The sequence below is a fragment of the Phacochoerus africanus genome, chromosome 11, assembly GCF_016906955.1.
Source record: "Phacochoerus africanus isolate WHEZ1 chromosome 11, ROS_Pafr_v1, whole genome shotgun sequence".
In the NCBI taxonomy this organism is placed as follows: Eukaryota; Metazoa; Chordata; class Mammalia; order Artiodactyla; family Suidae; genus Phacochoerus; species Phacochoerus africanus.
In genome coordinates, this window is record NC_062554.1 from 38,755,057 (window position 1) to 38,827,145 (window position 72,089).

A 72,089-nucleotide genomic window follows, 5' to 3' on the forward strand; every position below is an offset into this window, starting at 1 on the left:
AAAGGAGAGGAAAATCACCTTCAGCGTAATTCCCACCCCAGACAAAGAAACTTCTGCCTGCACTTTGCTGTCCCAGGGGCCAGGTGGGAAAGTCTGATCTCCTACAGGGGCTCCCAGGAATGGTCCACTCAAGCCCCCTGAGCCTCAGAGGTTAATACAGCTGCAGTTCGTTTGCATTGGGATTGCAGGGCGCTTCATAGTCCAGGAGATAAGTCTGCATTATGCAAATTATTTGTGCCAGGATTCTCCAGAAATTACCAAGCCATAGGGGAATTGCCTAACTGCTTAACCCTTTCCACTCAGCTATAGAGCAAAAACAGACACCATTGATCAAGGCCAAGAGGAGACAACCTGATGAGCAGACAACCTGATGAGCAGACAACCTGATGAGCAGAGGGGGACTACTCAGGGCTGGCATGATAGGCATGCAACTCATCTACCAGCTTTGTCCTTACAGTGGGGTTGAAGCCCAATCCCTGCCTCCCTACCTGCTGAAGGGAAAAATATTTACTCCAGGGAATCCTTGGGCTCACTGGAGGTGGAAGGATTTCTTTCTTTCTTTTTTTTTTTTTTGTCTTTTGCTGTTGTTATTGCTGTTGTTGTTGTTGTTGTTGCTATTTCTTGGGCCGCTCCCGCGGCATATGGAGGTTCCCAGGCTAGGGGTTGAATAGGAGCTGTAGCCACCGGCCTACGCCAGAGCCACAGCAACACGGGATCCGAGCCGCGTCTGCAACCTACACCACAGCTCACGGCAACGCCAGATCGTTAACCCACTGAGCAAGGGCAGGGACCGAACCCGCAACCTCATGGTTCCTAGTCGGATTCGTTAACCACTGCGCCACGACGGGAACTCTGGAAGGATTTCTTCAACTGGCCATGAGAGGTCAGAGTTACTTACTCTGACTGACCAGACAGTGAGGGTTTCTCAGAGAAGGTGGTATTTGAACTGTGCATTGGAGGTGAGTGAAGAGATGAGAAAGGACACAGAGGCAGGAAGGTTCACAGCTTATCTTAGGAAGACTAGGAGTAAAGTGGACTAGGTGACATAAAGGCAAAGCGTATTTTTTTTTTTAAGAAAAAAAATCACTGTAACAAGTCTAGGAATAGTTTTTAAAATCACAAGTTCATGTCTATGAGTTAAAATTCACCACCTGAACAAAAAACAAACAATAAGAAAAAAAAAAAAAAACGCTATTGTCCAAATTCCCTAGACAGATTCCCTTCTGCGGCATTGGAAGGTTCAAAGCAAAAAGTGAGGTCAACACACATACAAACTCATAATTGGTATTTGCATAGCTGAGTTCCTGGGTCCAGCTGGAAAGGCCAAGCCCCAGGAGGACCAACAGCGTGGCCACCTGGGGTTTAGACTTCCAGGTGAGGGAAGGGCCCCTCCAGAGAAGGTCAATTTACCTGGTGAGTGGAAGCTTGAGACATCAGCTTCTCTTATGGCTTCCATAAGAAGGAGTCATGGAATCTTGCGGTAGCCAGCCAACCAGAGATCACCTTATCCAGCCCTCTGCCTCCAGGCCAAGCTCTACTACATACAACATGATGATGAAATGTAGCTGATACTCATCAAATATGTGCTGTGATAGTGATGTTCACAGCCCAGCCCCTTCTCTGACGCTCAGAGATCTTTGATGACTCGATTCACCATATGATGACAATGAGTCACCACATTTACAACCAAAAGCTTTTTTTAGATTCAACCTTGGACCCAGGAGTAGAACTGTGAGCATTCATGTCTTTAGATGATAGAAAATGAACCTCCTTCTCCGCATATGCTTCCTACACTTTCCCTCACTGATCACTTGACATGCCACCCTGGATCCCTCCAATTCTCCTTCCGGTCAGTTTATGATGAAAATCATATCATAAAGGCCAAGAATCAGGCATTGGAGTAAGACAGAAATCAGGCTCTAGTACTCACAAACTACTGTGCTCTTGGGAAAGCCACTTAATTCCTGTAGACTCAGTTCCATTTCTATAAAATGGAGATAACAGCATCATTTTCCTGTATGATTGCTCTGAAGATCAAAAGAGAGCACAGAAGGTAAATCTCTTCATAAATAATGCACTACATAAATATAAAATATTATAGTATTATTTCTGCCTACAAAGGAACACCAAGACCACTGAGCAAACAGTAAACATAAGGAGGTCAAAGTGGCTATATTAACATCAAATAAAGTAGACTTCAAAATGAACAGTATTAGCAGAGATAAAGAGGAACATTTCATAATGATAAAAGGACTATTTATCATGAAGGCGTAACAATGAATGTGTATGTACTTAATAACAGGGCTTCAAAACACATGAATCAAAATTCAACAGTATTAAATAGAGAAATAAATAAACTTATAAGCATAGTTAGAGATTTTACCACCCCTTTGTCAGCCATGGATAATAACTAGACAAAAATAACCAGTAAATACATAGGAGATTTAAACAATGCCATCAATCACCTTAACTGAATTAATGTTTGTGCAACACTATATCCAACAATTACAGAATTTGATTTTTTTTTTTCAAGATACTTTGGTATATTCATCAAGAAAAAACAAATGTTGGTCTATAAAACAAGTCTCAATACATTTTAAAAGATTATAATCCTACCGAGTATATTCTTTCAGGATGGAATTAAATTGCAAGCCAGTAATATTATAGTATCCAGAAAATGCCAAAATATTTACATGAAACAAAACTCATTAAAATAACCAATGAGCCAAAGAAGAAATCACAAAGGAAATTAGAAAATATTCCTTATTGGATGATAATGAAATTATAGTATGTAAAAATCTGTAGAATGCATCTAAGGTAGTATTAAAGGGAAATTTATAGATTTAAGTATGTATATTATAAAAAGCATTAAAAGAAAAATCAGTGACCTTAGGATATATCTTTAAAATATAGATCAAATATAATTTTCATCCAGGAGTGATCTCCTTCCCCAGGGGACATTTGGCAAATGTCTAAAGACATCTTTTATGTCACATCTGGGGAGGGGGAAACTACTAGTATCTGGGGGATAGAGGCCAGAATTGGACCTATACATTCTTTGATGCATAAGATAGGCTCCCCCTACAAAGAGTTATCCAGTTTCTCTGAAGAATACATACAGATGGTCAACAGGCACATGAAAAAGATGCCCAACATCATTAATTATTAGAAATGAAAATCAAAACCACAATGAGGCATCATCACTCACACCAGTCAGAATGACTATTATCAAAAAATCTACAAACAATAAATGCTGGAGAGGATGTGGAGAAAAGGGAACCCTACACTGTTAGTGGGAACATAAGTTGTTACAAACACTATGAAGGACAAAATGGAGGTTCTTTAAAAAACTAAACATAGAGCTACCATGTGATCCATCAATCACACTCCTGAGCATATATCTGGAGAAGACAAAAACTCTAGTTTGAAAAGACATACACACTTCAAAGTCCACAGTACACTATTTACACTAGCCAAGACATAGAAGCAACCTAAATGTCCATCAACAGATAAATGGATAAAGAAGATGTAGCCTGTATATGATGGCATATTACTCAATCATAAAAAATAATGAAATATTGCCATTTGCAGCAACATGGATGGACCTAGAGATTATTATATCCTAAGTGAAGTAAGTCAGACAGAGGAAGACAAATATTATATGATATCACTTATATGTGGAATCTAAAAATAATACAAAGGAATCTATATACAAAAGAGAAACAAACTCACACACATAGAAAACAAACTTATAGTTACCAAAGGGGAAAAGGATGGGAGAAATGATAAATTAAGAGTATAGGATTAACAGTTGCATACTACTGCATATAAAGTAGATAAGCAACAAGGATTTACTGTATAACACAGTGAACAATATTCAATATCTTATAGTAACCTATAATGGAAAATAGCACTAAAATATGTATATAAGATATATATATTTGAATCGCTTTGCTATACACCTGAAACTAACACAATATTGTAAATCAACTATACTTCAATTTAAAAAAAGAATGTCAAAAATATCAATAATGCCAACATTGAGGAAATTTAAATAAATATGTCATCAAAAACATTCCCACAAAGAAAACTCTATCCCCAGATAATTTCACTGGTAAATTATATCAAGCATTTCAGGGAAAAATTAACACCCATCTTACACAAACTATCACAGAAAATGGAGAGAGAACACTTCCCAATTCATTTTGTGAGGCTAGCATAACCTGATACCACAGTCTGATAAAGATATTACATGAAAATAAAATTACAGACCAATATCTCTCATGACTATAGATGAAAAAAATTTATCAAAAAAATATACATTGTGACAAAGCGAGATTTACCCTAGGAATACAAGGTTAATTTAACTTTTAAGAAAACCTATTCATGTAATTCACAATATTGACAGAATGAAGAAGAAAAACTGCAAGATTATCACAATGGATCCAAAAGTAATCATATGACAAATTAAGCACCAGCATAATTTTTTAACTCAGCAAATTAGAAAGAAAATGGTATTTCCCCAATCTGATAAATGTTATCCATAAAAAACCCTACAATTAATTTCATATATAATGGTGAAATACTGAATGGTTTCTAAGACTGGGGATAAGGCAAATATATTGTCTCTCACCATTTCTATTCAGCATTTTACTGGAAGTTCTAACCAATGCAGTAAAACAAATGAAAAAGAAAAAATCCAAAGAGATTGAAAAAAAAGATGTAAAATCTCTACTCAGAAATGAATGTTTACATATGAAATCCTTAGGAATATACAATAAATAGCTACTAGAACCAATAAAGAACTTCAGCAATATAGAAGGATACAAGGTCAATACATAAATATTAATTATATTTGTGTATACTTGTAGCAATTAGAAAATAAAATTTAAAGATACCATTTATTTTACAAAAACATAAAAAACATAAAATACTTAGTAATAAATTTTTAAAATATATAGAACTTACATATTGAAAACTACAAAATCTGAGAAAAACTTTAAAGATCTAAATCTATGGAGAGACATAACCATGTTCATGGATTAGAAGATGCAATGTTTTAAGATATCGATCACCTACAAATTGATCTAAAATTTAATGCAATCCCAATCATAATCTCACTTGGGTTTTTTGTAGGAATTGACCAGGTGATTCCAAAATTTGCATGGAAATGAAATGGACCTGAAATATTCAAAGCAATCTTGAAAAAAACAAGAACACAGTTGGAGGACTTACATATTTGATTTCAAGATTTGCTATAAAACTACATTAAGATAATGTGGTAGTGGCATAAGAATAGACAAAAGTATCAATAGATCAGAAAAGAAAGTTCATAAATAGAATCACAGGTACACAGTCACTTCATTTCAACAAAAACACCAGAGAAATCCAGCGGAGAAAGGAAATGCTTTTCAACAATGGAAAAACTAAATGTTCATGTAGGCGGGGAAAAAAAAGAAGCTTGATTCCTATATCATACCACACACACATGAAAAAGTGAATTTTAGATATCAATGTAAAACATAAAAACTATGAAGCTTCTACAAGAAAACAGGATAATATGTCCACAACTTAGGGGGCAGGCAAGGATTTCTTAGAAAGGACACAGAAATAAACAACCATAAAAGAAAAAAAAGGGTAAATTATACTGCATCAAGTTTAAAAGTTTACCCTTATCAAGATACTATTAGGAGTTCCCGTCATGGCTTAGTGGTTAACGAATCCAACTAGGAACCATGAGGTTGCAGGTTCAATCCCTGGCCTTGCTCAGTGGGTTAAGGATCCGGCATTGCCATGAGTTGTGGTGTATGTCACAGACACAGCTTGGATCCCACGTTGCTGTGGCTCTGGCGTAGGTCAGTGTCTACATCTCCGATTAGACCCCTAGCCTGGGAACCTCCATGTGCCGTGAAAGTGGCCCTAGAAAAGGCAAAAAGACAAAAAGACAAAAAAAAAAAGAAGAAGAAGAAGAAGAAGAAAGATACTATTAGAAAAATGAACAGGCAAGCTGAAGCTTAGAGAAACTCATTCACAAAATATATACCTAACAAAGGAAGTGTATTCAGAATATATCAAGAGCTCCTATAACTCAATAAAAAGAAAACAAAAAGCCCTATTAAAATTGGCAAAGATTTGAACTCACATTTCACAAAGGAAGAAGAATGAGCAATAAATAACTGTAGAACAAAGCATCAAACATCATTAGTCATCAGAGAAATGCAAATTAAAACCAAAATAAGATAGACCAGACGTTAGCAAGACAGTGGAGTAATAGGAAATCTTATACATAGTTGGTGTAAAATTGAACAACCATTTTGGAAAAAGATCCAGAACTTTTCTTATGAAATTAAACATATACCTACAGTATGATCCAGTAATTTTGTTCTTAGGTATTTACCCAAGCAAAATAAAAACATATGTACACAGACACACATATAAAGTAAACCAACTTGTACAAGAATGTTCTTAATGACTTTATCCATAATAGCCTCAAGCTGGAAACAGCCTAGGTAGCAAACAATAGGAAAATGGATAAGCAAGCTACAGTAGATATTCTTGCAAAGGAATACTACTCAGCAATAAAAAAGAACAGATTATCTATCTACATATATATATACACACACACACAATATAGATGAATATTAAAAACATTATGGGAGTTCCGATTGTGGCTCAGCTAGTTAAGAACCTGACTATTATTCATGAAGATGCTGGTTTGATCCCTGACCTCTCTCCGTGGGCTAAGGATCTGGCATTGCTGCAATCTGCAGTGTTAAGTTGCAGATGTGGCTTGAATCCTGTGTTGGTGTGGCAGTAACGCAGGCCTGCAGCTGCAGCTCCAATTTGCCCCCTAGCTTGGGAACTTTCATATGTCACAGGTGCAGCCCTAAAAAGAAGAGGAAAAAAAACCATTATGCAGCGTGAAAGAAGAGTTACACAAGAGACTTACACTGTGTCATTCCACTCATGTTAAGTCTACAACAGGTAACACTAATTAAACTACAGTGGAAAGAAAAATTGATGGCTGCCTTTAAGGAGGTAGGCATGCAGATTGAGAAGGAACATGAAGAAATGTGGGGGTTGATCATAATATTTGGTATCTTGATAGAGATTTGAGTTACACAGGTGAACTGATTTAACTGTACCCTTAAAATTTGTGTTTCACTGCACGCAAGTATGACTTCACAATTAAAAAAAAATAATAACCTAATCTCAGTTTCATATAAGCAACATAAAATATCTAGAGGCGAGTGTACTGATACGAGCAAATCATGGTGAAATCCATCCACACATAGGACAGATTAAAGGAGAAGTAGAGGGTGGATAAATGAACTAGACAGATTTGTGAGGAAATGTTAATTGTAGAATTTTAGGTGGTGAATATATGGATATTCACTGTACAATTCTTTAAATTTCTGTGCATGTTTAACATTTGCATAAGATGACGGGTAGAAAAAAGAAGTCATGCTGATGTGATAGATCGAAACTCTCCCCGGCGACCTCAGGACAAAACCCTGAGGCGTTCAGCCCTGTAGACGTGTTCTCCCAGCTGCATACTGGCCCATGAGCCCACCTGCACCACGGACAGGTTCTCCAACACCCAAGCTTCTCAAAAACCCAGGTCATTCACTGCATTGAAATTTCCCAGAAAAAGAATGTACGGTAAGTCATTGCTACTTTTAGCAAGTCTGTGTACATTCTAATTTTAACAACTGCGGTTACTAGTATGATCAAGCTTATGACAACTACATTATTTAAAAAGGACTCTTATTTCAGACCTAAAGCTGGTGGAAAATGACAGCTGTAAACAGGAAGGTATATTATTTTCCAGCCAAAAGGTTCTGTTTCAACATCAACTATGTGAAAACTAGTTTGCCTTTAAATTTTGGTTATATAAATGTTTCTATCAAACTTGTGAGCTATTTTTACATTTTAAAAGCTTAAGATGCAGGCCCTTCTAACTGTCCCGAAGAGGAACATAAGGAAGACACGATACGTCAGACATTAAGTGGACTCTAATTATATTATCACATATATTATCCCCATTCCAACCTCATTTTGTCTGTTTCAAACTGTCCTTTCTCCCACTGTGCCCCACTGCCTCAGATGAGGTAAGGATGGATGGCTTTTGATAATGCGAAAGAGGCAATTACTCCTTTTCAAAAGTGCATGTAATCAGGGCTGGGATGAGAAACATGCTGCTAATGGATAGCGGTCTGAGCTCCTTCTTGTAAGTTGGTGCTGAGTCACTGCAGTGAGCAGGCAATGTCTGCTCAAAAACCCCTTCAGCATCACAAGGATCTCTGATTTGCCTCCTTGTCTTCAAGTTCACAGACCAGAGTCACGGTTCCCAGGAGTAAACAGGGTCACAGGCTGCAATTCTGAAAAATCTTTATCCTGACTTACTTCCCTAGGCATCAAGAAAGCACACCTCTGGAAATCCAGGTTTGTCATGGCACTGAGGCATTTTTAGTGTATCTTGGCCCCAGAGCCAGGGATTCTTTACTGGCTTGTGCAGAAAGGATTATGCCATTTCTTTTTAATTCAATTGTTTGAGGGTTTCTGTTCAAAAGAAGGAACATGAATATGTAAATCTAAGTCTTTGGGAGAAACAAAAGAAAATCCCTTTCAGAATCAAGTGAAATACCTATTTCTAGTTATTTCTGTAAAAACTTCATTTTAATCACATCCTTCCTCTGAAGTTTATTTTTAACCAAATCTACAGATTAGGAGATCCTAACAAATATTTTACCAGAACTGAATTTTGACCAAAATACTGAACACCTTTTGTTTCAGCCCTTTAAATAATCTGATTTGTGTTAAATAGTTAAGAAACAAAGAAGTAGGGCCACAAATTCTTGATTTGTAAAGTGTCCCAGCACCAGATCTGGACATAGTGGTTGCTCAATATGATGCTGTGATTTATAATAAGCAATAGATATATTTCATCTCCATCCCTAATCTTTGTCTCAAATGAGAAGCCCAAGGATCATTCCCTGTAGAATCCCTGGGAGCATGTCTTGTTCCTAGACCTAGTGCAGACATAGAACCCTACGACACAGCTCTTCAGGCCAGAGGCAATATTGTTGACTGCATGACAAAATGATGAAAAGAATGAACCTTGGTGCCCTGGGTTTGAGCATCAGTGGAGCCATTTACTGAGTGTGTGAATCTGGTTAGCTTCTTTAACCTCTTTAAATCTGTGTCTTCCTCCTATAAATGGGAATTAAAATGGTAGTCCTTATTTGCTTTTGGTGAGGATTAAATGAGATGATGGTAACGTTCTCATTAGTAAAGGTGAGACAGGTAAGTCACCTGTGTTTAAATCTAAAAGTCCACTTATTTCACTCTACAGTCACCTTCCACTCACCCTACTAACTCTGAGTTTCTTATGGTCAGGGCTATGCCTGGCTTTTCTTTGAATTCCCCAACAAGTACCCAGCACAAAAATGCTATAGTAAAGGAACCAAGGGTGACAACCTTCCTTAGACTTCCGGGCCCCAGGTCTTCCAGATATCAAGTCGTTTCTCCGCTGAAATGCATAGAATCTAAGATTACAAGGACATTAGTCATGGTTTAGTTATGTTCTACCATCGGGATGAGCAGATTTCTCAGTCCTACGTGACTCATCCTTTAAATTGGGGTGGTTTGGATGTCGTAAAGCCCTCTGCCCAAGGAGGCCCTGAGTTGACCATGAGCATAGACTTGCATGGGGAATTTTAACATAGCTGTTGTCCTCATCACCTTTTTAGCTGGTCTGGGCTCCTTCATATTGAATAGATCAATCCATTACTAAGGGAGACAAGAGAAGATTCAAACATCCCGCTCTTTGGGTTTACGTTTCATTCTTGCATTTGCCTGTGGGAACTACACATGTTAAAAGGAAATCCTCATGCTGTCAGATCACAAGATTCTGAAATGCCTTTATCTGCTCTCTCTCCACCACGTGGATTCATTCTAGAGGCCTCCTATAGTGATTGCTAAGATCACTGGGTTTCACCCTCCAATGAAGCCACAGTACAATACTGTAACCCTGCCTGGCTTGGTGGGAAAACAACACTAATTAAATAAAAGAGCATCAATTCTACATGTCATGCACAAGTTGCGTCTGAGATCTCTTTTTCAGCTTTCAGACCTGACATCCATCCCAAAACCACTGGCGGGAGGGGGAGGGTAGGTGAGCAGTGTTTCTGGGCTTTGGGCTGCATGTGGAAATTACCTGAGAGCTTTGAAATTCCTGATGCCTAGTTCCCACTCCAAACAATTCTGTTCTATTTGGTCTAAGCCTCGGTCTAGACACAGGGATGTTTAAAAACTCCCTAAGTGATTCTAACACACAGTCTAAGCCGAGATCCCTGTTAGAGTTTCCCACCTGATTGAATTGGGTAGAAAATTTCAATCATCACCTGACCTTAGGAAAAATGTGTCTTCTCCTAAGATTTTCCCAGATGAGTTGACACGGTCATTGTAGTACAGGTGTTGCTTTAGGACCAGGTTGGATAAAGAAAACCTTTTGTGAGAACTCAATATTAGTTTTAAAACAGCACGTAATATATATTTCACGCTATTACCACTCCTTGTCTCAAATGAGAAACCCTGGGATCATTCCCTGGTAGAATCCCTGGTGTTCTTACATCTGGTATTGACTAAGGACCCAATGTGACAGGATTACTCAGGCCAGAGCCAGCTTCCGTCATGTGGTTCCCACAGGGGCTTTTACTGAGAATGCTAGCAAGCAAAAATCTCAATGACAAGCTCTGAAGTGGGGTGCATGTATCTTATGGTGCATGAGACAATCCACTGGGGTGCAGACCACAAAGTTACTAATTTATAGGAGAAAAACAAAAGAAGAAATTAGCATCTGCTTGTATTTAATATGTGGACTGAGGTGATCAAATGTCCCAGTATGCCCCAGAGGAAAGGAGTTCCTGGAACACAGGACTTTCTTTCCCTTTAAAAAAAAAAAAAATTGTTAAAGTTGATTTACAATATTCTGTCCATTTCTGCTGTATAGCAAAGTGACCCAGTCATATTGTATATATACATTATTTTTCTCATACTATCTTTCATCATGTTCTATCCCAAGAGACTGGGTATAGTTCCCTGTGCTGCACAGTGGGACTCCATTGCTTATCCATTCTAAATGTAATAGTTTGCATCTACCAACCCCCAAATCCCCGTCCACCCCACTACCCTCCTCCACCTTGGCAACCACAAGTTTGTTTTCTATGTCTGTGCATCTGTTTCTGTGCTGTAGATAGGTTCATGTATGTAATATTTTACATTCCACATATAAGTGATATCATATGGTATTTGTCTTTCTTTTTCTGACTTACTTAGTATGAGAATCTGTAGTTGCATCTATGTTGCTGCAAGTGGCATTATTTTGTTCTTTTTAATGGATGAGTAGCATTCCATTGCATATACGTACCCCAGCTTCTTAATCCATTCACCTGTCAATGGACATTTAGGTTGTTTCAGAACACAGGACTTTCAATGCTAAATCCCGGAAAGTCCCAGGCAAACAGGACAAATAGGTCACCTGACAAGGATCAATGCTAGAGCCGCCTCTTGGTAATGTGTGATCCGTGGTTTTGAAGGAGTCCCTGGGGACAAGAGGAAGGAAGTTACACTTGGGAGGAAGGGTGAGGGTGGTGTCCTCACTCAGATTGTTCATTTCCACCATCGTACAGCCACAGTTGAAGTTTACATGCGGCATTATTGGTGTGATTAATTTTGTAGGCAAAACAGCTTTAAATGATACAATATTTATAATGATACAAGACTCTTCCACTACATAGAGAATCACTGATTAACTCATGGCAAACAAAAAAACAAAAACTCCAAAGAACTGTCAAACTTAAAAATATATCAATCTCATACTGAGTGAAATGAGCCAGAAAGACAAAGACAAATACCACATGATATCCCTTATAACTGGAATCTAATATCCAGCACAAATGAACATCTCCTCAGAAAAGAAAATCATGGACTTGGAGAAGAGACTTGTGGCTGCCTGATGGGAGAGGGAGGGAGTGGGAGGGATCGGGAGCTTGGGCTTATCAGACACAACTTAGAATAGATTTACAAGGAGATCCTGCTGAATAGCATTGAGAACTTTGTCTAGATACTCATGTTGCAACAGAAGAAAGGCTGGGGGAAAAATGTAATTGTAATGTATACATGTAAGGATAACCTGACCCCCTTGCTGTACAGTGGGGAAAAAAAATAATAAAATAAATAAATTAATTAAATATATATATATAATCTGGAGTTCCTGTCAGGGCTCAGTGAAAAATCTGACTAGCATCCATGAGGACGCAAATTCCATCTCTGGCCTTGCTCAGTGGGTTAAGGATCGGCGTTGCCCTGAGCTGTGGTGTAGGTCACAGACAGGCTCGGATCTGGCATTGCTGTGGCTGTGGCATAAGCCAGTGGCTACAGCTCCAATTCGATCCCTAGCCTGGAAACCTCCATATGCCTTGGGTGTGGCCCCCAAAAGACAAATATATATACATATATGTATACATGTATGTATATATATTATAATATATTTTTTAAAAATGCAATAATATGAAATTTTCTGATCTTTTTTGGTTGAAAAGTTGATGGTCCCAAATATGCTACCTGTAGATGTTTTTAAGTAATAAACACAATTTGCATTTAATCCAGCCCACCAAGGTATACATGACATTTTAATGGTACTTTTAGAAACTCAATGAATGGGGAAAACATTTAGAAAGTGGAAGTCCAGTGATTGTTTAAAAATGTTTCCACCATTATGTGATATTTTTACTAACAACAATGTAGGTATGGGTCACCTATAAAAACTCCTATATACAACCTATTGTATATAAAAATGGGTAATCAACACAGACCTACTGTATAGCACAAGGAACTATATCAACATTTTGTAATAATCTATAAAGGAAAAGAATCTGAAAACGAATGTACATAATATTAATATATAATATTCAGTTTATATATATTAGTGATATTAGCTATAATATTATATATAATATTCAGATATATGCATATTCATTTATATATATACATATATAAAAACTGGATCACATTGCTGTACACCTGAAACTAACACATTATAAATTAACAATATTCAATAAAAAATAAATACAAGTTAAAAAAAATTTGCCCTTTTTTTGAAAAGTAGAATTTTTAGTTTGTTTACAATTTCCAGAGTTCCCATAGTGGCTCAGCAGAAAAAAATCTGACTAGCATCCATGAGAACGCAGATTTGATCCCTGGCCTTGCTCAGTGGGTTTAGGATCTGGCATTGCCGTTAGCTGTGGTGTAGGTCACTGACATGGGTTGGATCTGGCATTTCTGTGGCTGACATGTAGGCCAGCACCTGCAACCTCCATATGCCTCAGGTGCAGCCCTGAAAAGACAAAAAATAAAATAAAATAAAATTTCCAAATAGAAAATTTTAACTCAAGGTACTAAAAAATAAAAAGGCAACACATTTAATGAGTTTGCAAGACTAGTTAACGTCAACTAAGATGGAAATTTACTAGCCAAATCAAAAAATAAAACCTTTGCAAAACTGATGAAAAAGAATTTTGAAATGATTTTTGTAACTCGTTTAGTGCAGCCAATTTTATACTATTTTTATTTGGACTTAAATATCTTTTTGTTTTTTTCCTTTCCTAGGGCCGCTCCCGCAGCATATGGAAGTTCCCAGGCTAGCAATGTGGGATCTGAACCGCGTCTGTGACCTACACCACAGGTCATGGCAACGCCAGATCCTTAACCCACTGAGCAAGGCCAGGGGATCGAACCTGCAACCTCATGGTTCCTAGTCGGATTCGTTAACCACTGAGCCATGAGGGAAACTCCTTAAATATATTTGTATAGTATCTTTTTCATCTATGGCATCTATTCAAAGTACTGAAGTCATTTGAACTTAGACCCAGACCGTCAGATTGGTATATAACAAAGATTTTAAAAATCAAACTGAGGAATTTCCGTCGTGGGCTCAGTGGTTAACGAATCCGACTAGGAACCATGAGGTTGCGGATTCAATCCCTGGCCTTGCTCAGCGGGTTAAGGATCCTTCGTTGCCGTGAGCTGTGGTAGGTTGCAGATGCGGCTGGGCTCCCGCGTTGCTGTGGTTCTGGCGTAGGCTGGCGGCTACAGCTCCGATTCGACCCCTAGCCTGGGAACCTCCATATGCCACGGGAGCAGCCCAAGAAATTGCAAAAAGACAAAAAAAAAGACCAAAAAAAAGGCAAACTGACATATTAAATAACTTTTTTCCTTCTAATATTTATAGTAAGTGAAATCAAAAGTACTTTAATACCATTGATAAATAAAATAATTAAAATGTTATCCATTTTATAGTTCTTCATCTTAAATTTCTATTATTGTGGCTATTTTATAATGGATAATATATTTATAGAGCAGTTCAGGAATATAATTTATAAATAACTAAATATACATAAATAAGAATGGGCAAATACTGAAAAGAGATCACCAAGCTAGAAAACTGCTTTTTCCAAGCAGAAACCTGTACTAATTCATGATGCCTACCTATCCTATGTTTGGCACTCAGTAAAAATGTTCAATGAATGAATGAACTGCTTTCTCAAGGTTCATCAATGTTGTCACATATTGAAGGATTCTTTTTAAGGTTGAATAATATTCCATTGTACTTATAAACCACATTTTTTAAGTCCATTGAAGACATTATGCTAAGTGAAATAAGCCAGGCATGGAAGGACAAATACTCATGATTCTACTTATATGAAGTATCTAAAATAATCAAACTCATGAAAGCAAAGAATAGAATGGTGGTTGTCAGGGGCTAAGGGGAGGGGCAAAACAGGAGTTGCTAGTCAATAGGAATTAAAGTTTAGCTGTGCAAGATGAATAAGTTCTAGAGATCTGATGGACAACATTTTGCCTGCAGATAACCATACTATGTTGTACACCTAAAAAGGTGTTGAGAATATATCTCTGAAGTGTTCTTACCAAAATTAAAAAAAATTTTAAACCCTTCTACAGCAGTCATAGCTGTACTGGAAAAACAAATAGATTAAGAACATCATCTTATGAAAGTTGCTACACCATACTCAATAAAAAGACGTCTGAGAAGCATCGTATGCCTATAAGTCTTTTTTATAATTCAATGGATTATATTTATAGTTGTATAACCATCATCACAATCTAATTTTAGAACATTTCCATTCCAAACCCCTATTCCCCCCTCCTCCCCACCGGTCCCCTTAACCATAAGTCTTTCAAAGTCTATGAATCTCTGTTCTGCAAACAAGTTCATTTGTACCTTTTTTCTTAGATTCCACATATAAGAGATATCATGTGATGTTTGTCTCCAACTGTCTGACTAACTTTACTTAATATGATAATTTCTAGGTCCACCCATGTTGCTGCAAACGCAATTGTTTCATTCTTTTTATGGCTGAGTAATATTCCATTGTGTATATGTACCAGCACTTCTTTATCCATTCCCCTGTCGATGGACATTTAGGTTGTTTCCATGTCTTAGCTATTGTGAATAGTGCTGCAGTGAAAAGTGGGGTGCATGTATGCCTTTGCATTGTTTTGTCCAGGTATATGCCCAAGAGTGGATTGCATAGTAATTCTATTTTTACATTTCTGAGGACATTCCATACTGTTTTCCATAATTGTTGCACTAATTTATTATAAGTCTATTAAAGGAGATTCCATTACAACCAATTGCAATCATCCATACTAGTATTTCCTAAATGAAGTGTAATCATCTCCCAAGTTAATTCAACTCAGTGAAGAATTATTGAATGCTTCATATTTGACCCATAAGTAAAGTAAGTTCTTATAAAGTAAGCTGTGTATGATTTCTGATTTCAAGAAATGCATGTTTAGCTTTAGGACATGTCTTCAAACTTCCACTTACAAATGGGCACAAAATAGTGTTTGGAGGATTTGAGCCACTGGGTCATGCAATTTCATGATTTTGTGCATTCCAACTCTTCCATTTACCACATATTCATCATCCCCTTGCTCCCCTGTTTCATGCTGGAAGTGGACAGCCTCATGGATCAGAATCTTGTAAACCTATACCAAGCTGGCCACCCTCTTCACATTGTAGAGCAAGTGGGTCACACTTCTATCACACAGGAGGGTGAGGACTGAAGAGTGCATTTTTATAAGATCTTCCCTTATAGTTGTGCCTTAGTACAGCTAGAGGAAAAAAAACCCTCAAATCCCTTTCCTTCCATGTCTTTTTATTTATTTTTTCTGGATTATGACCAATTTGGAGAATAAGCAAAAAAGACAAGAGGGGTGGTAATCTAAAGTAACGTACATAACTGGATATACTATTGTCCTCTAAACTGGAACTAAGACATAAAGCCTAATAAGGAGGGGGGTCATTAAAAAAAATCGCCCCACTAAATATTAACAATCAAAGCAGTGAGCTCAGAGGGTCTCAGCAACTCAGAAAATCACCAGGAAAAAGAGAGCCCTCCAAACTGTTACCCATTCCAAGGATTGGAGCTAAGAGGTGGCTATCTGGCTTTTGAATTTCCATTTCATTGTGATATCTGGCCCCAGAAGTGCTTCCTTTGGGCACACACTCTGCACAGTGGCACATGACCCTGGGTTCTGACTGGTGGACTCTAAGAACCTCCTCTGGAAATGCCAGTAGTTGGATTCAGCCCAGGACACCCAGCATCACGAGCAAGTCCTCACGTACCACAAATAACAGAAAGAATAATAGAGCTTTAAGGTTTTCTTCCTCTCCTCAGATCCCTGCTCTTCTGGAGACCAAGCCTTCTGGCCACACATGTTCTACCTGAGCTGCAGACAGAGTGGGGCTGGTTTTTTCTTCCCTGGAAGTAGGTCATGTTGCAAAATCAACAAGACGAGTGTAAGCTGCTTCCTAGAATGACAGTGCCTGACAAGGGACTGCAAGCTAAGGGGATTAATCTGGTAAGAAATAAAACACTTCAGCACAGAAAAGTCTTAGCAAATTTTTATTGAAAATGCCTCAGTCCACGCATTGTGGCTCAGCAGTAATGAATCCCACTAGTATCCATGAGGAAGAGGGTTGGATCCCTGGCCTCATTCAGTGGGTTAAGGATCTGGCATTGCTGTGAGCTGCAGTGTAGGTAACAGATACAGCCTGGATCCAGCATTGCTGTGACTATGGTATAGGCCGGCAGCTGCAGCTCCAATTCGACCCCTAGTCTGGGAATTTCCATATGTTGTGGGTGCTGCCCTAAAAAGACAAAAAGAAGGAAAGAAGGTTTCCATCTTAACAACAACAAAAACAACATCAACAAAAAGGAAGAAACCTAGATAGAAAAAATCAGGAAGAAACTGCAGCTAAGACATCTGACTTCAATATAAGAAGAAAAAAAACACACCATTTAAATCTCAACAAACACGTCGAGTAATTTATTCCTTTGCTAGTTTTGCAGATCTAAACTCCCTTATTGAGATTGCTTCTGCATCCTCTCAAATCCTCAAATTGCAGGTGGAAAAATCCTGCCTAGTGTTTTTGTTAATTAGAAATCAAGGCTTTTGATCAAATAGGCCTCAGGACACCCCCCCCCCACCTCACCTCCTCACATCACTGCCAACAAAGATGGAAATTTGCTATCTAAAATGATGTCTTAAACTTTTAAACCTAAAAATTACTTCTGGAGTTCCTGTTGTGGCTCAGTGGTTAACAAAACCAACTAGTATCCATGAGGATGCGGGTTCGATCCCTGGCCTTGCTCAGAGGGTTAAGGATCTGACATTGCTCTGAGCAGTGATATATATCACAGATGTGGCTCGGATCCCTCATTGCTATGGCTGTGGTGTAGGCCAGCAGCTAGCTCCAATTCAACCCCTAGCCTGGGAACCTCCACGTGCTTCAGGTGAGGGCTTAAAAAAAACCAAGGAAAAAAAAAAAAAAGGCAAGAAACTAATTATGAATAAAAACAATTCAAAATATTACTTCGGGTATTTTAGGCAAATACTGAGAAATTTAGGCCAAAATAAACCCAAAGCAGAAAAAAATCCAAAAAAGGCAATTTTTCTCCAAAGTCTTTATTTAAAATGGGGGAAAAAAAATGTATCAAAGAAAATGTCACTTCCCAGAAAAGTCCATTAGTTCTATATGGATTCCTCCAACTGATGCATGTGCCTCATAGAGACACTGGTATCATTAGCAGACTGATGTGCTGATTCCCAAAGCACACAGCCACCATCAGGGGCTGACCTCCCTGGTGACAACTGTGCTCAGGCCTCTGCAAATCTGAGGTTTCTCCAAAAAAAAAAAAAAAGAAATGAAATGAAACCTTATGGTCCTTGTGGCCGAGGCTCTCGAAGCCCCCAGGAAGGATGGTACTTGAGGGGGAGGAAGTTTTGGCTCCACTTCATAGTGGCTGATGGAGGCTTAAGACACTAAATAAGCACATATGGTCACATTGGGCCTGGACTCAGTCACCACGGGGCTGCAGCGGGTCCTGGCCTGCACACAGCCCCGCAGACAGTCTGGACGTGGAAAGACCAGTCAGACACAGCCAATCATCCCATTTACAAGAACTTGGCTTTCCTTTAGTAGCAAAAGCACCTATTAAAGCCATATTTTTCTTAAAGTTATTCCCCTTCTTAATATAACCAAGAAATCCAAAGCAAACCACTCCTGAGCCCTCCTACTCTCCCCTTAAAACCCAACCTTCCCCACCCCCTGCATATACACGCTCCATGTGTCCATCCTCTTCTGTCCCTCTGATCCGGCCCCCACCCACCCTGATGCCCCTCGTCCCCCACTTCCACCCGCCACCCACTGAGCCCCAGGCCTTGAGAGCCTGCTGCCCGGAAGATAAATCCACCAAAGCTGAGGAGAACAAAGGGGCAATGATGGGAACTGACAGCTCCAGGGCCCTGACATGGGTCCTGCCCTCAGAGAGGTGGGCAGGGCCGGTCTCCTCATCTGGCACCCCGCCCACTTCAAAATGACAGCAGGCAAGGCCACGGCCCCCCGTGAGGCCCTGGGCCCCAGAGAGAAGGCCTTCTCCAGGCAGGGGACGTGGCAGAAATGAAAACCCTGGGCCACAGACTCAGCAACACCTGGCATCAAATATTATCTTTAAAATCCCTGCAATTCCCTCCCCAAAAGGAAGAGAAATGGAAAAAGAACGAGGAAGGGAAAGGAAGGGATGGAAGGAAGGTGGGAAGGAGGGAAAGAGAAAAGAAGGAAGGATGGAAGGAAGGAAGGATGGATGGATGGAAGGATGGATGGAAGGGAGGGAAGGAGGGAGAGAGGGGAGAAGAGGGGAGGAAGGATAAAGGGAAGAAGGCAGACAGGCTGATTGACAATTCTAGTTTGGGGTAGAAAGTGTAGTTATGAAACGGTTACTCCAAACAGATAGGAATCTGAGGCTCAATCCCAGGCTCATTTTTATTTTTATTTTTTTGGCCTCGCCCATGGCACGCAGAAGTTCCCAGGTGAAGAATCGAACCTGCACCACAGCAGTGACAGCTCGAATCCTTAATGTGCTGAGCCACACGGGAACTCCCTCAGGGTCATTTTCAAATCCCAGTTTCTGGGAACAAGATTTTCAGGTGGGAGCCAGCCTTAAAAGCCTTCCACGGAAAGCGTGTGGTTGAGCGAGTAGGTATCACTATCCTCTTCCTCCAGAAGCAGGGAGCTGATGGTTCTCCTGGGGTCTTCCACATCCTGAAGGACCGGCTCAGGGATGGAGATGGGGAGCTGGACAAACTGCGGCCCAGGCAGGGCTGGGGCTGGAGGCTGGTACTGCAGAGTGGAAGTGGGCAGCGTGGACAGGGGCTGAGGCCATGGGAAATAGGTGAGGGGTGCCTGGTGCTCTGGGCCTTCCAGCTGGGGCCCCACTGTGGGTGTGGCAGCGCTTCTCGTCTGTGATGGAGGAGACACAGGGAGGTGAGCAGACCTGGGGTATCCACTGCCCACCCTGTCCTCGTGGGGATGTCTATCTCCCTCTCCTCAGCCCTTTCCTGTGGTCTCATTCCCGGGGCTCCGCCTTCCCCTGCTCAAAGCCCCCCCACCCCACCCCAAGGGAGAAGCCAGACAAGCTTCTGCATCTGTCACCCTGTCACTCACTAGCTCTGTGTCCTCACTCATGCTACTCCCCCACCTGCAGCCTCTGTTTCCTCGTCTGTACAACAGGCTACACATAGGCCTGACATCAGAGGGCTGGGTGCATTCGAGATGCTTTTCCAGATTTCATTGAATAGAAAATGCATCCCGATTTCAGAGATACTAAAATGTGGGTGAGGTGGGGCGTGCATCCTAATGAATGAAAATACAGCATGTTGAACAACAAACCTGTCACACCGCAGAGTAGCTGTATCGCAAAGTGGCCACTATTGTGCCCAGACACAAAGATTGCCCTGGCCCCATGTGGCAGCTTTGGTGACCTGAGCACCCCTTGGGTCAACACAGCCCTACCCCCACTACCTCATCCTCCGGTGCCTCTTGGCTGGGCCCCCTATGGCCATTCCAGAGACCTCCAAAGTCAGGGCCACACCCCCAGAGGCCCTACGAACAATATCGCTCACCTGCATGGCAACCACCCTACAAGTCCCAGCTTAAGTCAGAGGGAAGGCCAGGGCCTGGATTCTTGCTCCCTTCCACCAGTGAGAAAGGAGGTGGAAGAGGAAGATCTTTGCACAGAGAGGCCAAAACATTCCCTAAGCACCCCTACCTTCCTATCAGAGCTCCACATGCTACTGTGTCTTGAGAGAAAACTCTTAGAGTCATTTAGGGAAGAGCTTACGAAGTAATTCAATCTCCCGGGACCTTGTTGCGATGCAGATTTTGGTACAACGGGTCTGGCCGGGCCTGGATTCTGCATGTCTAATCAGAGCCCAGGTGATGCCAGTGCAGCTGATCTGGGGTCCACAGTTTGAGTAACAAGGCTTTAGGTGTTTTTCTATAGAATGGTGGGGCTGGAAAGGGTCTCAGAGGACTTCCGGCCTCCCAACAAAGCCTTACGGAACTTCAAAATCCAAATGGAAATGCTGCATTTTTTGCATCATAAACCTGTGCAGGTCAACTGCAAGTGTAAGTTTCTTGGCTCAGGGATAGAATTACGTCAACCTGTCCCAACAGGTTTTATCTCCTGCTGATCAGGAGTGCCGATTGGTAGCTCCAACTAGCTTTGATGAGTTAATTTACAAAACTGCAAAACAAATAAATTATTTCTTAATAAATATAGTTTGTTGGATACACAGAAGCTTTCAAAGCAAGAGGTGGGATGGATGAAAGGATAAATAATCAAAGGAATTCTTGGTCCTGAGATGGTTGGGAACCATGGTGTCCACCACTCCTCACGCCCACCCCTGGCCCCCATATGGAAATAAGCTGCCTGACTTAACACCTCCCCATCCACCATCATTCAAGGTCCACAACTGGCTTGCTGAGTAGCTGGGTGGCCATGGAGTGGGGGCCTCCTGCAGCTCGGGCCTAGATGGTGTTTGAAGGCCAAGTACAGCAGGGACACTGGACTTTGGGGTAAATAGAGGGGACCTGGGAACCAAAGCAAAGCTCCATCACCAAGGGTGGGCTCCGCAGATACTCATGAAGCCCAGGCTCTACCTCTCACAGTTTTCCTTGGACTGGAGCTAGAGGTAGCTCTCACCACAGGTCTTCTCTCCTCTGAACACTTGAGAGATTCTCATTCCTTTGGTCAAACAGGCACCATGCACATAAAACTATTTCTCTTTCTGCTTCATTTTCTAGGGGGACAGGCTCTTCCTTCCCCACCCAGCACTTGAAGGCAGCGCTTGTGCTTTCTGGATCATGCGGCGAAGGACGCTGAGCCTAGGAAGTATCTAAGCCCTCTGTGTGCATCACGCCACTGATCCTGACATCAGCCCTTTTGTTAGTAGTCCCGTTTTACAGATGAGGACTGTAAGACTCAAAGCATTAAGTCACCAAGCCCAGGGGCACATAGCTAGTAAGTGAAGGGACAGAGATTTGAATCCAGGGCAATCTGACACATTAGAGGTGCAACTCAAAAAGTTACCCTGCAGGTGGATCTGACACTATCGAAAGTACAGTATTCTGAAAAGATGTGTCACCTGTGCTCAGCCTAGAAATGTTCTGGTAAATCCCTTTATTAGGAGCAACCACCACCTAAGTCATCTGAGTAAGGAGAGGCAGCCTCTGGCAAGCGTCCCCATGCAAATATCGCCTGGTCTCCCATTCAGTAAAAACTGAGACTCCTCACTGAGACTCCTGCATATGAGGCAGTGGGGGAGACTTAGGACAGAGAGGCAGGAGCATAAGCCATGACAAAAGAGACCAGAGCCTTTGGGGGAAAGATATTTGAAGTCATCAGAAATGAAAGCAGGCCTCCCTGGAGGATGGGGTGGGCTTGGAGGACCTGATTTTCCTGGGAATCCACAGCAAGGAACATCAGGGAGCAGGAAGTAAGCCCTATGCTTAGAGGGTTCCCTCACAGGGGTGGGTGCAGAAAGGCCTTCGTGTGACATACCGTGACATTGGTGATGAGCGGCTGGGAGGCGTAGGTCAGCACAGAGGAGGGCCCCACCACCGTGTAGCTGGGACACACGGGCTGCACATACATGTCAGCTGAGTAGGGGCAGCTGACAGCCTCGTGGGACACGTACTCAGTGTAGGGTGTCCACGGGGCTAGGGGCTGGAGGGCGGCCGGGGCGGGCTGGGAGAGCCAGCCGGTGCACAGCGCCCCCTCCTCTGTCACTGTGGAAGCAGAGACCTCCATGTCAAGGCAGGAGGGACCTGTGGGAAGAAGGAAGTTCCAGAGTGGCAGGTGTGTCACATGGGTGGGGGTGGAGGGCTTGGAGAAGGCCGGGGCGGCGGGGAGCTCTTACCCACTGTGGTGTAGGTCGCCAGGGGCTGATGGGGCAGCACCACCTAGAGGGGAGAAGGGAGGACCAAGCTCAGGGTTCAGCACTTCGGGCAGGCCCTCTGCGGGAAGCTGCCCAGGGGGCCTCCCCAGGGCAGGGGGCGCTGGGGTGGTGGTGGGAACCTCCCTTGTTAGAACTAACCCGCCCAGTGTCCCAACCATCACCACCCGTACTTTCAAGGGACTGGTCTCCATTTAGCAAGGAGGCTGTGCACTTGGGGAACAGTGTCATCACCTTCCAGGGGAGCCGGCAACCCCCACAGGGCCTGTGAGACACTTGCTCATCCGCCCTGGTAACGGCCCCCTTCCAGCAGCTACGAGTGGCCTCTGCGCCCTTGTTGAGGATCCCATGGGGCAGGGACCTACACTCCCGCCCAACTCCTCTCATCACCCTCCCACCCCCGCCCCCGACACACACACACACACACACACACACACTCGGGCCACTGCAGTCCCTCACCGCGGTTGGTGCCACGGGTGCCCCGCTGCTGGCATGGCCTCGTTTCCTCCGCAGCAGCTCTTTGACCGGCTCCTTCACGCGCACACCCTGGTACGGCCGGGGTGGTGCCGGGGCCTGCTCTGGAGCTGCGGCTGTGAAGAGAGGGGCACTGGATCTCATCTCCCCTCCCAGCCAGCCCCCACCCCAATGTGCTCGCTCTCCTCCAGGGTCTGCCGGCTCATCAAAGCTGGGCCTGAAGGCACAGGAACCCGCCAGACTTCCCGGGATATTCCTCCCAGGGTTATCATTTCTCCTGCCTCCAACCTTCCAGGGCTCCCTTCTACCCAGACGATTAAGGCCCAAGGGCACTAGTATGATCTCAACCCACATCCCCAACCCCTCTGTACACTAACCCTTAAGCAAGGCCTGACTCCCACCAGAAGGTCTATCTAGACGCCTCTCCATCTTCCTCGACTCTTTCCCCTCCTTATCCTTACTGGTTATTTCCCACTGTCAGGATTCCCCCTCACTTATCTCACCCTCTTGAGTCTTCCTGACCCAAGTCTAGTGCACCCCCCAGCTGACCACTGCAGTCCACAGAATTTGCTTCATCCTGCTGCCTCTTCAACACTTCCAGGCTTATTAGCATTCATCAGAGGGGGCAGCAGAGGGCGGCACAAGAGCAGAGACTCTGAGTCAGATGCCACAGGCCTCAAAACCCGCCCCTGCCACATCCTGGCTGTGTGATTCTGGGTGAGTTACTAAATCTCTCTGTGCTCCTTAACCTTCAGTTTCCTATCAAAGGGGTGTCATAAGGAGTCCCTGACATAGCACATGGGAAGCATGATACATGCTTAGTATAAAATCAGATACAGAGGAAGTTTTCAAGACATTTGAAGTCTGCTGTTTAATAGTTGGTAATCCTTTTTGGTGTAAATTTCTTATGCCCCTATAACCAGATTACAAACTCCTCAGGGGGAAAGATTATACCTTACTTCTCTGTATCCTTCCACGTGGCATGTTCATTATAAACTCAGTAAGTTCTTTATTGATTAATTTGGTTGGATGATGATTCATTCATCTTCCCTTCACCCCTCCCAGACCTTTAGACTGGGCTGCAGTGAATGGTTTCCAGGTTCTCTGTGGCTCCCAGGACATAGGACAAATACCCACTGGTGATTCGTGTGCCCTGGGCCAAAGTCCAGTCTTGCTGCTGAGAGAAGTTTCCCTTTGCTTTCTATCATCAATGCCAGGAAACCAAAGCACCATGAGCTGGAACCCAGGGCTCTCCCTGGCCAGGAGAGCAAGCCAAAAGCAGCCACGGCTGGGCAATGAGAGCCTGCCCTCCCAGACAGCTCACAGCCTGGGGCCTCAGGCCCTTGGAGGGCAGGCCTGGGTCAGCCACGAGAGGTGAGTAGCGCTGGGCCTTACGACTCACACTGGGAGTCTACTATCATCCACTGATAAGGCCCAGGGGCCCGGGCTCGGCATCAAAAGCCCAGAAGCCTAGATATTTATTAAACCCGGATCCACAGTGCTGCCCTAACTGAACTTTGTTCAGTAAATACCCAGCTGATAAGACCCCAGGCCTGACTAGCACCAGATCTCCATCCATGCTCTGGGCACACACATGGCCTGTCCTCGAAGCCCAGGCAGAAAAGCAGAGGAAGAGGGAGGGGGTGTCCAAGAGCCTCAGGAACATATGACCCAGAAGCCAAGAACCCCAGACTCAGATGCATTCACAGAGGTTCCTAGTCTGACCAAGCTGCAGGAGCAATGAGGGAGTGATGCAAAATACAGATGCCCAGGCCCCACTCCCAGAAAGTCTGATTCCTGGGGTCTGATGTGGGCTTACGGATCCACATCAAAATCCCTCAGGTGATTCTGAAACTCTGCTGGAATGAGAACCACTGCTAATTCAACCCTGATCTCCCCCTAACATCCCAAGAGGAGATTAACCTCTCCTGTCCTAAGAAGGGCGCTTGCCTGGTATTCCTTCATTCTCTCAAATATGGCAGGGCACTGGGAAGCCAGCACTGAGCAAGACACACCTGCCTGCACGCATCTTGCCATCTGGTGGGAGAGGCAAGAATAGAACAGTTACAACTTGAGATTCAGGCTGAAGCGGTAGTGGGTCACAGAGAGAACCAGCCTGGTACCTGTACCCTGGGACCACTTATGCACCATCAACTTCATTTAAGCATCAGTGACGATGGACTTAAGAGCTAACAATACTTGTGTTTAAATCTGGGTGGTCAGTGTTTGGTGAAAAAGTCTCAGTTGATCTATTTTATATCCCTAGGCCTCACTTGCCTCATCCGTAAAATGGAAATAATAGCTCCTATCTCACACGGTTCTTGTGAGAATTAACTGGAATAATAATACACAGGGAGCTCCCACAGCCGTGTCCAACATGAGGCTGATGTTCGATATGTTGTTTTCCTTCCCCTTCCTGCACCCATGCCCACCTTCCTCTGGTGGAAACTCTTCCTCCTCCTGGACCTGCCTCCTCGGGACATGCACCGTTGTTCCTTGCATTACCTTCTAAGGAAACTCACAATTCATATTCCATTTACAGCTCTCTTGTCTACAGAATGAGGCTCATCACGGTATGTACCCAATAAGGCAACTTGAGAATTACAGGTACGTGCTTAAGAGTAGAGCGGGCACTGAGGAAGCATTGAATAAATGTGAGCTGATATGATCTTTTGTATTCGCAGTGTCCCTTCCCAGCAGATGGATACCAGGTCCCTGTAGAGTCTGAATGAACACTGTACCCTCCAGCTATGTCCTAATGACACGTTCTGAATCCCTGCAGCCTTCCTCCTGACGGCATCGCTCCTGCACGAGTTCATTTGCCACTTCTCCTGATGATGGGTGATGCCCAGCGGTGACTGCAGACCCCAGGTGCAGCCTGACCTGGCAGAGGATAGAGGCACCTGCCCTCCCACCCTCCGTTCACTCCTTCTCAGGGTCACCCACAGCCACATCAGCCTGTTCACACCCACATCATTCAACCTATGTGTGCGCCCAGCTGGGTTTCCAGCTATTCTTAAGCACAAAGTATAGCCTGAGGCATCGTGCACTCTGGAGAAACTCAAGGGACAGGGCCATGTGGGGGTCTGAGCACTGTGGTCACACTCTTAATTCTGTCAGGGGACAAGAAAGGTTTAGTCTCACACACACACACACACACACACACGCACGCACACACACACACACACACACATCTCAGACCAGACGAGAGCTGGGCATATGGCTGCTCCCCTCTGATTTGCATGTACACTTCTGGGGAAGGGCCCAGAGGACTCCCCATGCCCTCCCTCCCAGGAAGTGGGCACATGGACCACTTGGCTGCAAAGGAGCCAGCTGGGTGCTTCCAGCATCTTGTCAAGGGAGAGCTTCCTGCCTCCTGTTGTTTTTGAATCAATGAACAAAGAGGGTTTGGGGAAGGTGCCGTGAGCAGAGGTCACGGCCCTCTGTTGTCTGGACTTCCGCAGAACCCGCAGTGTCAACAGGTGTGCCCTTGAACAACCACCATATGGGGAGCAGTTTCTAAGTCCCTACCTCTTCCTGTTGCAGTCACAAAATTCCCACAGCTCCTAAGGACCTCCTGACCGCCCACCTGCGAGTCCACAGCCAGCTGCCAAGGAATCCTGCGCCTGCGGCCAGGTGAGCAGAGTGAGGATGCTTCCCACAGTGGCTTTGCAAAGAGCCCGTGAAATAGCAGAACCTGAAGCCTCAAGACAATTCCCACAGGATCCCAACGGCCAAGCGTGCTGGCGAGATGAAAACCTGCTGTTGGTGCCTTTCACACCAGCCCTTGTGAAGCAGCAGTAAACACTGCTAATTCCACAGTAAACACTGCTAATTCCACAGTAAACACTAGGCTCCCCGCTGCCACTAGTGTGAGAACTGAGCCCACAGTTACAAATTCAGGAGGCAAAAAAGTTTGTCTGAAGTCATGATTGCTTTGCCTTGGGTCTTGTGGATCCCTGAATACAACAACTAAACTAACTAGAAGAAAATGTTACGATGATTAAAATAACTTCTTACAATAATGACACGTAAAAAAAGAGCCAAGGCGAATAAAACAGGAGATGAAAATCATAATGCACAAGCAGAGAGGTAAGTCCAGTTTCCCAAAGTAGAGCTGACCATAGATTTTCATAGCCCCTGATCGAACTGCGGCTCCAGGTAGCCCGCTCTCAAAGCCTGACGCTTTCTCACCATGTCTCCTGTGGCTTGAAGGCCCTTTAAGTCGCCTGCGGGCATCCAAGGGTCCATCACGGAGAAACAATCTTCCCACCTACACACAAGCCTCTTGACCCTCACTGGGAATCCGCCACACTGCCTTCCCACTCCTGCAAGCCAGTCACCAGTGTTGTTTGGGGGAAAAAAAACAAAACTCATTTACAGAAAAACCTATGAGTTTGCCCCCAACGAGGGCTTCCCTTTTCCAAAATGAGCAACAAAAAAATCTGAAGGTATAAAAAGGCAGCAGAGGCTATTTCAGTTCCCCCTGCCTTACACTCGGACACGCTCCACGTCACAAAAATAAGAGTCCTGCAGCTGCTGTTCCACTGGCGAGCACAGACCATGACAGATTCAAGCCGAATGGTCACCTGAGGCGGCACTCTGGCCACTTGTGGGCCCTGCACTTGTTTTGCACCGAGCTTAGGGAACACAGGATTCTACTGATCTAAATAAACATGGCCCTTGGTTCCTGGATGAAGGTATAATAAACATCACCAAGGAAATATGCAAAATTGTGAGCACTTATTTATTTAATAACCCCATGCAAACCAGGTCCATCCCAAAGTGAGAAAGCTACCAGGCTAAGGCTCAGGAGGCAGGTCCTCGTGGAGCCAACGCCCAGGCAATGTCCTCAGGGCAGCTTTAAGGGAGCCCTCTTCAGGAGTTCCCTCGTGGCTCAGCAGATTAAGGAGCCAGCGTTGTCACTGCTGTGTCTCTAGTTATAGCTGTGGCTTGGGTTTGATTCCTGGGCCAGGAACTTTCACACGCTGTGAGTATGGGCAGGGCGGGGGGGGACAGCCCTATGATATCATATGTGGAAATGTGGAATCTAAAACATGGCACAAATGTAGCTATCTACAAAACAGAAACAGACTCATAGACATGGAGAACAGACTTGCAATTGCCAACGGGGAGAAGGGAGGGGGTGGGATGGCCAGGGAGTTTGGGGTTGGTAGGTACAAACTATTACATTTAGACTGGATAAGCAGTGAGGTCCTGCTGTACAGCACAGGGAACTCTATCCACTCTCCTGGGATAGACCATGATGGAAGACAACATGAGAAAAAGAATGTGTAAATATGAATGATGGGGTCATTTTGCTGTACAGCAGAAATTGGCACATTATAAATCAACTATAATTTTAAAAAAAAACTTTTTAAAGCCCTCTTCAGACACCAGTTAGGATGCTACTCTAAGCGCTAGAATCTAAAGTGGGATCCAGAGTAAGCCTACATTTCCGTCAGCAGGGAAACAGGAAGAGATCCTACCCATCTTCACCATCGAGCTCACTGAACGTGCTTCTCATTACGTCTGACTGGTTGAACTTTGAAGCTGCAGCCACACGAGGCCATTTTGAAAGACAAAGCTTTCCTAGACCAGAAGGACACCTGACACGCTACTGATCACTCCAAATAACCACAGTAAATATTATCCTCTTTTGCTGCTGAATCTTTTGCATTATTTTAAGAAATAAAAAGACCCACTAGGGAGAAACACAACAATTTTCTCTTTACTTACAGCAAAACCAAAAACAAAGAATTGAACAACAGGAATTCAAGCTTAGGAGTAACAAACTTGCCCTTGCTTCTAACTGGAAACAAGGTCACAAAAGTTGCTCTCCACCTTCCACTTTAATGTAAAGAAGCTTCCTCATGGTCTCCACCTAAGAGAGTTAAGGCAAATTTAGCTCAGGTCAGCTAAAGGATAATTCACATCCTTAACTGAAACACTACTGCAAGTTGTTCTTCTTATGGTGAAGGTCTGAGTCAAAGTTTTTAAATTTGTTCTTTGCATTCATGGACAATGGCTGATTTTTTTCCAAACAGGAAGAAAGAACTTGGGCTTTGGCCAAAGACTGGACTTGACACGCTATAGAAAAGCTTTCCCACCCAATTTACACTAGGTTGTAGTTTACTTTTTTTTTTTTTTTTTTTAATGTAGGCCAACAAAGAGATCCCATATGCATGTAAATGCAGGTTTTCTGCTCACCAATGTTTGAACAGAGGAGGGCCCTGCAGCCAGGAAATATCAACCTGTCTCAACCTGTCACTCACATGTTCTAGAAATCTACAAAACACTCAGGGCAGAGGAGAAAAAGATAAATAAACAAAAAAGGGCAGCCTTAACAGTGCACAGAAGATTTGGGAAAGCAGAACCCCAGCTGAATTAAGGTCTGCTGTGGCTCATGAGGCTTCTGGGTCAGCCAATCAGAAGTAAGTCTTGATGTCTTCATGTGTGGATCAGGCAAAGATGGTGGCTGATCCTGTGTTCTCTGGTCTGGTGGCAGAAGGGAAGGGCACAGTCACTTAGGATTTCCCCAGCCCTGGCCAGGCCAAAAGGACCTCAAGGGAACACTCCAATAAAGAGGAGCCAGGAGAAGCTTCTACGGTTCATTTGGGGTGACTGCCGAGGGTTGTTCAGTCTTAGGACCAGAGTCCCGGACCAAAGAGGTCTAGAAGCTGGGTAACTCCCATTTTAAAGAAACTACAGCCGGATGGAATGGACATCCACAGTGATTACACCCCTAAACTGTTAGGCTTAGTAGGGAGTCTGTTTACCCACAGCCCACTTACCATTTACCAAGTTCCTGCCTGAGTGTCCCACTGGCAGCCCCAGGATTACCTGGGTCTTTCCAAAAGTTCCGGATGTCCCAGCCCTCGACCTTGGGTGGAACTGCCACAAGGCCTCTAGTGCCAAAAGGCTGCCAATCCTTTCCTCCCAGGTGCTACTGAGATGCCCCCAACTCAGAGCCCTCAGCACCATCACCCAGGCACGCCTCCTCCTCCAAACCTCCCGCAGAGCCAGCAGGGTGCGGAAGGCGCCGGGGTTCTGCTCTTCCTGGGGGTAGAGACAGACACAGTGTCCGTGTGAGGCTCCTTTGTGGAGACTCAGGTCTGTTGGGACGCGTGGCTGCCAGAGGTCCGTGTGCTTCCTGGTCACCATCTGAACTCCCAGGACTCGGAAATCACCACGCACCTTTGCGTGATGTTCTGCAGCTCACAGAGACTCTGACACACATGATTTCACAGGCGGCCTCCCCACGACGTCTTAAATAGGCAGGAAGGTCTCCCTCTCACCCTCCTTTTCCCTGATGAGGAATGTGATGCTCAAAGATGCTAAGGGCCTTGCGCTCATAAACAGCAGGGTCGTCGGTCCACCAAACCCAGGACCTCTGATTCCAAGCTCAGTCCATTTCTGCCTCACATCCTGCCTCTGCCCCCCTTTCCCTGGGCAAAGCCTGTACATTTCACTGGGTGACCCTGGAGGTTGGTCACTGAACGGGCCCTCGGTCAGTTCTAAACCTCCTTACTCTAGGCTGGCAGTGGGCTCGCACCAGCCTGATCCAGTCTCTCTCAACTGTCAATTCCCGCAAGAAAGGGCGTCTCCCGGCCGAGAAGGGAGAGCGAGGTCCATGAGAAGCTTACCAGCAGTCTGCTCACATGAGGAGTGGCGAGAACTGAGAGACCCACACAATTCCCCACAAAGTTTTATTTTTGGTATTTTTGACTGAAATGACGGCAGACAGATCCACCTGAGGAACCAGCTGCATCTGCCCGCCTTTTAGAGAAACTGGGGTCACCAGAGCAGAAAGGGCTCCCATCTCAGATTGCATGTTCCAGGGAGGGGACAAGACCAGCAGACCCCTGGCAGAGCATTTGTTGAACAAGCCCCTTTGGAGCAGAGTGAACCACATTCCTGCCATCTCCGGGCTTACCGGCTAACCTCGCAGGGTGTGTGAACCTCATCGAACAATTGCACCAGCCAGCCTAGAATTACCAACTGTGACAGAGCTGCATCTGCCTCAGAGTTGAAACATGCTGGCTTGTGTGGCTGGTTTTCACCTCCCCTTGATTCAGTTGGGCTTGAATGAGCAGCAGATTGGGGGCCCAAGTCTCCAGGGGCTGTACAAAGAAGAGGCACGATTGTTTGTCTCCAGTGCACAGAGATAGCTCTGGGGTCAGGCTCAGGCCATACCATGCGTGGAAGCCTCGTCTCACATATAACATAGCAGCCCCAGATGTTCAGGATCCTTCCCCAGCCTAGGGACCTTGGATGAACCCCAAAGGTATTTGACTCAACCTGTCTTAGCTGATTTGCCCACTCCGGGAAGACCTGTCCTAGGAACTCAGATTCCAAGATGGAACTCAGCTGGCCTCAGAAGTTCTAGACTGAGTCTCTAATCTCACTTTCTGAGATTCATATCTGCAGGGGCTTTTGAGTCAGGCTACAAATACTCTCACTCAAGTAGAAACCACCTCCTTCTAAGGGTGGACTTATTTCCATTGGGAAGGGAGGAAGCACCTATCACAGCCCTAAAATCCTTGCCATTGAAAAGCAGTGTGTTGTTGTTTGGGGCTCAAGCAGATCTAATTTGGAAAGCCTACTACATAGCTTATCATTATGTGCCCCTTGGCAAATCATTTGGCTTGTGTGTGTATCAGTTTTCTCCATTCGCTAAATGACAATATTGAACTCCATCTCCTAATTGTATGAAATTAGCCACACACCTAGTGGTAATAGTTTTTCAAGAAATAGCTGTTTCTCCTTTGATCTCAGCCAAAACTTTGTAGCCCATCAATCACCAGAAAAGGAGCCCTGGGACAGTGACCCTAACTTGCCCTTATCCTGCTGCCTCCTGATCCTGAGTGTCTTCATCCTTGACATCCCCAGGGCCTTCTGCTACCAGCCAGGTCCATCTCAGTCTGCCTTCCTCGGACTCCTGGAAGTCATCCCTCAGGTGCTTGGGCCTGATGTTCTCAAGCAGCAGGGTGGCCATGTTTAGGAGACAAGGAGGCTAATGATGCTGCAGAGAGACTGGCCAAAGACCTCACTGGCATACAGAACAAGCCTGGAGAGAAGACATCAAAATCCTGGCACTGGCCTCTGGTAAAGGTGCCTTGAGCTGAGCAGAAGGACTTTTTTTCTTCTAAAGCCCCCAGAGGATCAGGTTTGTGACAGATTGGAGTTTTTAAAGGGTGACTCCAGGAAGGAGTCCCTTGGAGGCGTCCCTCTGTCTCTTGCAGACAGAGTCAGATGTAGCCCCTCAAGGAACCTGAATATGTCTCCAAAAGGACACAGGCACATCCATGACTGAGGCCATAGTCATGGATGCTTCTTCAAAGGACCAGAAACCCAGGAGCACATATCACCTATGGGGTAGAAACATCGCAGGGTCAGAAGGCCGGAGAAGGGCTTCTTAGTGATCAGAGAGGGGAGTTTTATCCCCTGGGAGAGCAAGATAAACTTCTGACTGACATATTGGGCATTACCTCAGCTTTATCAAGAGCAGTAAGGGAGTCCCATCGTGGCACGGGGGAAACGAATCCAACTAGGAACTATGAGGTTGCGAGTTTGATCCCTGGCCTTGCTCAGTGGGTTAAGGATCTGGCGTTGCTGTGGCTCTGGTGTAGGCCAGCAGCAACAGCTCTGATTAGACTCCTAGCCTGGGAACCTACATATGCCGTGGGTGCAGCCCTAAAAAGACTTTTAAAAAAAAGTAGTAGGGATCAAAATGAGGGGGGAAAGGACCAACATTGAGAGCACAAGACCAGGGGGCCCAGGAGACAGACACCCCTTCCCTTTTTTGGCTGAGATCCACAGCCTGCATCTCAAATTGCCAATAGAACCTGGAACAGGAAAAACCCGATTAGGAGCTGGAAGAGAAGATATTCAGTTGCTTGTTCCTTGATTTAAGCAACATTCAGTTTGAGAATCTTCAAGACCAAAGAGATTCTTATAAAAGAAATAAATTTTTCCTGAGACCCTCAGGGAGGGACCACTTCCTTGAAGGATGGACTCTTCAGGCCCAGCATTGGCTACATATTTAGGGTCAGATCCAACTACCCAAGCCTCAAGGCCCACAGAGACCTGGGTATGAGCTGCATGAGGGAAGGTGGCCCTAATAATTGATTCATGAGGTGAGATGCAACTGCCAGGCAAGATCTTTTTATTAGGTCTCTGGTTTACTAACCAATGGCCCTGGCGGGGGGCGGGGGGGAATCCCTTATGAAGAACACTGTAGAAGCTGCTTGATTAGCAAGCCTGGGAATGACATCACTAGGTTAACCTTTAAGGAATGTACCCCTTTCCTTAAGCACAAGATACCTATGTCGACTGAAAACATAACTTTCACAGCTTCAACGCGTCATGGAGACCAATACAACATGCTTCAAGCGAGTCGCTTTTCTCGAGGCGTGAGATCTTTACTAGAAGTCTTCAAACCAAGGACCTGTGACCAGTTGGCAGGGTTCAAGCAGCAGAGGATGGCTCCAGGCCAGGGTTATCAGATGGGATCTGAGAAACTCTGGCATAAAATGAAGGTGCCCGGAAAGGGACTCTTTTGCCAAGAAAGGAAACAGGGAAGTCTGGGGGTGAATGAGCAAGATCCGCACCCCCCAATTGCTCCACTTTTATTTTTACATCAGAGTTCTGCCACAGCTTGGGTTTGAACAAAGGGGTTTGTGAACAAAACGTTGTAGGCACCACCTTGGATTTTCTTCCCAGTGCTAATATTCTATGTCCTAAGATGCCTCTTCCTCCCCCAGAATCTAAGCAAGAAGTCTGAGTATCATTTATTCTTGAAGAACCACATCTGAAGCCTCACAGATGCTCCATGACACCTTTCCTGATTCCATCTTCCCCTCCCTCTTGCTGAAGATAATTTATTTCATTGGCTGATTTCTAGCCGGAAATAATCCCATTACTGGATGGAGACAGGCTTGCATGGGATGGCAAATCCATGTTGATTTTTCCTTCGATACCTTTCTTTCCTGTGTTGCTGTTGCTTTTTCCAGCATTAAAACGTGTCTTCAACTTCTTGCCTCTCTGTCTCCTTTCCTTACTATCTTCCCAGCATTTCTCAGTCCTAGAAAGTTTTGGTGATCTTTGTACTCTTCTTCTCTTCCAATTAAATTTATGATTCTTTCTAGAGGATTAAAAAGTAATTCGGCTTTTCTTAAATATGGTCAAATCCTTTTTTGGACCCAACACCTGGTCTGAGGATGACTCTGGTTTATAATTCTTTGGCTACCTGCTCTTCCCAGAAAGTGATACTAATGAAACCATTACTAAGAAAAGGAGGTAGCACATTGCTGTTTCAGTTTTCGGTATCATTTGTGCTATTTCTTGCATACTGTGAGCTAGATTATAACACCTCAAGTCCAATCTTGTGAATTTAAAAAACAAACACGAGTTTGCCAGTCAGTACAAGCCTGCCGCCATCCCATCTTACGAGGCTGGTAGGAAACTGTGGCCCCAGTTCTAAGTGTGGTCACAGAATGGCCAGCTTAACCATCAGCATTAACCCTGATCACTAATGCCACCACGAGTCACAAGACTGGAAATATGCGTCCTGCTCTTTCACAAGAAAGGCAGAACTCAGGAGCCACACAAACTGGAATCTAGACTTGGCTGTATAAACTTTGTCTTCAGAGATAGAGTGAGAGAGAACAGGAAAATAATATTACTAAGTAATAGTTATTGAGTGTTGAGCAAATGCCAAGCACACTTACCGCAACCTACAAAGAACTGCATTCCCATTGTACATATAAGGAAATGGCAGCAGAGCGAGAAAAAGGGACTTGCCAGCATCTTTCAACTAGTGAAGCATAAATCTAGGATTCAGACTCAAATCTGCCTGCCCCAGAGGCTAAGCTTTATACCACTAAAAGGAAAGAAGGAACAGAGATGTCACTCTTGAATTCAAAATAACACACTTGCTTTCCACAGCTCACCTACACACACATACACACGCGCGCGCGCGCGCGCGCACACGCGGGAATAGGCTGTCTTCCAAAGTCTACATAGTTCAGAATGAACGAAGTGTCAAGGATGCAAAAGCCTTGGCTCCCTGCACAGGCTGCTCTCCCGAAAACAGATGGGCTATGCTATTGGGGGGAAAGCCTAGAGCCTTCCCTCCCTCTCTGAATCCTCCAAGGCAGCTAAAGTATCTGCAAAGAGCCTGCTGAAGGAGGTTTAGGACCAAAGAATTCATTTCCTTCAATAAGGAAGTTGGAACACATGCATCAAAAAAGAGTTTTCAGAATATGAAAGGACATCTGCCATCTGGTGTACTTCATTTTGTCATTGGGACATCTGCCAGCTGGTGTACTGCATGTTGTCATTGGTCCTTTATCTGACATGAAAGGCCTGTGCTTCTACCAAGAACACCCTCCTAAGCCCTGTGAGTGAGACAGGCACCATGGCAGGGAGACCAGACAGCTGAGCCAGACAGCACTCAGGGTGAGTTACCAACCTTGAAGCTGCAGTTTCCTCATCTATGAAATACAGCTTAAAACAGAACCTGCCTCGTGGAGTTTTTCTGTGGATTAATAAGATAGTACATTCAACGTGTGGCAAAGACTGGCAGTTGCCACACCCAACATCTGCCCTCTCCCTCCTTACTATCAACTCCTACACTGGGTGGGGCAGGTGGGCATGTGCCCAGATCAACAACTACACTCTCTTTCCTTGCAGATAGGAGAGGCTGCTCGACGTCAGCACAAGTTGTGTGTCAGTGGAGAGAGGCAATGATAGAGAAGTATGATATTTTTGCCTTTCTCTTTTCTTTTTTTCCATGCCTGAAACACAGATGTGATGGCTGGAGCTACAGTAGCAACTACGAAGCAACTTTGAGGACAAAGGCCACATGCCAAGGACAGCAGACCAAAAAGACACAAGTGGCCTGAGACATTGTTGTTACTGTGAGCCTCCACACAGCGCTGTAGATTACTAGAGGCTATTTTTGGGGGGAGGGAGGCACACCTGCAGCATGTGGGAGTTCCCGGGCCAGAGATCGAACCCACACCACAGAAGTGACAATGCCAGATCCTTAACCCCTAGGCCACCAGGGAACTCCAAACTATGGACTTCTTTTATATGAAAGTACACCAACCACTGTCTTATTTATTTATTTATTTTTATAGGGTTTTTTTTCCTATTATAGCTGGTTTACAGCGTTCCGTCCATTTTCTACTGTACAGCAAGGCGACCCAGCCACACATACACATATACATTCCTTTCTCTCACATGATCTTGCTCTACCATAAGTGACTAGATACAGTTCCCAGTGCTATAGCAGGATCTCATTGCTTATCCATTCCAAAGGCAATAGTTGGCATCTATCCATGGTTTTTTTCCAGTCTCAAAAAATAACAACCAAATGCAATCCAAACTGATCCAACAGAACATATGGGTACTGCACAGCCCCCAGGTAAGCACTCAACATCCCACAGCTGATATTCATCCCTAGGAAAAGGACTGAACACGTTCTGTTCATAGCAGCGACTGTCCAAAGGTATATTTGAAGCATCAATTTCAGCCTCCAGGTCAGCAGTCCTCAGCCTGACTGCACATTCAAATCACCTGGGATGCATGTGAAAATATCTATTTATTGATTTACTTGGCCACGCCCACAGCATGCGGAAGTTCCCGAACCAGAGATCAGACCTGTGCCACAGCAGTGACCCAACCTGCAGCAGTGACAGCACTGGAACCTTTAACCACTAGGCCCCCAGAGAACTCCCAAAAATACATATGTATTTTTCACAGCACCCATGAAGACTCAGCAACTTGAGCTGGAAAAGGATTTCAGTCAAGTTCAATCTCTTTGCACTCAGCCAGGAAAAGAGAAATCCCATTTGACAACTGGAGGACTTGAGACCTGGAGTATGTAGGTAGTTTGCCTAAGGCCCCACACCTAGCTACCCAGAGACTGGAAAATAGAATCCATGTCTCCTGACTGCAAGAATAATGCTTTGTCAAAGCACAGCATACAACAAGAGGCTTTCTGAGGCAGCCTCTCCATCCCAGGCCTGCTCTTATTCAGCAGTTGCTGCACAATAATGAGAAAACTGGAACCCTGCTGAGTATTTCATAAAGCTGCAAATTATGTTAATGATCATAACCGATTAGCCAACTTTGGTTGGTTTGGCTCAAAGCGAGAAATTGGTGGACCTCTTTGCCGAGTAAGAAATAAAACTACTTTATTTTATTTTATTTTTATTTTTTATTTTATTTATTTATGTATTTATTTATGTATTTATTTTGCTTTTTTTTATTTTCCACAGCATATGGAACTTCCCAGACTAGGGGTCAAATCGGAGCTACAGCTGTTGGCCCACACCACAGCCACAGCAACGCAGGCTCCAACCTGCATCTGTGGCCTGCACCACAGCTCATGGCAATGCTGGATCCCCGACCCACTGAGCGGGGGTAGGGGGAGTGGGGGGGGTGGTCGAAGGCTCATCTTCCTGGATACTACTAGCCGGATTTGTTTCCACTACGCCACAATGGGAACTCCCGGAAATAAACTACTTTAGAAGAAAATCAAAAGAAAAAAAAAAAAACTAGTATCTTTACTTTGCAATGGGAAAGTTTAAAAGCAAAAATGTATAGGACTTCTAAGTGAACTAAATGTCACCAGATGTTTGGTTAATAAGTGAGGACAACCTTGGTTCTTTTTTGTTCCTCCCAACAGAATAGATTTGCCACTTAGCATCAGAAGAGAGATTTCCAAAACTCTGACTCGGTAAGCTTGGGGCTGTAGACGGGACAAGGTTGGTTAATCAATAAAGGGAGAAAGGAAGTAGAGGGTCCACCTTGAAAATCATCAGCTCTTTTAGAGATTAATCTGTGTCCTTATTAGATGTGTATCATTTAGTTAACCTCCTCCTGTGCATATGAATTCGTGAATGTCCTTTGGATCCTAACTGTCCTTATCAAGAACCACTGAATTAATAGACAAACTTGGTAAGAAGTAAAGATGTTTATTAGGCTTATTAAGTAAGCAAAGGTTGTAACACGGAATGGAAATATTAGGAACGGTCCATGGATCTAAATCACTTCTTATGACAAGTTCATCTGAATTTATGCAAGAGATATAGTTTCAAAAATTATATGTATATTACAGGATTTTCTTTCTTTTTTTTTTTTTTTTGTCTTTTTGCCATTTCTTGGGCCGCTCCAGTGGCATATGGAGGTTCCCAGGCTAGGGGTCGAATCGGAGCTATAGCCGCCGGCCTACACCAGAGCCACAGCAACGCAAGATCCGAGCCGCGTCTGCAACCTACACCACAGCTCACGGCAACGCCGGATCGTTAACCCACTGAGCAAGGGCAGGGACCGAACCCGCAACCTCATGGTTCCTAGTCGGATTCGTTAACCACTGCGCCACGACGGGAACTCCAACAGGATTTTCTTATCTTTGCCCGCACTTTTAACTGCCCTCCAAAAGTTGGCTATGTAGTAGATTCTTAGAGTAAGTCCAAAGTTTTATGCTAATGAGAATTTAGGGGCCCTAATTTATCCATTTGGTGAACTTCTGCTCTGTTCAGGTTGTCTGAAATTAAACATTCAGGCCATAATAATTTGATAATTAATATTTCTTGTTTTTGAGATGCCTCTTTGATACCATGACCAAGAAACGCCAAGGCCGAGTCTCTGAGACATCAAGACAAGCAGCCAGTTCAAAGGAAATCAGTCAAGCCTGCTTTTGTTATCATCCAGATCTTTCCCTAACATAAATAACAACAATAAAAAGCAGTTGTTCAGTTCATTCATTTTCTAACAAGTGGCGCTGTGCTCGTCATAAACAGCTGCCTTGCTTTTAAGGAAGAGGTCAACCAAATCAAATTTCAGCCTTGTGTAAATCATGTCATCAACTGATTGCAAGCTTTATCTCCCACTGGTGTTGGCCTTGCATAAGCCCAGTGCACGTTACTGAGTAACTTAGGGAAATGAACACTTAAAGTACTACCCAAATCATTTTAGACCAGAGGTGGGCAAACCTTGTCAGGAAAGGGCTAGACAGTCATATTTTAGGCTTTGCAGGTCAGATGCTCTCTGCGACACCTGTTCAACTCTTCCATTGTAACAAAACCAACCCTAGACATTATGTAAATGAATAGACAGGGCTGTGTTCCAGTCAAGTTTTATCTACAAAAACAGACGGTGGAACGGATTTGGCACTCAGGCCAGAGTCGGCAGACCCCTGCTGTAGACCCTTGGAAAAGTCCATGTAAGGTCCCATCATTCGAGAATATGCTGATGTGCCTTTTTAACCATTCTAAGCAAAGTGTGGAAAATGAGGGGGAAGGTTTGACATAACCCTACTCACTCAAGATGGGCCCAGAGGAGACGTCCCAGGAGCAAAGGGAAGGCACTGTCGTTACTTCTCAGGGGGCTTGATGGCACTTTCCCTATTTGCTACCTTACTTCTGACAAAAACCTTGTAAAGCAGGCCTCAGAACCCCCATTTTCCAGATTTGTAAGAATGTGAGATGGTTAAATAATTAAGCTGTAGAACCAACTCTCGGACCCAAAGCTGACTCACTGCATCACACCTGCTATTTCTCTGGCACCGTTACTTGGCCTTAACAAGGGCGTCTCACTGGGGTGGATGTCCGCTCTTGACATCCACATGGGACCTGCTGGACCAAGTGCAGAACCCGGGGGCGGGGAGGCGAAATCTGCAGGGAGAGCCACTTCTTTCCCCAACTGGCCAGTCCAGCAAATCCCAAACTCATGGTTGCGACTTGAAGATTTCCACCCCTGTGCGCCAGCAATTCTGAGCTGATCTAAATCAAAGCCCATGTTCACATTTAGTCCATACACAGAGGTCATGGGCCAGATAGGGAGGAGTCAACATCTACACAGTGAATGTTTTCTTAACCCTTTCCAGAACCCCACAGTACAGTCATTTCAGCTCATGCCTCGAGGGTGTTTTCTGAAAAAAGAAAGTGCCTTTTCAGCACTCTTGGTGTCTGATTTCAAATTCTGCCCTTCCATCAGGTGATTCTAAGTGGGCTGACAAGGCTGCCCTGTTTTTACTGATTTTCCCACAGGGTTTAGTCACCCAGGTGCCCTCAGTGCCCTAGACAAGGGCCTCATTGGGGGTCAGGGGTTGGGTCTAGGGCTCAGGGCCTCTCCTACTTTCCTTTCAAGTGCCAAAGGGCAGTTCAAGAACATTTTGATCCTTGAATCTGAAAATGCAGAATCATTCACCCCAGGTATTCCACTGACCAACTTACAACGTGATCTTCCTAGGGATGGGGTTTGGCTATACATGGCTGACCTCCAGGGAGTGAGCTGGGAAAATGCCTCTAGCGGCCCCTTTAAAAAACTTACTCTCTTAAGAGGAATGAAAAAAGGAAAAAGGCAGCGTGTAACCAAGAGGGGGAAATATGGCAGCTGGGGAAGGCAAGGAAACAACCCACATCTCAGGCACTGAAGCAAAACCAGAAACATCAACATCATTTCGGTGGCATTTCAGCTTACTCAGGCTAGCTCTGTGGAGTGGGTATCATTTTTACCTCGTTTTACATATGAGAACCCTGAGGATTTTTTTAAAAAGGAGAAAGCGACTTGCTCTGAGTAGGTAGGAACCGAGGGGCTCACATAAAACCACTGATTCAGCTCTAAGTGTCGGCGTGTGTGGACACCCAGCGGCCCCCGGTGAGAGACATAAATGCCCACCTGCCACCTTGAGTGCAGTCCCACCCGGCCGGTGCCTTTGCCCCCACGGGTGACAGCCTTGCTCTGTCCTCTTTCATGGAGCAGTGGCCACCACCCTACTAGAATATTCCTAGTTCTCTTGGAAGGATCCCATAGCACACAAGCCCAAATGAGAATTACTTCTTATTTAAGAAAAAAACCTGCATCTTGCCAACATCACACAAGGATGAGACTTTACAATCTGAGAAATTTTGAAACCGTTCCTTCACATTACACATTAACGAGCTCAAGTCCCGAGATTTTACACAAGAAATAAAGGAAACAACGAACTGGTGATAAAGTGACTGTAAGTTATGTTTTAATCCATGATGGTATGTTTTCAGAACTTTAGGGGCTCCCATAGAATATCTTTTGTAAAATAAATAAACACTCCCTAATTTATCTTTTTCTGTAAATCTAGGTTCTCTTATAAGTTCGCTCAAGGTAGGCTGTGCCTAAACTCATTAAAAGGTGTTTTAGAAGTTCCTGTCATGGCTCAGTGGTTAAAGAATCCGACCAGGAACCATGAGGTTGCAGGTTCGATCCCTGGCCTTGCTCAGTGGGTTAAGGATCCGGCATTGCTGTGAGCTGTGGTGCAGGTTGCAGACGCACGGCTCGGATCCTGCATTGCTGTGGCTGTGGAGTAGGCCAGCAGTTATAGCTCTGATTGGACCCCTAGCCTGGGAATCTCCATATGCCGCAGGAAATGGCCCTAGAAGAGGCAAAAAGACCCCCCCCAAAAAAATACATATATGTAATAATAATAAATTAAAAAAAAAAAAGGCATTTTAAAGACCTAAGCGCCCTTAAAAGGACAGAGAGAGAGATTTGGGGGTACTACGTCTTTCTTGAGGAAGTACAGCACCGAGCCCCAGCAAGGTTCGACTCTCGTGAGGTTACTACACTGCCTCTGTTATTCTGAGAAAGAAATGCTGTAGCTCATCTCTGTGTGATTTCAATGATGAATAACACGAGTCTCTCTTCAGTCCCACATAGTGGAAAATGAAGTTCACAGAAGTTCCATCCAACTCCAGGGATAAACATTAAGGTTAGAGATAAACTGGCTGCCCCCTTGCGGGGGGGCGGAGGGGGGGCGGGGGGAGTTGGGGGGATTTGGTGGGGGGACTCCCCAGCCTCTCTACCGGACGGGAAGAGAAATGACAGGGGGCAAGACAGCAAAGCAAATGAAGACAGGCTTGACAAGGCGAGTTTGCACATCTTCCCAAAGCAGTCACAAACACATCCCGCCTCAGCAGAAAGCTCAGCAGCTCAGAAACAGGCCCACGGAACTGAACCACAGGCGAAAGAGTAGCTGTTTATGAAAATAAAGCCACTCGCTTAAAGAGTGCCACGCTTTCCCCTCCCAACCCCAAACCAAGATCATGTTTGGCATTTGTTTGGTGAATCATAAGCTGCCCTTTCTCCACCACAGTGATTCACTCGGGCGGCGGAGGCAGGATGCACTGTCCCACCTTGGAACACTAACTAGTTCGTTCCCCTCCCGCCTGGAAAATCAGCATCACCTCTGACAGGTTGCTCCATCTCGCCCACCTCACCCCTCCTGTGCCCCTGGCTGGGGACCCGACCCAGCTGCCCATCACCACCGGCACCTCCCCAGCTGCAGGCTGACTGGCGAAGCCCCGGCCCCCGCAGCGCTGCTCCCACAGCCACGGCCAAACCACTTACGTTTTTGCCAGAGCATGGCCTGCGACAGGATGTTGCCTTTTCTCTTTGAAGCAGACAGTTTGGCTTCTTTAATGTGAGACCTGGGTGTGCTTGCCTCCAGTGTAGCCACTGCCTGCTCAGCGGCTGTTTCCTCGGCTTTTTAAAGGCCTGAGTTCCCGCTGCGGGGGCACAACGTCATCACATCCTCCCACTTCGCGCACCGCTGCGCTTTTTCTCCAGCGGGCGCCCGTCACCCCACTGCGCATCCTCAGCCCACCCCCCCCCCACCCCCATCCCCTGGCTGCAGACCACAGGGACAGCCGGCCGGCTGGAGCCCCACAACCAACCACACGGCCCAGGAGGCCGTGGTCACTGCGGCGCGGGCCCCGGGGTGTGCTGGGCTGCGTGGGGCGTATGCAACCGTGAGTGAATGTGAACTCTGTGTGCGTGCGTGTCTAGCTGTGTACCCCTCCGCGCCGGCGATGGGCCCCATACCCCCCGGAAAGCGTTGGGTTTTCTGTGGCGCTGGTTCAGGCCTCACCACCACCACCAGGGTGTCTGCAAGGCCCAGAGCCCTGCTCGACGGGAACTGCGATTCCCAGGGGTCACTGGCTTTCAACACAGGAGGAAACACCTGTACACCCTTCAAGCCTCACTAAACAACCTCCTCATGATTCTAACATTGCTTTTCTGTGTATTCCATTTTGAACCACGTTAGCTCCTCCCCTAGCCCCCCCCACCCCCACCCCTCCAGCCACCACCAAAATGGCAAGACTTAATTATGCTTCACTCAGGGGAACACTGGTTCTGATGGTCCACATGCCCCTGGAGAAAGAGGCCATCTCACTCAGGGAAGAAAGAAGAGGATGCCTGTGCTCTTTAGCTGGAGCTGGTTCCTCAAAGAGGGCTCGCAGGCTCGACGTGAAGGGGGCCGCCCTCCCAGCGCCCACCGCCTGCTGGCAAGAAGCCTCTCCGTGGAACGGTAAGGGGGTTCGTCCCCTGCTAGTGTTGGGGGGTAGCCCACGGACTCCTCCTGCCACAGTGCACCTGAAGGCCACATGCTTAGGCTCTGATACGCCATCAGTTTGGAGTCAAGACCACCAGACTGGGGCCCCCTAGGGCAATGCTGGATCCTTGATGCTCTGCCCTGGGCACTGCCTCAGAGCCATCATACATCGCCTACCAGACCATGCCATCCTGCAGCTGACAAAGCTTTCTTTTTCACCTGCTCCCATCACCCATGGAGTGGGAGGGAGAAGGGCCCTGGCCATCTAATCCTCATCGACCTTCCCAGGCCCATCGCCCACTTGGCCACCCCTGACACTGGTCCCCAGGGCCTTCTCGGCACCACCCTGCGCCTGTGCAGCCTCCTGGCTTTGACACGGCAGCCATCTCTTGCTCAGTTCCTCTTCTCCAGTTCCTCACCTGAAGATCCAGCTCACATAGCACCTTTTTTCGGTGAAAAATGTTCTGCCCTACCAAACCTCCTAACCCAGAAAATATCGGTCCCCCTTTTCTCAGCTCCTGGAGCCCTTTGTCTCTTTATCCTATGGGAGTAAATTGTGTCCTGACTCTGTAGGCTCCTCAAGGTTTCGTCTTTGTCTCCCCAGTGCCAACACCAGCCTGGAGCATATCTGTCTCCCCATCGGATTTCATTCAAATGAAGTGCTGAACTTAATGAGTCACTGTCTCTGATGGATTGTTGGTTTGAGAGCAGGTCTTGAGAAGAAATGTTGTTTACATAAACAACTCACTCGCCAAAACAGAGAAGTCTGTCTACAGACTGAGTTATGAGCTCTCAGCACAAAACCTCTAGGCCTCGGGACACAGAGGGCCCCAGTCAGGAGCCTGGCAGGTGGCAGTGCCACAAGGCCTTAGCCTCACTGAGGTGTTTCCACGGAAAAGGGAGGCATCCATCTGGCCTGGCTCAGTCAGAGGAGACATGGGTTCCCATCAAGGCTCTGCCACTCACTGGCTGTGTCCCCTTAATCAGGCACATAACTCTTCTGAGTCTCGGTGTCCTTGTTTATAAAATGAAGAGGTTGTTCTCTGAATGGTTCACAGGCTTTGTAGGAGGATCTGTGACGTCACTGGTGTCCCAAGCTCCACGTTGGAGTCTCAACTACATTATCTGGTCACCACAACTCTATGAGTATATATATATGTGTGTATATATATATGTATGTGTGTGTATATATATATATATATATGTATGTGTGTGTACATATATATGTATGTATGAATATATGTATATATATATATGTAGGATGGGGTCACTTTGTTGTGCAGCAGAACATGGTAATCAACTATGCTTTAATTAAAAAAAAAATCTCTGAGAAAAATTCTACCCATGTTGTTCAGAAAAACAAACAAATGTTAAAGAAATTTAATTTTCCTAGCATCATAGGGCTTTAGGTGATAGTGTAAGATCAGGTTCGTCTGAGTGGAGCTGGAGCACTAAATACTTACACTATTAGATATTTGTTAGATTGAACTCAGTGAAAGGCAAGTGCAAATTATGTTTTTTAGTGGAAATATAGGATCACTAATACTAAAACTTGAAGCAGATCAATAGAAGTTTATATGCCCTGGGATAAATCCTTGTCCTCTGGAAAGAGGAGAGGATGAAGACAAACCCAGAGGTTCTCTGAGACAGCAAATCTTGCACAATGGCAGAGAAAAAAAATGTCAGGAGGCACGTCCACCATCACAGCCAGCTTTAAACCCTGTCACTGCTGACCACATCACAGCTCAGGAAGCCAAGTCCAGCTCAGTGCTTCCTGCAGAGACCCTGGATATCAATAACCACCTATAGGCAGGTATTTGGGAACCAAGACTTGATCAAAATGGCAAATACTTGCTGAGAAGACATTTTCTATGAAGCAGAATCAAAAGTCAAAATATATGGCCTAGTTCAAAAGAGGACAAGCTGTTCCCACTTCTGAAATACCCCAAGAAGCAGAGGGAAAAAAAAGGTCTGTTAATGCCATCCAGATGCCAAATACAGGTGTGCTCTTCAGCGAAAGCGAATCCAACTAGTATCCATAAGGATGCAGGTTCAATCCCTGGCCTCAATTAGTGGGTTAAGGATCCGGCGTTGCCATGAGCTGTGATGTAGGGTCGCAGACGCAGCTCAGATCCTGTGCTGCTGTGACTGTGGCGTAGGTGGGTAGCTGCAGCTTCAATCCAACCCGCAGCCTGGGAACTTCCATATACTGCAAGTGCAGCCCTAAAAAAAAAAAAAAAAAAAAAAAAAAGATAACCAAAATCAAAACTCCTAAGGGAACTCAGTAGAGAACTCTTAGCTTTGCAAAAATGATTCACCGAAGACTTCATTTCTTCACTCAATAAATATTTACTAAGTGCTCATTACATACCGTCACCTAAACTAGGTTATTTTCCCTTTAATCATCCTCTTTACTCATGGCACTATGTCATCACTGGTCTAGGAAAGAGCTCTCTTTTATTGCTTATTCATTCATTCATTCATTCATTCATCTGCTCATTAATTTGTTCATTCATTTTCCTCCCCATCTTCCATACCTATCCGTTTTTCTGACTCCCCTCACCTCCATCAGACAACCTACCATTCCAGTCAAAGCAACGGTTTTCATCTGGTTGATGACAATCCTTGTATTGTAGTCATTTGTTCCTCTTCTTATAAAATGTGTATTGTTTTGCACATGTGGATTTTTAATTCGTGTAAGTGGAGTTGTATCATAAAGCTCATAGTGTTGCTTACTTTTGAACTCAGCACTGTGTTGCAAGATCCATCCACTGCTGTGTATACATTCCACATGTCACTCCTAGTGATATGAAAGTATTCAGTGGAATGCAGCACTGCCTTTTACTCAACCAGGTTGTCTCCAGCCTCTCCTTCCACAAACAAAACATCAATAAACATTCTGATGTGCATCATTTTACAGAGGCATGTGAACTTTTCCTTGGAATTATATGCCCAGAGGTAGAATTACTACTCAAAGATATGCGTATGTTTAAGTTGACAACATACAGCCAGGACTCCCACCAGCAGTTCAGTTTTATGTATTTCCATTCCACCACCAAGTTGATACCATCCAGCTTTCTTATGTTTGCCAAACTAACGGATGTTGTGATATTTCATTGTGGTTTTTTTACATTACTAATGCTAATAAATTAGAGCCCCTCTTCACATGCTCCTCAACCCTCTAGATCTCCTCTTCTCTAAAATGCCGATTCGTTTCTTTGCCAATTTCTCTACTCGAGTTACTGTCCTTTTCTTGTTGATTACCAGGAGTTCTTTTTATATTTTACATGGACAATTCTGGATACTATCAGTTTTCCTCAATAATAATTTCTTCTCCTAACTTTATTCATAGTGTCCTTTTTTTTTTGAACAGAAATACTTGTTATATGGGCCTGCCTTTGAATTCAATTTTATTTCATTGATCTCATTGTCAGTTCTTGTATTTACCCTTTAACATTTTCATTATTATTCATTACAGTATATCTTAAAATTATCAATTTCCTCAAAAAAAAAAAATCCAACTGGAATTTTGGTTGGTTTTCATTTAGTTTATTGATTGCTCTAAGGAGAGCTGACTTCATTATAAGAATAATTTGGCCCAGCTAAGCATGAGATAGCTCTCCATCTACTGAGATCCTATTCTGTGTTCTTCATTACTAGGGTTTAAAAATTTTCTCCATAGAAATCTAGAGAATTCTTTTTTATTATTATAGTTGATTTACAATTTTCGGCCAATTCTTAGATAAGTAAATTCTTAATCACTTTACAGTTTCTCTTGACATCGTGAATAGTATCTTACTTTCATTATAGTTTCCAGTTGGTTATTATTGGTATAGAAAAATCAAAGTAATATCTGTGATATCTTATTTTTGGTAAACTTGAACTCTTTTATTAGTTCTAATTGTTTCTCTGTTGATTATTGTGATCACTCTAGAGAGATGATCTCTTCTGAAAATCATGGCAGTTTTATGTTTTCTTTTCCAATCCTTACATCTCTTGCTTCTTGCCTTTCCCTATAGTGTTGGCCAGTACGATGATAAACAGCAGTCGTGATAATGGTTATTCTGGTCTTGTCTTGTCTTGAAAATATGAAGAAGATAAATTCCTAAAAATTTTTTTTTAAATTGTGAAATATCTAAGAATGAAAGAGCTCTGAACGGTGAAACAATGGAGATAAGAAAATAAACCAAGACAAATTATCATGCAATTTTTAAACAACTAACACAAAGATGAAATTCTAAAACTTACTGAGAAAAAGATCATATAAAGCTGAGGAACAAGAATCATACTGATAGTACACTTCTCAACAGCAAAACTAGGTGCAAAGAGACAATGAAAGAACATTTTTAAAGTATTGAAGGCGGAGTTCCTGTTGTGGCGCAGCAGAAACAAATCTGACTAGGAACCATAAGGTTGCAGATTCGATCCCTGGTCTCGATCAGTGGGTTAAAGATCCAGCGTTGCCGTGAGCTATGGTGTAGGTCATAGACTCGGCTCACATCTGGCATGGCTGTGGCTGTGGCTGTGGCTTAGGCCAGCAGCTGAAGCTCCGATTAGACCCCCAGCCTGGGAACCTCCTTATGTCTCGGATGTGGCCCTAAAAAATAAAAAAAATTTAAAAAGTTAAAAATAAAGTATTGAAGAAAAGACCACTGAACCACTAATTTTAAATCCAACCAGTCATTCAAATATCATAGCATAAAAAGTATCCTCAAGCATACAAGACGTCACATTAGAATTGCTCTTGGAAGGAGTTTCTGTTGTGGCTCAGTGGTATTGAACCTAGCTAGTATTCATGAGGATGCAGGTTCAATCCCTGATCTGAGTGGGTTAAGGATCCAGCATTGCCATGAGCTATGGTGTAGGTCACAGAAGAGGCTCGGATCCGGAGTTGCTGTGGCTGCAGCTCCCCTAGCCTGGAAACTTCCATATGCTGTAGTAGAGGCCATAAAAAGCAAAAAAACGAACAAATAAAAATTGCTCTTGGAGGAAGCACTCAAATAAAAAGGGCAACTCAGGAGGATGCTGCAAAAAAAGTGGGAGCACAAGGACAAACTTTATTATAGGAGTTTTCTTAAAGCTAGAAAAAAAAGGAAAAAATATATCTATAAGAACCCCAAAGAGACTAGAGCATAGAAAATTTGATGCCTGTGAGTTGAACAACCCCTAGACTATAAAGATAGTGCATGGAACAGAAATTCAGAGCAATTTGTATATATCTAGAGAAAGGTTTCTCAGCATTAGAGGTGTGGTGGAAGGGAGGGAAGGAATCTGGGTGATTTTAAAGAGGGGTCAGTGTGTATACATACATTTTCTTTGAGATGCAATCCCTGGAGTTTATGAGAATTCCAAGGTTAAGAACTGCTGTTTGTTTTAGAGAAATACTGCAACATCGAAAATATCAAAGAAGATGTACAGATGGCCAGTAGGCACATGAAAATATACTTGGTATTGCTAATTATTAGAGAAATGCAAATTAAAACTACAATGAAGTACAACCTCACACCAGTCAGAATGGTCATCATTAACATCTACAAATAACAAATGCTGCAGAGGGTGTGGAGAAAAGGGAACTCTCCTACACTGACGGTGGGAATGTAAATTGGTACAACCTCTATGGAAAACAGTACAGAGGTACCTCAGAAAGCTAAAAATAGAACTACCATCTGTCCAGCAATCCCACTCCTGGGCACATATCCAGACAAAGCTTTCATTAAAAAGCTTCATGCACCCCTGCGTTCATTGCAGTGCTACTCACAATAGCCAAAACATGGAAAAATCTAAATGGCTATCAACAGATGTATAGATTAAGAAGATGTGGTGCATATCCACAATGAAATATTACTCAGCCATAAAAAAGAATAAAATAATGCTTTTTGCAACAACATGGGTACAACCAGAGATTCTCATGCTAAGTCAGAAAGAGAAAGACAAATACTGTGTGATATCACTTATACGTGGAATATAAAATGGGCACAAATGGGAGTTCCCGTCATGGCTCAGTGGAGGTGAACCCGACTAGTATCTCTGAGGATACAGGTTTGATCTCTGGCCTCACTCAGTGGGTTAAGGACCCGGCGTTGTGGTGAGCTGTGGTGTAGGTCAGAGATATGGCTCAAATCCTACATGGCGGTGACTGTGGTGTAAGCAGACAACTATAGCTCCCATTCGACCCCTAGCCTGGGAACTTCCATGTGCCATGTGTGCAGCCCTAAAAAGATGAAAATAAATAAAATGGGCACAAATGAACCTATCTACAAAACAGAAACATACTCAAGGACATAGAGAACAGACTTGTGGTTGCCAAGGGGGAGGGGGAGAGAGTGGGATGGACAGGGAGTTTGGGGTTTGTAGATACAAACGGTAGAGTCATACTGTATAGAACAGGAAACTATATCCAATTTTCTGGGATAGACTATGATGGAAAATAATATTTTATTTTTTTTAATTTTTTTGCCTTTTTGGCTTTTAGGGCCGCACCCACGGCATATGGTAGTTCCCAGGCTAGGGATCTAATCAGAGCTGTAGCCGCCGGCCTACACCACAGCAACGCGGGATCTGAGCTGCATCTGCAACCTACACCACAGCTCACAGCAACGCCAGATCCTTAACACATTGAGCAAGGCCAGGGACCGAACCCACGTCCTCACGGATGTTTGTTGGCTTCGTTAACTGCTGAGCCATGATGGGAACTCCGAAAATAATATTTTAAAAGAATGTATGTATATGTATATGTATAACTGAGTCACTTTGTTGTATAGAAAATATCAGCACAACATTGTAAATCATCCTTACTTTAATAAAAATTTTAAAAATTTAAAAAACCAAAACCAGAAAACCCCAAAAATATTAATACATTAAAGATAAATTACATAAGTTCAGCTAAAACAATAACAAGCCCCCCAAGTGATACAGGCAATCCATGGGTACAAGGTCCAGTTCCGTTGCTGCCTGTTCTCAATCACTTATGTTTCCTTTACACACTGAGTCAGCTAAGTCCATTTCTCATTTCTCCTGCAAATGAAAATTCTTCCACAGAATTTGCCTCTGGGCAAAGCAGCAGGACATCGTGAAGACTTTACACAGAGGTCCTGGTTTGAAATATGGCTGCACTGCTAGCATTGTGGCCTTGGGTAAGTTGTTTAAACTCCCCTGGCTTTATTTCCCTCCTCTTCCAAATCAAAATAATAATAGGTGCAAGGAGTAAATGTAACAGCCTAGTGTAGAGTCTTCTACACGCACTAATTTTCATTGTTTCACACCAATCAAGAGACTATGTAAATGATTTACCTTCCATGCTTTTGTTCTCAAAGTCATTGATTCAAGCTTTGCCACTTTGTACTTTTCCAGGAGGAGAGCAGGTCCTGCCGAAGAAGTGGTTGGATTCACACTGCACCATTCCTGCTTCCCAGGCACTATCTACGCATATGGCTGACAGTTACTTGGCAGGTCCTTATCGAAAGACAGCCTTAATGGTTGAGATTTCTAGCTTTATTTTGCTTTAAATAATTAGACGTTATGATGAGGAACAATTAGAAGAAGAAATCACATTCATTCTGATCAAATAAAGATTGCATAAACCCATGCCAGAATGGCTTGGATGGATGCCAGTGTTCAGAAGCTAGGGCTATATTGCATGTAACAGCCTGGCCACCATGGCAGGCTGGAAGATGCCCAACTCTTTACGGCTATACTCGAATGCTCTCTGACGCTAAACAGATGGCCTCTAGTCATACCGACAACCTCTCTTCAACACAGCCACTGGCAAAAGTCCATGCCACATGTTGTCAATGAGAAAACCAAGGGCTAGGTGGTTATGAGTATTACCTATGGCTCAAGCCTGTCATAAATAATCCTGGAAGATAGTCACAAAAACCTACTGGTTATTACCTTTGATGCACTTGTTACCATGACCTCTAGAAAAGAGCCCTTGCAAAAGGAAAAAATCTCCAAGTTATTCTTTCCACCGTGTGGCAATTCTAATCCTTGGCATCACATGCTGAATATTAAGCTTAATTAATTTCATCTCCACATCACCAACATACTTCCCCCCATGGTCTTACACAGTTGATGGTCACTTTCAAGAAATATTTTCCAAGATACTTCTACAAATGCTTATTGAGCACTAACTCTGTGTTGGGATTTATGCTACATATTAATGACATCGAAATAAGGAAGACATAAGCCCTGTATTCAATTATCACTGGTGTAAAAAATCTGATTTTTTCAAATAATGGAAAGTCCCACAAGGGTTCCTAGAGAGTGGTTCCCATCAAATTACATGCAATAATGATTTTAAAGAGTTATTTCTGGGCTCCAATCTCAAAAGTAGGTTTGTAGGTCTGAAGCAGTCCTTGATTCTGTTGACTGGTTGGTTGGTTTTGTGAAAAAGTAAAATTCAGGAGATTCCTTTGTGACTTAGTGGAAATGAATCTGACTAGTATCCATGAGGAGGTGGGATGGATCCCTGGCCTCTCTCAGTGGGTTAAGGATCCAGCGTTGGTGTGAGCTGTGGTGTAGGTCAAAGACGTGTCTCAGATCTGGCATTGCTGTGGCTGTGGTGTAGGCCAGCAGCTACAGCTCTGATTTGACTCCTAGCCTGGGAATCTCCATATGCCACAAATGTCGCCCTAAAAAAAAAGAAAGAAAAATTCAGTTGACACGACTTTGGGGTTTAGAAAGCAGTAACCTAAGCACTCAAAAGCTAGTCTTTCCTTTTTTTCTCAAGATTTCTTCTGTCTATCCTCTTTCTACTCTTATTCATTGGAATGCCCCTAGAAAGCCCTAATTAAGAAGAAAAACAAAAACCTCCAGCTTAAGTGTAGCGTGGAAGATCCTTTGTCTACTTAAGCACACAACCATCGTTTCCCACATGCAGGAGGGAGCTTGGCACCATGAACACTCTGCACCCAGAGACAACCCCTTTCCTGTAGTTCCCCCTGTGACCTGGCACCCCCTCTGCATGCCCATGGCTCAGCCAGCTCGAGCTCACTGCTTCTCTACGTAGTGTTAAAAGGCCCCTCAAGTGACCAGAGCCCCCAATGCAACAGACATCAGGGATGCTGTTGGACCCTGTTCCCCTTGAGCCAAAGGCTCAAAGGAGTGAAGTGAAGGGAGTTTGTTTAACGAGTGAAGGGAGTTTGTCTGAGGACTGCAATGATGCTTGTCAACCCTCCTTCCTTCTGAAAATGCAACAAAGAACCTCCTCCTCTTCCTGTTTCTGAAACACCAAGCCCTCCAGTGACTCAGGATTTTCACCAAGTGTAGTTTCGTGATTTGTGCCCAAACACTATCAAAATAGGAATTACAATAAAACCAAAGTCCATTTCCTTGTGAATCAAAGTTTACTACAAATAGGACAAGGCTCCAGCACGTCAAGACAAGTCTATTTGCATGCATGCCGAGCTCCTGGGCAACTCTCAGTCACAGGTGGAGCTGTACGGTGGGCAGCTGTGCTGCTGTTTTTGAACTACCACTTCTCTAATTTGGTAGCAAAGCAACTTGAATGAATGAATGAATGAGTGAGTGAATGAAGACATGGAGAAGATAATAAGGAGATAGAACAGAATTGTAAATGGAAGGGAAAAAAACGGCAAGAAAGGGAGACCACTCAGAATTTTAAGCAACTCAAAGAAACAAAGGGAAAAATCTGCCTCTAAATACAGAGCAGTTAATTCAACCGAATAGTAACTTTAGGTGAGGCATGTGTAGTCAAAGTAACACCAGAGAGAAACTAATGAATGAAGCTAAGCACAGTCTCTGCAAACCCGATATGACAAAGTCAGGTATGACAGTCAGTCAATATCTGGGGATACATGACCTCTGATCCAAGCAGTTACTTAGCCAACAAAGTACAGTGTCCAGCACATAGACTCTATAAAGGGTAGCCATTATTGTCATTATTATTATTTTATTAACAATTAATATGGAAGCTTTTGACTTGAGCCCAGCATCTCTATCACTCACTGTCTAAGGGAGCAAATACAAAACAAAAACAAAAACAGGACAAAAAATGTAATAGATTCACAATAACTCTAAACTCATTGATATGAGTATTTAAAAAAAACAAATCTCTTAGTGTGTTCCACAAACAGACACAGTCACACTGCGAAAAATGGTGGGGTGGGGACAGAAAACAGAGCTCAAACTTCAGGAGCCCCATGGTGTACCTTTGCATTCACAAAGCCAGTGATAGCCAACATTTCTGGATATTTACTCTATACCAGGAACAGTTCTAAATACTTTGTACATATTATTTCATTTAATCCTTCCAGCAACGCTCTGATGTATTAGCTTCATTTTTACAGATGAAGAAATAGAATGAAGTTAAGAAACGTGGCAAAAAGGTACAATTCATCAGAAGAGTCAGGGTTCCAATCTGGGTGATCAGATTCTATGTCTCTTAATCACCATATAACACTACCTCCTGGGAGTTAAGTCCCAAGCAATCAATGAGTCATCCCTCCATCCCTCGACCCATTTATTCATCTATCCATTCGTCCATCGATCTATTCATCCATCCATTCATCCAACTATTCATTCAACCATCCATTCACTCAGCAAATATTTGTTGAGTGTCACCCTACTGTCATCCAGTCTGTGTTTGGCACAAGGTTGTAGCCATGAACAAGGAAAGTAAGGTCCCTGTCTTCAAAGGGCTTCTATTGTAGTGGGAGTTGGGTGTAGTTGGAAGTGGAGGAGAGGCAGCCAGCACAAACTTCTTCCCACCAGAACAAGGAAAGCCCGTGGATCATAAAATATCTTTTCAAATAAACATTGTGAGGTCTCCAGCCTTATATTTCCACAGGACACATATAGGGGGAAAAAAAGGATTCAGCTGAGGGATACAGATAAAACCATCAGTGGCATTAAACTCAGATATTCTATATTCAACAAATTCGGCAAACACCAACAAAGCACCAACCACTGCCCTCACAATGGCAAAGTAGAAACTGAGCTCATGGAGGCTCAAGCTTGGTCAGATAGCAGGAAGTGGGACCCAGGGTGAGGGTCTGGTGAGCGTTCTACTCTGCCCCAGGTGTATGGAAGGGTTTTACCAGGGGATGCTGAGTCCAGAAGCTAAGAGTCTAATACAACCCAAATCTCCTTGCCTTCCTTCTCTCTCCAAAGATTTTCAATTCCACATGCACAGCTAAGGATGCCACTAAGAACACTTATCTCTCTGAAACAATGGGACCATTTTATACCAGTGAGGTGGCCTTCACAGGAGGATGCATGGACTCTAGAGCAAACTTCTAGACAGATTGCTGAGCAGTCCCAGACCCACCTCAGCTTGAGTGTGGACTGCCCAGTGTAGAGATGACACCAAGCTGTGTGGGATGCAGAAACCTTGGAAGACTGCCTCTTCTGGGGGAAAGAAGTGTTGAGTTCCTTGGGAAGCATCTCAGGTTGCTTTTTTATCCAGAAAAATTGACACAGAGCATAAAGTACAACAAAGTCTCATGGATTCATTGAGCAGCACAGTTCTCTGTTCTTTGTCAGAGAGTGAGACCACCATGGGGACACCAGCAATTGCACCTGAACTTGGAAAGTAGGCTCCCAGTCCATGGAGTTATCTGCAGGCCCATAGGCCTTACTGACAAGCACAATGGCTCCAGTTGCCACAATAGACACCACCTCACGTGGTTGAGTCCTGAGCTAACACATCCATTTTCTTTTGCTCTGGACATTTTGTAGGTTATGAAAGGCAGGCAGGAAATTTAACCAGGTTAGTCTGGGGACATGTCACGTGAGCCCCAAGAAAGAGCAGGGTTTTACCAAGTGTTGCATAAGAATCTTACCCTTTCCTTCTTTCAGGGACAGATTCATGTTCTGTAGACCAGGAGGCCTCAGCTGGCAGGGACTCCTTACTCATAACCATCTTACAGGCCTATGTGTACTGAGCAGACTTGTGTCAGAGGCTGCTGACATTTCCAAGGATCACAAGCAGCCCAGTCCTTTGTCATCAATAGCCAGTTGGAAAGTGTAGACTATAGGGAGCTCTGGGATGTTTTAACCAAGGAGCAGTAGAATCAGAGTTATGCTCCCTTTAAATGTAGTTTCAGCAACAGCATGAAGATATACTGGAGTTGGGAGAAAAGGAAGGTAGAAAGAGAGTCTTCTAACAACTGTCCCATCAAGAATTATCTAACATTCAACCTAGTGCGGTGACCAGTGATGATCCTAAGCCACCTGGTTGTCGTTTTGCTTCATTCTAGAAATACAGTGTCTTTGTCACCTGCTAAGATGTTTCCTGGATTTTAAAAAAGTGAATAAATCTGAGCGAGCCCTTCATTTTAAAGATGAGCAAACCAGGGTCAGAGAGATGAAATGACCTGCCCGTGGTCATCTAGATAGGCCAGGGCAGAGATCGGCCTAGAACCTGGCCCATTAACTCCCTCTTCCAGCAATTTTCACACTTTATCATGCGTCAAAATCATTACTCTCAGAGGTTGTGATTTGGTAGGTCTGAGATAGGGCCAAAGAATCAACCAGGCTCCAAGGGGTGCTTCCTTCTGCTGGTCTGGAGATCATGTTTGAGAACTGCTTCCTTACCCATTTCTCCCACTACAATACCTAGCTGTCTTTGAAAACAAAACAAACAAACAAAGCAGAACCTAGCCTGGCTCTTTCATCCCTCATTGCCTGGCTCTGAGCTTTGGGGAGACAAGGCATTCCAAGCTGTGCAAAGGTATATAGCTTGGTGGTTGAGAATCCAGACTCACAGGCCACATAACTGGTGATCCCACCTCCACTAACCTTGGGCAAGTTACTTATCTTCTCTGAGTACATATCCTACAACATTTCTGTGAGGATTAGATTACTTATGTAAAACACAGCAATGCTCCCTGGCAAATAATAAGCATATAAAAGGAAGAACCAGGAGTTCCCGTCGTGGCGCAGTGATTAACAAATCCAACTAGGAACCATGAGATTGTGGGTTCGATCCCTGGCCTTGCTCAGTAGGTTAGGGATCTGGCATTGCCATGAGCTCTGGTGTAGGTCACAGACGCGGCTCAGATCCGGCATTGCTGTGGCTCTGGCATGGGCCAGCAGCTACAGCTCTGATTAGACCCCTAGCCTGGGAACCTCCATATGCCACGGGAAGTGGTCCTAGAAAAGGCAAAAAGACAAAAAATAAAATAAAATAAAATAATAAAAAAGGAGAACAATTGCCATTACACTACATGGATGGACTTGAGCTTGGGTCCCAAAGGGAGTCCTGTGGAACTGCCTGGACCACAGAGAGGTACGAGGTCCTATAACAGAGTCATGATAGATTACACGATACAGTCACCTAGATGCATGAACAAATATGCTGACGAGGACAAAGACTGCTGGAAAAACACAGATCATCATGGCTGATGCTATCTAGACCGCCCCCAGGCCTCCTCCAAGGCCACTGTTGGCCTGGAGCTCTCCTGTTACGTCTCTGGGTCCAGGAACCAAGATACTAAATCACAGTTTATAAATGATGATGTGTGGCATAGTTTAATCTATGCAGCCACACGCTCCCATCTGTCCAAGTCAGAGATGCTGGCTTGATTCATTAAATAGGTCAGAGCAAATGGCAAGCATTAGACATTTTAATACCTGCCCCCGTCCAGCCCTCCAAATGCCCTTAACGGTTTTCTGTGGATCTCAGTCCCCAGGGATACCTAAGAAGTACATGCTCCAAGCTAGAGCTGAGCACGTTCCCCTGAGAACTCGCCACCCAAAGAACTTCCTATTTGGAAACTCTCTACATGAGCCCTAATTTTCAGATGCACCGTCAGACTCCAAATAGAACTTCCTCATTAGCCACTCCCATCTTTGAGGACAGCTAGGCAGAGGTGGCAGAAAAAATTATGCAGGATGGCTCCCAAATGACTAGTGTAAGACCACAGCACCTTAGGCCTAGTGAGGGAAGGAAACGCCCTAGGAGGGAAGGAATATTAACCAGTGACATGACCTGTCCCCAAGTCCCACCTTGCACTGCAACTCTGTCCTCCCAGGGAGCTTTCCTACCCCTTGAAAATTCCCTCTGAGCTTGAACGTGAACACTCTCCTTAGTAACACTCAGCACAGTTGAGAGAGGCTGATACTTTCTAAAGGACTCCACAGCAAAATCCAGTGAAGAATTTGAGCTCTGAGAGCTCCCACTGTGGCTCAGCGGGTTGAGAACCCAACATAGTGTCTGTGAGGATGCGGGTTTGATTCCTGCCCTTACGCAGTGGGTTAAGGACCTGGCATTGCTGTGAGCCACAGTGTAGGTTGCAGATGTGGCTCAGGTTTGGTGCTGCTGTGGCTGTGGCCTAGGCAGGCAGCTGCAGCTCCAATTGGACCCCTAGCCTGGGATCTTCTATATGCTGCAGGAGTGGCCCTAAAAAGAAAAAAGAAAAAAAAAAAAGAAAAAGAATTTGAGCTGTGAAATTAGATCTGGGTTTAAAACCTGACTCTACCACTTAACACTGTGCTGCCTTGAGCAGATGATCCCTTAAGGCTCCATGTCTCAGTTTCCCCATCTCTAAAATACAGATGATAACTCCTCTCCAGGCTGAAGGATCCAATCAAATGCTGCAGGAATTGAGGACCACAATGCCAGTGACGGTAGGTGCCCCACAGATGCTGACCATTATACTGCTGAGCACTGGTCGAGCGGGACTAGGCTGGGACAGAGGCCAGAGAACAGCAGCCATGGTGAAGTCAAGCCAACAGCCTGGCTTTCAGAAACCTGTCATGACTAGTTCTTTCTTATGTTCAAATTAAAGCCAGATCCATGTACCACCTCCACTGCCCCCTCCTTTCTCCTGTTCATCTCCACCTGGGCCACCCTGACTCCTTCATGGACACTGGTGCCCAACCCCACACCTGGTCTGAGAGGCAGGCCTCCTCCCCAAGTGACCAATGCCAGGCATGGGGTCATTCTGTCATGCATTTTCTCCCAGCTGCCATGGCGTGGTGAAACTTGTGTTGGTCCAAGGGTCTTCACACAGTGGGAGAGCCTGGCATGCTCATAAAACCATCTATGTCACTTGTGTCCATGGGCCTACCAGGTGTCCGGTCCCTGTTGGACCCTTCCACCTTGGAAGCTCTTTCGTTGGCTCTAAGTCCCCCACCCCCACCCCTGGCTCAGGGAATGTCACTGGACAGTGAGGCCGGGAGGTGACTAAGTAAGAAGGCCAAGCAAGCTGAGCACAGTGGAGCATCCTTCCTGGAGTGGGGCTGGGGAGGGTCCCCAGGCACAACCAGGAAATCAGGAAAGCATTGGCCATACCCAGGAGGCTGGGCAGGCTCTCCAGCAACAGCTCCTGCCATCTTCAGGGTGCCCAAGGCTCTGCTGCAGGTGCGGTCAGGAAATGTGCCAAGGGAGGCTGGCGCGGTGTCCCCTGTGGCTTCCTGCCTGGACAAACACGCCTCCACACCCCTGGTGGACTGTCACCTCCGCGGGGCCCCAGGCACAGGCACACTGGCCCTTTGTTCTTCCTCCTACTGGCAGCTCTTTGTCTCTAGCTCCTCACAGCTGCCCCCCATGACCCTGGCAGAGCCTTGCCCATCTGTACACACTGAGCAGGTATGGGGCTTGGCAGTGCCACCTCAGAGGGCACCACAGAGCCGGGGTGCTCAGCAAGCACTCTCCTATTTGGGGGACACTCCTTCAAGCCTGATAGCAGAAATCAAAACATCATGTTGTGGAAAATGTCCTTTAATTGACAAAGTTTTTAACTGATTTCTGTCATGAGAATCCTTCCCCCCAGATAGAAGAAAACCAGCTCCAGGAAAAATGGGTTGGGGTCCATAGGCTGTGTTTGGGTCTCCCGACTTTCTAGCTTCCCTGGCCCTCAGTGCAGAGCACCTGCATAGAACACACACAGGTGGAAATTCTCTGCCCCATGACACCCATTTGAACTCACCTTGCAGACTCTGAGACATGCCCCCTGCCTCACCCGTGTCACCTGGCACAGCCTCTCATCCTGGCCCACTGGCCATGACAGGCATCTCCCAGAAGCCACCTCAGGGACAAGTCTGGCCCAGACCTGCTTCTGTTGTTGCAGGGACCTGTTTCTGTCCCTTAGCTCTTCCACTACCTCCCTACCCCCTACTCAGGACAGTGGCGGGTGTCCATTCAGGGCCAGCTTATACTGACACTTGAGGGCAATTCTGAGGCAAATCTACCCTTCAGAAAAAGAGCAGACTCTTTCAGTGGTAAGGGGCAAAGTTCTGGGGTTTTTTTGGGTGGGAGCTACTTTAGAAACAGCCCTTTTTGTTCTATGTAACTTCTTTTGTTTTCTGTGTGATTTTTTGATAGGTTTTTTCATTGTTTTTTAATTTTATTGGAGTAGAGTTGATTTACAATATTGTATTAGTTTCAGATGTATAGCAAAGTGAATCAGTTGTACATATACATATATTCACTCTTTTTTCCCATATAGGTTATTATAGAACATTGAGAAGACCTCCCTGTGCTATACAGTAGGTCCTTGTTAGTTATCTATTTCATATATAGTGGTGTGTATATGTTATTTCTCAAACTGCCACATTTCCCCTTCGGTAACCATATTTAATTTCAAAATCTGTGAGTCTGTTTCTGTTTTGTAAATAAGTTTATTTGTATCATTTTTATTAGATTCCATATATAAGTGATATCATATGATATTTGTCTTTATCTGACTTACTTCACTTGGTATAATAATCTCTAGGTCCATCCACGTTGCTGCAAATGGCAATATTTCATTCTTTTTATGGCTGAGTAGTATACACACACACACCACATCTTCTTAACCCATTCATCTGTCAATGGACATTTAGATTCTTCCCATGACTTGGTTGTTGTGAATAGTGCTGCACGTTATGTGTAACTTCTAAACTGCCTTAGTATTGGGTAATGTTCCAAAAACCAAATCACCCTGATTTCTGACTGACCAGTCAGTCAGGGAAGGTCCACTGAGCTCTCAGGGGTGGTGCATAGCCCAGCCCCCACCTGCCTTTCCTAGGCCTTCTCCGAGTCAACCCCAAATGCCTTTCTAGCAAACCCTGTGCTGCTGCAGTTCCAATAATTGTAGCAGAAAAGTGACCACTGATTGAGACGATGACATTTACCACTCCCTTCTTTTTACCAAAATCTAATGATGTCTGAGGTTTGGTTGACGTTGCATGAAAACCAGGACAAATCGAAACCACAAATGTGGATCCAACTGTAATGCCCACTGTTCATCCTACTTCTCCACCTGGAAGGTTCTCCCCTGGCTTGTTCATCCACTCACTTCGCGGTATCCTCAAAGCCTCGCCCAAGATCTACATCTTCCACGAAACTACTTTAAGCTCTCCTTCTAGAGTATCTCTGAGCCAACCTCAATTGTGACAACTAATCACAGACTACTTGAATTTTCAATGGACATTTTTTTTTGTCTTTTTGCCTTTTTCTAGGGCCACTCCCGTGGCATATGGAGGTTCCCAGGCTAGGGGTCTAATCGGAGCTGTAGCCACTGGCCTACGCCACAGCCACAGCAACAAGGCAACGCCGGATCCTTAACCCACTGAGTGAGGCCAGGGATCGAACCCGCAACCTCGTGGTTCCTGGTCGGATTCATTAACCACTGAGCCACGACGGGAACTCCTCAATGACATTTAAATGTTTTTGTTTATTTCCCTAACTCAACTGTTGCTTTCTCCTGGGCAAGGGCAAAGCCTTCCTGGAATCCTCCGTAGTGTCCAGCACCAGGTTGCATACTGTGATTTGCCACCAATTAGTATTTCATTCATGCTGGTTATCTGACTCAACGTGGTCTAGTTACACCACGTGTTAGATACTTCCAAGCTCTTTGAAGATAGCTGGCACAGAGGAGCTGCAGCCAAAGAAAGAAAACCAGGGCTGAAAAAGAATATAAGAGCAAACACAATTTTAATCTCATAATTCAGATTTTTCCTAAGCAAACATTCATAAGTTTGGTCTGTATAACACACATCTCCTCTCTTCCAATGCCTACTCTTCCTCCTCCCCTTCAATCCACTTTCCAAAATGCAGCCAAGAGATTCATTTTTCATGCAAATCTGTCATCTCCTTCCACTACTTTAAACCTCTCAGAGGCTTCCAATTGCCTGTAGGCCTGAGTCCAAATCCCTCATCTAACTTCCTAGGCCCTCGGGCATCCAGACTTGCTGCCTTTCTAAGCTCATCTCGGATTGTCCCCTGTGCTTTCTAGGATCTGCATCTTGAGCTTAAAGTTCTTAAGACAGCTCACCTCCAGGCCTCCACATAAGCTCTTCCTGTCTCTGACATCTTTTGCCTCTCTCCTTCCCTCCCCTGCATTCCTGTTAAACCTTCAGTTTTCAGATTAAGCATCCCTTACCCAGAGAGGACTTACCTGAGCCCCAGAACGGACAGCAGAGAAACTGCCAGATGCTCACACAATATCCTTTCCGTGTCTCCGCTTCTTCTCATCTATCTTCCTTCCCTCCTGAACCCTGAAGCTAGGGACGGTGTCCCTCAAGTTCATCGATAAATGCCCGGTACCAAGAATGTGCTCATAGAATAGAAGTAAAACGTCCTCACCTTTCGGCCAGGGTCCAGGACATCTTTCCCACATACCATGCTTCAGGCCAAGAAGACATTACCCTTCAGATCAGTGCTTTGGGATCACTGTTTTTGAGATAAAGTTTATTATTAAAGAACTGCTTACTCTGCCATTGATCCACCAATCCTGCTCCTGGGCATCTTTTCGGACAAAACTCTAACTCAAAAACATATATGTACCCCCAATGTTCATTGTAACACTAGTTCCAATAGCCAAGACACAGAAGCAGCCTAAATGTCCACCGACAGAAGAATCGATAAAGAAGATGTGATACTATACGCACAATGGAATATTGCTCAGCTATAAAAAAAGGATGAAATAATGCCACTTGCAGCAACATGGATGGACCTAGAGATTCTCATACTAAGTGAAATGTCAGACAAAGACAAATATCATATGATATTACCTACATGGAATCTAATTTTTAAAATGATACCAATGAATTTATTTACAAAATAGATTCACAGATCTTGAAATCAAACTTAGGGTTACCAAAGGGGAAACGTGGAGGGAAGGGATAAACTAGGAGTTTGGGATTAATATATATACACTACGATACATAAAATAAATGACTAACATGGACCTACTCTACAGCACAGGGAACTCTACTAAAAGAATCTGAAAAATAATGTGTGTGCGTGTGTGTGTATAACTGATTCACTTTCCTGTGCACTTGAAACTAACACTTTGTAAATCAACTGTACCCCAATAAAATTTAATCAAAAAAAGAACTATTGCTTTGCAGAAGCGTTCCATGGCCTCTAATTCAGTCCAATTTAGCTTAACAAATCAAATCATTTACGTCCCTTACCACAAGCTTATTCTCTGCCGCAGCCCTGTCCACCAGCCTCACTTGTGGTCTGTGGCTTGTGCGGCACAAGAGGAAGGAAAGGCGCCAGTCCCGACCACCAACACAACCACCACCAATCAATACTAACATCCACTATGTTGCTACCACTCTAAGTAAAGCTGTCCTTCCTATTGGAAGAAAAGCTCTAGCACTGCGGACGGTCTACAAAGCTCAGACAGCTTCAGCTGATTGATTGATAAGAAACCAGAGATGGCTTTCTGTGTACACAGACTAGCCCACTGTTTACAGAACGTGGTTTCAGAGGGCACCCCTGCCCTCCATTCACGTTTCCCCTGCTCCTAATCAAAAGGTGCCACTTAGACCTTGGTCCTTTCACTGAAAGCAGTGGTTCCCAAACTTTACCATGCATCAGAATCACCTAGAATATTGCATACATTTACCAGCGATGACTGGGTCCCACCCCCAGAGTTTCCAGTAAGGAGGCCTGGCTCAGACCCGCAGCTCTGCATTTCTAAGTTCCAGGCAACACCGAGGTTACTGGTCCGAGGACCAAACACAGAATCCCTCACTGAACTAGGAAGGGGTTTCAGGCCTGGCAGTGCATGAGAATCACCTGCGCAGCTTTTTAATGTTTCAGGGTTTGAGTCTTCTGTATTTCTCAATGAACCACCAGTGATGCTGACACAGTTGAGACTGAGAACACCAAGGAAGTGTTTATCGCTGTTTAAAGGCAATTGGGAGTTCCTGCTGTGTCTCAGAACTCCACATAGTCTCCATGAGGATGAAGGTTTGATCCCTGGCCTCTCTCAGTGGGTTAAGGATCCCATGTTACTGTGACTGTAGCATAGGCGGGCAGCTGCAACTCCGATTTGACCCCTAGCCTGGGAACTTCCATATATCTCTAACAATAAACTCCAGATTCAATGGAGAACTTCCACTTTCAAATTGCAGCACCTGGATTCCCCCCAAATCCATAATCCTGATCTTATCACAAGCAAATATCAGACAGTCCAAATTCAGAGACATTCTACAGAATACCTGCATGGTGCTTTTCCAAGTCATAAAGACAAGGAAAGACTGGGAAACTGTCACGGGTCAGAGGATATGGACACATGATGACTAAATGTCGCAGGGTATCCTGATTTGGATCCTAATACAGGAAAAAAAAATACATTATTGAAACAACTAGTGAAATGCAAATAAAGTCTATAATCTAGTTAATAGTGTTATACCAATGTTCGTTTCTTAGTTTTGGTCCATGGACCATAGTTACATAAGTTTTTTTTTTTTAATTATTTATTATTATTTTTTTCCCACTGTACAGCAAGGGGGTCAGGTTATCCTTACATGTATACATTACAATTACATTTTTCCCCCAGCCTTTCTTCTGTTGCAACATGAGTATCTAGACAAAGTTCTCAATGTACATAACATCTTAATATTAGGAGGAGCGGGGTGAAGGGTGTCCAGGAATTCTCTCTATTTTATTGTCGCCACTCTTCTGTAAAGGTAAAATTATCTCAAAATAAAACGCTTTAAAAAAAAAAAAAAGACTGTACAGGGGTGGACAAAGTTATTCATGCTGAAAACATGTCAACTAATAATGACTATAGCATAACTCTATGGATGTAAGGCATACCTTTTTATTTTTTTAACTTTTCAGATGACCTTTCATTTCTTTTTTATTTCTTTTTTTATTAATGTGTAGTTGATTTACAATATTATGCCAATTTCTGCTGCACAGCATAGTGACCCATATATATATATATATGGGTATTTATATATATACACACATTCTTTTTCTCATACTCTCCTACATCATGTTCTTTCTCAAGAGACTGGGTATAGTTTCTGGTGCTATAAAGTGGGGTCTCATTGCTTATCCATTCTAAATGTAATAGTTTGTATCCACTAGAGTTTGGGGTTAGTAGACGAAGACACAGTCTTTTTAAACATAAGACTTTAAATTTGTACGTCATTAAACCTGAATGAAATGTCACAAAAACATGACATCACTCTTTGTCTCTATATTCACTATATTACACCATGATCTGTATAAGACATGTTCTGTCTCATTGCTCACTGTATTCCCATCACCCAGCTCAGAGCGATCTTTCAGAAAGAATGTATTGAACGAATGAATGATGTTATTCTGGGCTTTATACACAGGTAAACCCAACCCCTTAGTTCTTGGAACATACAGCTTAAGAAGATATACTTTTGAAATTTTATTTGTATTTCTATTACATGTTGTTTACATATAAATCTAAGACATCTGACTTATAAAATCTAATGTACGTATATAATGCATATGTGTATTATGTATATGACATATATAATCAGAGAGAGAGCACAATAACTATATTAAGCCCTTCTGAGAAAAAGCGAATTTATGTCGAGGGGGATTTTTGCCTATTTTTGCTTACAGCCTCTCCTCAGCACCTAGAATGTCTCTGGCATTAGCTGACACTCAATAAATATTTATTCAATGGGTAAATGGATCAAGCTTCATGTACATGCCAAGGAGCTGCCTTCCAGTTCCTTTCAGTTGAGTGTGTAGGAAGAGTGAGGTTGCTGCAGAGAAACCCTCGGTCTCCCAGCCTTGAGGCCAAGTTGGCATGAGCTGTGTTTGTGCTCAGTGTTCCCTCGAGATGCCTTAAAGGCCCTCCCACTCTGCTTTCCATGGCCTTTCAGAATCCGCGTTGTACACAAAGGTCTGACTGTGTTTTTATCCAAAGGCAAGAAAAGCAATACCACGTCGGAAATGTCTCCGCACTCATTTCCACATTGCAACTCATGTTGACGTGGTGAAGAAATTCCCCAGAACGGAACCACCCTTCGCAGAGTGGAACTGGACATGAAGGCCCCCAAGCAAAAAATGCAGAATGAGTCCCTTTACCTTCAGAGTTACCAAATACACATCTCTCCAAGGAAGGGCTTCTCTGGTGGGCTCCTCAAGGGGTATGTAGGCAAACTCTTAACTAGGGCATGATTCTGGACACAGCACAGGTAATTTCTCTACCTCAGAGGTGCTCAAAGTATAGCTGTGGGTTGCGGAGATGTCACAAAACTATGTACATAAAAATCTGTCTGGGAAGCCAAAGGTAATTAACTCTGTGCTTTTTCTGTTGCAGAATCACAGCCTCAAACAGCTCTGTCGCTCTCTTCCCAGGCACTGTCACTCTTAGGAACTAAAATGGAAATATCTTCTCTTCACCAGGACACTGTAATTAATGGAGAAAAGGGACATGAGTTACAGTGGGCTAAACTCTCCTTTACCTGCCTTGTTTCCATTGTTGTTCGTGGGAAAACAAGAGAGACCTCAGTGAAAGAACTTATCTGGGGAGAGGCCTAACAGAAGCAGAGGAGGCAATTGAGGAGCTTGCAAAAGTCCATCCAGCCAAAACTGCCTTCCTTTCCTCTCCCACTACAGCGACTAGAATTGTCAGTATTAATATTCAGCAAGTCCCTCCCTCGTCTCTGAAAACTTGAATAGATATCATCTGAGTGGGGAGACAAACAAACCATTGTCACACAAGGAGAAGTTGATATTTGTCCAATTAACCAGCCAATCATTTTAAAAGGGCTTAAGAGAAGGGCCACGGGCTGTACCGGTTCGGTGATGGAGGCAATGATGATGATAACGATGAGGAAGAAGGTGCTGGTGGTACTGATGACGGTGCTAGTGCTGGTGAGGAGGAGGATGGTGGTGACAGCGATTGAGGGTGTCTGCAATAGAGCTAAGAATAGAAAACCACCGCGTTTGAGAAATGCCCTGTGTACCACCCACTACAATAAGTGCTCTGTACTAATTATTTTGCTTCATTTTTCACATTTTATATATTTATCGTACAGACGAGAAAAACTAAAACTTCAAGAGATTAAGCAACTTGCCCAAAGCCACCCAGCTGGGAGAGAAAGAGCTGAAGCCTACCAAAGATTTCAGATGGTGTCTTGGCTAAAGCACCCTACGTTTTCAGGGTTAGGAAGCAGCTTCAAGGTCCCTGAGGAGATAAGAGCACACAGTGAAAGGAAGAGAGGGAAGGGCATCTTCTCAGTTAACCCCTGGACCTCAAGTTCCTTCTGCTTTCTTTTTTTGTTTTGTTTTGTTTAGCAGTTATTTTGTTGTTGTTTGTTTGTTTGTTTTTGGCTGCAGAGTACAGAGGCTTAATGTGAGATCTCAGTTCTAAGACCAGGGATTGAACCCAGGCCATAGCAGTGAAAGTGCCAAATCCTATCTACTGGACCACCAGAGAACTCCCCTTCTTTACTGTTTCTGATGAAAAAAAAAAAATTCATAGGAAAGGACAAAGATACATCTGGGTGAACATTGCATGAGCTGTGGGGAAAAGAATGTTCTTCTCCATGGAATTTTCTCCTCTTCCCTGCTGCATGTCCCTGCAAAAACTTAGACCTTTGGGAAAAAGGTCAGGAGAGGAATGGGACCCAGGGACAAGTTCCATTCCTGTCCCACAGGCTCATTGTCAATAGTGAATGATTTCATGTTGTCACATTATTACTTAATGGAGCTACCTTGCTGATTAATTTATTGTTTCTTCTGTTTGATCTCTCCAACTAGACTGGAGCTCTTTGTAAATGGAGACCACATCCTGCTTCTTTATCCAGAATGCCCCCATGTCCCTGTCCTGTGCTGGGCGTGATGTTGGCACCAAATGAATATCCGTGGTCTGGTTTATTGAGGAACCTCCACTCAGCCGGGTTCAGCTACTGGAAACTCTGATGGATGCTGAGATGTCAAAACAGTGGGAACTGAGAGAGTTTGGAGAGATTATCTACCATAACCATAAGAACAAAGACAATCCTCTTGACATTTTTCTGCAAGCATCAGGCAAGTTGTCTCAAGGTTTGGGATCTGGAGCAGACTTAAGTCATTTCTCCAAATGGCAAATTCAATTCAGTGTAAAGAACCGTCCAAGTTCCCCTGTGCCAAGGAGATGTCCTATACTGGGAACAGGGAGAATGACCTGAGATGACGGGTTTAGGCAGACTTTATAAATGCTCACCTTCATCTTAACTACATGGCATTTAAGAGCATAGACTTTAGCCAGATTGCCTGCATTTAAAGGCCAGCTGTACTGCTTACCAGCTGAGTATTAATTTAACTTCTCTGTGCCTCAGTTTTTTATCTGAAAATGGATATAATAACACTACGTATAAGTCTGTTGTGAGGATTAAATATACACAAAGCATTACAAAGAGTTTCTGGCATAGAGCAAGTGCAGTATATGGGCTACATGTTACTATTGCTATTCTTTTTCTTTTTTTTTTTCTCTTTTTGCTATTTCTTTGGGCCGCTCCCGCGGCATAAGAAGGTTCCCAGGCTAGGGATCGAATTGGAGCTGGAGCCACCGGCCTACGCCAGCGCCACAGCAACGGGGGATCTGAGCCGCGTCTGCAACCTACACAACAGCTCACGGCAATGCTGGATCGTTAACCCACTGAGCAAGGGCAGGGACCGAACCGGCAACCTCATGGTTCCTAGTCAGATTCGTTAACCACTGCGCCACGATGGGAACTCCTATTATTTTTCTTTATTGTCATTATTAAAACATTCTGCAGATATAAGGTATCTTTATCACCCTTCACCATGAGGATGTCTCATTTTCCCCAACAAACTCACGAGACACATTTTATTCAGACCCTCACTTTAGAAGAGAGAAAAAGACCTCAGTGACTTGTTAACGATCCCACATTCACTCACTCACCACCACCACTCAGTCTTTTGCTGATGGTACAGAGAGTGGTGTTCAGATGACAGTTGGGTCCCCTGGGCCTGGAACCGGGAAGGGTCAGATGGCTTAGGGTGACCCGCCAGCCCAAATTCATTTTCCTCTTCTCTTAGATAGAATCTGGAAGGTCCTCTCTCCTTACGGACTGACCACCACAGAACTAAGTCCACACTTAGCACCACATCATACCTCTGCTCACTCCTCAAATAGGGACTCCTAGCTGCAAAATGAGCCTCTGTTTTTCTTGTTCTAACCAGCCTGGTGGTCATTTTGTCCCGTTAGTGAAAGCCTCACATGCCCTAAGTGCTTTTCCTTGGAAGAACAATCTGCCGTCTGCTGCCAGGCTCAGAGGTGGGCTGCTTAGTTGGTCCAGAGAAGAACAGGAGGGCTCTGGGAACTGAGCACTCGATGCGGGCACCTGAGCACCAAGAAGCCAGCATCCTCCCTCCCCAGGCAGTTAGCTACTGAAGAGCCTGTAATTTTGTTGATGGCATCTCCTTTGCACAGGCAGCTAGGACCAACACAAAGCTGGAGCAAGGTGCTAGGGAGGTTACCAGGATGAGTCAGACACAGGCTACCCACCTGTGAGACCTCCAGGCCAGGGGCAGATGCAAAGGCCATGGACTTCACATTGTGATATTGAAGCCAGCCTGCCTCATTTCAAAAGCTGCTCTTCCTCTTACTACTTTACACCTTAGGCAAGCGGCCTGACTTTCCTGCTCCTCAGTTTTTCATCTATAAAATTTGGCTGACAATTATGGCTATCTTGAGAGGATTCAATGAAAAGTTCATAGAGCAATGTGTGCACATAGTAAGCATTTAATAAAAGATAGTTATTATTGTTACTATTACCATTATTGTATTATATATTTATATATAATTAAATATGTATATATAATATAGACTATAAATAGTGTAAGTATATAACTCTGTACTGTTATACCATATAAGTATGTACTTTACATGTACTATAGAGCTTATAGCTTATATATAGGCTATTATGTGCACCGTTATTAAAATATCTATATATTATCATTATTCCCATGTTCTTTAGTAACAACAAAGAAAGAGTGATTATTTCTGACAAGGTGTCTCTGAGACAGATATAATTACGAAACAACATAGAAGCCACTGTTAAGAGCTCAAATACATTAAGATAAGCATAATCAGAATTATCTAGGAGTTCCCCATTCTGGCTCAGTGGTAATGAACCCAATCAGTATCCATGAGGACACAGGTTTGATCCCTGGCCTTGCTTAGTGGGTTAAGGATCCAGTGTTGCCATGAGCTGTGGTGTAGGTCGCAGATGTGGTTCGGATCTGGCACTGCAGTGGCTGTGGTGTAGGCCGGCGGGTGCAGTTCCAATTTGACCTCTAGCCTGGAAACTTCCTTATGCTGCATCTGTGGCCCTAAAAAGACAAAAAAAAAAAAATTAAAAGATAAGCATTATCTAATAGAATCCTCATCAAACCCCATGAGTGGATAATATTGGCTACATATTGGATGAGAAAACTAATCTTCAGAGGGTGTAATTTGCACAGCAGGCCACGGTGGGACCAGGATTCACACTTGGGCCAGATGGCCTCCAGGGCGCAAGTTCTTAAGCACCCAGCCTTATTCCTCAGGACAAGTGGCTTTTAATGGAGGTCAGAAGGCAGGAAAAGTGTAGTGTGTGGGAATCAGGATGGAAAGGGACATAGAGAACAGCGCTGGGGAAAAGGGGCTCTGTCATGGCAAGTGGAAAATGCTCAAGGCCCCCCCCCACACACTGAGTCTCACCTACAGTGAGGCCAGGTTCATGTAATACTCAGCTGTCCCCATCCCAAGCCTCCAAGCTCAAGTCGTACATCAGATGGGCGTCTCAGAGGACAAGTAGAAACAGGGGTGCAGAGTCACTGGAGTTGGGATTACACATGATTGACAGGGTGGTAGGAGGCGAGAAGCCATGCCCCTCCTCCTTCTCATCTGCCTCTCCTACATCCCCCACTGCTTTTGGTCCCGTGGTTGCTAGGATACCAGTTACCTCAACCCACTCAGAGGCCCATGAGCCTGACTCACTGGCCGTGGGGAACGATTCTTTGTGGGCAGAGGCTGCTACAGCACCTCAGAGAAGGTTCTCAGCAAAAATAAGAAGAGGAGCCAGCTCACTGCAGGGAGAACCAGGAGCCCCCAACTACGGGCCAGGCCAGGTCCACCTTCTCCAGAAGCCGTCTTCAACAGCCTCACCTCCATCATCCAAGAAAGGATTGCACAGTGGGGGGATGGGTGCACAGTGGGGCAGAGTCTTTCATTCATTTCTGCCTGAGGCTGGCACCTGCAAACAGAGCCTGGACCACCTGGGGACTCCTCTCACCAGGACATTCCAACCCGGGAGGGATGATAAAACAGAGGTCAACGTCAGGACAACCCAAATACATATCACACATACATTCATTTATCCAAAAAAAAAAAAAAAAACATTTACTGGGATCAGATCTGTGCCAGGCACTAGGTGGATAGAGAGATAAGGAGAACCCCTACCTTCTGGTAAGGGAGGTATTTGAAACACGTATGTAAGACAATGGGACACATGCTTGTTAGGCAAGTCACAAGATGCTATGGGAGAACGGAAGGGAGTACCCAGTCAGGCAAGGAAGGTGGATGAGGGTGGGCATGATGAGCTCTGCGCCGAGGTGCAGAGAGTATGTAGGCACTGGAATTAACCAAAGGAAGAGGCACGACAAGGCCATTCCAGAAACAGAAGGTGGAGAGGAAGGTTTATGCAGAGGTTTGTTGGCTGGAGTTACAGGAGACTGAAGGAGGTCCCATTCAACGGCCAATATATTCTCCGAGTGATGGAGGAGAGCTTCTCAGAGGTGGTGGAAGAGAGTTTTAAAAATCACCCCCTTTAGGAGAAGAAGAGAGCTGAAAAAGGAACCGGCTAGATAGGTCAGTGAGCTCCATGCAGCTCTCTCCCGCCACTGTCCCCTTCCTACTGCAGATGGAGTTTGGATTATCATTATTTCCTCTCTTTTGGCTGGTTTTGGCACAAGAAATGCTGTGTGTCATGGTAGGGCAAAAGGAGTTTCATAAAACAGTTGTAGGTAAATCATTTCATTTGATCAGTCTCCCTTTTGTCTTTTTAGGGCCAAACCCAAAGCATATGGAGGTTCCCAGGCTAGGGGTCAAATTGGAGCTGTAGCCGCTGACCTACACCACAGTCACAGCAATGACAGATCTGAAACGTGGCT

The 72,089-nt window shown here is 44.3% G+C and overlaps 1 protein-coding gene across 1 annotated transcript; it reads right to left on the reverse strand.

The window, feature by feature from the left end:
* Positions 1 to 19,402: 19,402 nt before the first annotated feature.
* POU2AF1 (POU class 2 homeobox associating factor 1) lies at positions 19,403 to 42,947 on the reverse strand. Its single transcript, XM_047752788.1, has 5 exons — positions 42,760 to 42,947; positions 23,347 to 23,477; positions 22,852 to 22,894; positions 22,494 to 22,759; positions 19,403 to 19,891 (listed from the first exon to the last, which is right to left on the reverse strand). Exons 1-5 carry the CDS (start codon positions 42,773 to 42,775, stop codon positions 19,592 to 19,594), a joined length of 756 nt encoding a protein of 251 aa, XP_047608744.1. The 5' UTR covers positions 42,776 to 42,947; the 3' UTR covers positions 19,403 to 19,591.
* Between the last annotated feature and the right edge of the window lie 29,142 nt (positions 42,948 to 72,089).

Coding starts and splice junctions, on each gene's coding strand:
- POU2AF1 (XM_047752788.1), bottom strand. Junction 22,895..23,346: donor CACCCGTGGCACCAACCGCG/GTGAGGGACTGC, acceptor TCTCCCCTCTAG/GTGGTGCTGCCCCATCAGCC. Junction 19,892..22,493: donor CGCTCATCACCAATGTCACG/GTATGTCACACG, acceptor CCTCCATCACAG/ACGAGAAGCGCTGCCACACC.